The following is a 72,089-nucleotide window of genomic DNA, read 5'->3' on the forward strand; positions in this document are numbered from 1 at the left end:
AAACGAAAAACTGAAAGGATAAAGGGTGAGAACCCAGTTCTAAAAATCCTTATACTGTGTAATTAGCAGTTCTCTTTTCTTATTTATTTTACTTCCTTATATAGTACATTTAGTTTCCACAGCACTTTACAGACATCATTATTGCTGTCCCCATTGGGACTCACAATCTAAATGTCATTGTCGAATGAGTTTTCATTGACACATTTTCTATGTTCTAATGTCAACAAGTCATCTCTTTGCATAATCCACTATGTTACTATTATATCACAAAGGCCCCTGCCCCACTATCAGTATTTGGTCAGTATTTGGTCAGTATTTTCTCTCAGGAGTGGGAGCCAAAACCAGGAGTGGGTGATAAATGCAGAATTGGTGACTTGTTTCTATTATACCTTTTCTCTGATTGTTCCTCACCTGGTTTTGGCTCCCACTCCTGAGAAAATATACTGACTGAATACTGACCAAATACTGATAGTGGGGCAGTGGCCAAAGACTGATTCTCTTGCCACTTTCTCTCCCAAAAGCTACTCCCTGGGCCCTATGTTTGCCGACACACTTCTCCCCCATGCCATCCTCTTTTTCGTACAGACTGCTCCCCATGCAACCATATCTTACACAAATTGCTCTCTATTCCTCCTCACTTGCACAGATTGCTAAACCATGCCTCCTCTCCTAGATTGTTCATCTTGGTTCCACCCTTTCCATCCTTTTCCCACAGGTCACTCTCTGTATTTCTTAGTCTTCTCTTTATCTTTCTCTAAAGCACGCTGTATTTTTACATTTTCCTCTTCCTCTGTGGTACCTGAAGACCTTTGTCATGTGACTATGATGTCTCCAAATTTTGCATGATGTACTGGAAGCACCCACCAACCAACCAACCTTCTAGTTCGCCTCTACATTATAGTTGGGGGTCCTATTGTGTACCTGAAAAAATTTTTTTTCTTTTTTGGCTATACATACACAAATACTGTAGATCCTACACAAAGCAAATAGTGTATTCAGCTGCAGTATATTATTATTTTTTTCCCATTTCAATATTCCTTTAGCATTCTTGGTACTATGCCAGTAGCAGGAGACAATTTCAGGCATCCCATTGGCAGATTTTAGAAGTAAAGCAGAACAAAAGACAACACAAATGATAACAGCAAGACTGAGTACACTTAACTTTGTCACTGAGAAATCAAATATGAGTTGCTTATATGTGAGTGGGTTAATGGGTAAGGACTAGTGATGAGCAAGCACTAAAATGATCGGGTACTGGTTGCTCCAGTCGAAAAAATTGGAATGTTCGGGTACTCGTTGCTCCGGTCAAGCAAATTGGAATGCTCGAGTGCTCGGTACGAGTAACAAGCCCAATGTAAGTCTATGATAAGCTCAAACATTTTCCGGCGGCCCCACAGCGGTCTGCAGAGGACCTAAAAATTGTCCAAATCGATGGGAACAGTGCTCAAATGACATGGGAACAGCATAAGGAAGACCCCTGGAAGCATCTCTGACTCCCAGGTCACTGCTGTCAACAACGTTGTCAGAGGTATTACGCCACTTTTACGGACTAACAATAAAACATACAAAAACGAAACCAAAGTGAATTTTCCTGGGAAATATGTTAAGGAGCATCCTTTCCTGGGTAATGACTTGTATATAATGTAAAATAGATAACTGAAAACAAAAATGTTCCTCCACACTTTGGGCTATGTTCACACATAGCGTTTTTGATGCGTTTTTGCACTTTTGAATTGCTTTTAACGGTGAAAAATACATTCACCAGGAAATATCATTTTAACATTTTACTACCTTATCTGGCCATGCGGTATGTGAGACATCGTCAGACACATCCTGTTTCATTTATGAAGGAGGGACTCTGAAGGTCACAAACACTATTTTTATAGGGCCATCAGGCGGCCCTTACTATTCTTAAAGGGCAAGCTGTCGACTTTGCTTTGTTGTTCCCATTATTAAAGAGTGGGTCTCCTATACTGTTATTGCATATGCAGTGAGTGCAAGGGCTGCCAAAAAATTGGATGCACCCCAATAACCCTTTGAAGAGACATAGAGGAGGGCCTCAGTAAAAAAAATGTTCCCATTATAAAGGAGTGGGTCTCCTATAGTGGTAATGCCGATGCAGTGACTGCAAGGGCTGTCAAAATTTGGGGAAAACCCCAATACCAATTTAAAGACACATAGAGCTGGGCCACAGTAACGACATGTTCCCATTAGAAAGGAATGGGTCTGCTATGCAGGTATAAGGTGTGCAATGAGTCCAATGGCTGCCAAAATTTAGGAAATACCCCAATAACAATTTAAAGACACATGGAGCTGGGCCACAGTAACCCTCTGTTCCCATTAGAAAGGAGTGGGTCTCCATTACTGTTTGCATATGCAGTAAATGCAACAGCTGCCAAATATTTGGTAGAACTCCAATGTCCCTTGCAAGAGATATAGAGGTCGGAGGGCTTCCTGAAAACAATGTTCCCATTTACAGGAAGTGGGTCTCCCATACTGTTTGCCTATGCATTAAATGCAACAGCTGCCAAAAATTTGGAGGAACTCCAATGTCCCTTGCAAGAGATGTAGATATGGTGATATGGCAGATATTGTGGTGATATGGTGGTGGAGGATGAAGAGAAGGAGGAGGACAAGAGCAAATAGCCAAAATCAGGAAGCGTATACCCATGTTTGGGTGTGAAGACAGAGGTGCATGGGAATAAAGTTAGACCTCCCAAAAAATAGACACTGTATTTGAGTTTATTCTACGCTGCTATCATTCAGTGGTGTTGAGAAGTCTGGTCCCTTCCAGACCTTGTTCATTTTTATAAGAGTCAGCCTGTCAGCATTTTCAGTTGACACGCGCATGCGCCTATCAGTTATAATTCCACCGGCGGCACTAAAAACCCGCTCTGACAAAATGCTAGCGGCAGGGCAGGCCAGGACCTCCAAGGAATAGAGAGCCAATTCATGCCACGTGTCAAGCTTGGAAACTCAGTAATTATAAGGCACAGAGGAATCATGGAGGACATTGGTACGGTCGGCAAGGTACTCCCTCACCATCTTCCAAAACTTTTCCCTCCTTGGGAGAGTACCCCGCGCCTCAGGGCCTGTGCGATGGGAGGTTTTCAGATGGGAATTTTTTCAATCATTCAGCAACAAGGGCCTTCTCATCCTGCTCCATTTTATTAGGCCTGTCCTGTGTGGGAATAAGAGACAGAAAATTCTCCTTGTAGCGTGGGTTTAGAAGTGTCACCAACCAGTAAGGACTGTCACTCAAAATTTGGACAATGCGAGGGTCACGGGAAAGGCAGCGCAACATAAACTCAGCCATGTGTGCCACACTGCAAAGAGGCAAGACTTCCGTGTCCTCACCAAGAGGAAGACTGACCATGCTCTCCTCCCATCCTCCTCCTCTTCCTCCTCCTCCCTGTCCTCCGGCCATCCACACTGAACAGACGGTATGACAGTTGTGAAGCGAGATGGTGATGATAATTATGGCAACATCGCCACTCACTAACTTGGTGGAGTCCTCAAAGTTTTGGAGGATGGTACATATGTCTGACATCCATGTCCACTCCTGAGGTCTTATGTGTGGAGTCTGAACTGAATACCGACGGCCTTGTTGATTCTGGTAGTCAACTACTGCCCTCTTCTGCTCACAAATCCTTCTCAACATCGGCAATGTAGAGTTCCAACACGTGGGGACATCGCAGATCAGTCAGTGAGCTGGAAGCTGCAAATGCTGCTGAAGCACAGCAAGGGCAGCGGAAGATGTAGTTGATTTTCTAAAATGGGCACACAGGCGGCGTACTTTGACAAGCAGATATGGCAGATCCGGGTAGGTTTTGAGAAACCGCTGAGCCACGAGATTAAGCACATAGGCCAGGCATGTTACGTGTGTGAACTCGCCTCACTTCAGAGCCGCCTCCAGGCTTCGGCCATTGTCACACATGACCATGCTTGGTTGTAGATTCAGCTGTGTCAGCCACAGATCTGCCTGCTCTTTCAGAGCTGTCCACAACTCTTCAGCGGTATGCGGTTTGTCACCTAAGCATATTAGCTTCAGCACAGCCTGTTGCCGCTTGGCCGATGCAGTGCTGCAGTGCATCCAGCTTGCGACTGATGTGATCATTTCGGAGATGGAGGCTGAAGAGGAGGAGGAGGTGCAGGAGCTGTAGAATGTGCGGGCAACCCTGATTGACCCAGGGCGTGTTCCATCCCAAGGTCCAACTGGGTCCCGGCTTTCACTATATTAACCCAGTGTGCCGTCAGCAAGATGTACCGTCCCTGCCCACAAGCACTTGTCCATGTGTCCGTGGTTAGGTGGACTTTCCCAGTAACTGTGTTGTTGAGGGCACGACTAATGTTGTGGGTCATGTGCTCGTGTAATGCAGGGATGGCACATCGGGAGAAATAGGGACTTAGTACCGAGGGACGGCCGCCGCCATCAGGTTGCGGAAAGCTTCCATCTCCACGAGCCTAAAAGGCAACATTTCAAGCACAAGCATTCGTGAAATGTGTGAATCTAGTAGTGTGGCCTGTGGGGCATTGGCTGAGTATTTGCGCTTGTGTTCCAAGGACTGGGGTAGGGACAACTGAACGCTGAGCTGGGACAAGGACGTGGAGATAGTAACATAGTAACATAGTAACATAGTTTGTAAAGCCGAATAAAGACTTGCGTCCATCAAGTTCGACCTGTTAGTTCTGTAATTGCTAAAGTTGATCCAGAGGAGGGCAAAAACCCCAAATGATTTAGCCAATCTTCACCTGAGGAAAAATTCCCTCCCGACTCTGAAACCAGCAGTCAGAATAAATCCCTGTATCAACCTACTATTTTATTTTATTTTTAAGTATATGCTGAAATCTGCCTGGTATCTAGAAATGCATCCAGTCCCCGCTTGAACTGGTGTAGTGAATCTGACATTACCGTCTCCTCACTCAGTGAATTCCATATTCTCACTGCTCTTACCGTAAAGAACCCCTTCCTATGCTGGTGCTGAAACCTTTTCTCTTCCAGTCTTAGTGAATGCCCTCTTGTTACCGTAATATCCCTCCTTTTGAACAAATCCCGGGCAAGATCTCTATACTGTCCCCTAACATATTTGTACACATTTATTATGTCCCCCCTCAACCTTATCTTTTCCAGGCTGAATAGTCCTAGTTTTGCCAACCTCTCTGGGTATTGCAGTCCCTCCATTCCCTTTATTAATTTTGTTGCCCTCCTTTGTACCCTTTCAAGCTCATTTATATCCTTTCTATATATTGGGGCCCATAACTGAGCACAGTATTCCAAGTGTGGTCTGACCAGTGCTTTGTACAGTGGAAGAAGAATGTTCTCATCCTTTGCAGCTATACCTCTTCTGATACATCCCATTACTCTGTTTGCCCTTACAGCAGCGGCCTGACTTTGGGCACTCCAATTTAGTTTGCTATCAATCAAGATGCCCAAGTCCTTCTCCATCTCTGAATTCCCCAATGATTTCCCATTCAGTGAGTACTGGTGACTTCCATTTTTCCTTCCCATATGTATGACCTTACATTTCTCCTCGTTAAACCTCATTTGCCATTTAATGCTCCACCTACCCAGCTTATCCAAATCCCTCTGCAGGTCTGCACTGTCCTCTTTTGTATTAATTGTTTTACATAACTTTGTGTCATCTGCAAATATTGATATTTTACTATTTATCCCGTTGACTATGTCGTTAATAAAGATATTAAATAACATTGGGCCTAGTAGAGACCCCTGTGGTACCCCACTAGTGACGCTTACCCAATCTGAGAATATTCCATTTATAACCACCCTCTGCCTTCTATCCTTTAGCCAGTTAGCTACCCACTTGCAGCCATTTTCCCCCAGCCCCATCATTCTCATTTTGTATACCAACCTATTATGTGGCACGCTATCGAACGCTTTTGAGAAGTCGAGATACACGACATCCACTGGTTCCCCCTGATCTAATCGAGAGCTAACCTCCTCGTAGAAGTCAATCAGGTTTATTTGGCAGGAGCGATTCCTCATGAATCCATGTTGGTTCGGGATTAAAAGATTATTAGCATCAAGATGCTCCGTAATTGCCTCTTTAATGAAGCTTTCAAAAATTTTGCCCACAACGGACGTCAGACTCACCGGCCGATAGTTTCCGGCGTCACTTTTCGCTCCCTTTTTGAATATTGGCACTACATTCGCCTGTCGCCAATCAAGTGGTACTGACCCAGTCTCAACAGAGTTCTTAAATATAAGATATAACGGTCTGTCTATCACATTACTTAGTTCCCTTAGTACCCGTGGGTGTATGCCATCAGGTCCTGGTGATTTGTTTATTTTAATGTTACTGAGGCGTTTCTGTACCTCAACTTGGGTTAGATTAGTCATACTTAGTGGAGGATTAAGCTTGTCACTTCTCATTTCTCCTGTTAGTTCTATTTCCTTTGTGAAAGTTATCGAAAAAAATTATTTAATAGATTAGCTTTATCCTCATCTTTCTCTATGATTTTGCCTTCATCACTTTTTATCGGTCCAATATTATCCGATTTAATCCTTTTACTATTTATATACGTAAAGAACAGTTTGGGATTTGATCTACTTTCCCTAGCAATACGTTTCTCTGTTTCCTCCTTCGCTATTTTTGTTTTTTACAGGTTCTCGTTTTTTCCTTGTAACACATTAGTGCCTCCTTACTGTTTTCCTGTTTTAATCTCTTGAATGCCTCTTTTTTGCTATTTAACGCCCCTTTTACGTTCTTGTTCAACCATATTGGTTTCCTCTTATTTCTGGCCCTTTTATTCCCATACGGTATATACCTCTCGCACCGAGTATTCAGAATTCTTTTGAAGGTTTCCCATTTACTATTCGTATTCCATTGATTAAGTACTTTGTCCCAGTCAATAAGTTGAAGGTTTTCTATCAGCTGATCAAACTTCGCCCTCCTAAAGTTTAATGTTTTTGTTGTTCCCTTATTGATAACCCTACTGAAGGGCATTTTGAAGTCGATAATATTATGATCGCTATTACCTAGGTGCCCCCCTATCTGTACCTCAGTTATTCTATCAGGCCTATTAGTCAATATTAAGTCCAACACGGCCTTCCCTCTCATTGGTTCCTGCACTAGTTGGGAGAGATAATTATCCTTAATATTTGTCAAGAACCTTTTTCCTTTCTGAGATCTACAGGTTTCTGTTTCCCAGTCAATATCCGGGTAGTTGAAATCCCCCATTACAATCACTTCATTATGTTTTGCTACTTTGTCTATTTGTCCTAATAGCAGATTCTCATTCTCCTCTGTTATATTTGGTGGCTTATAGCAGACCCACAGTAATATTTTATTATTATATTTTGCCCCCTCTATCTCTAACCACATGGACTCGACCCCCTCTTCTCCCTCTCCTATATCTTCCCTTAGTCTGGGTTTTAGACATGACTTTACATATAAGCAGACTCCTCCGCCTTTCCCCTGTTTCCGGTCCCTTCTAAATAAACTATAATCTAATAAATTTACCGCCCAGTCGTAGATATCGTCTAGCCAAATCTCTGTTATACCTACGATGTCATACCTCTCCTCCGATATAAGCGCCCGCAGCTCATTAGCCTTATTGGTCAGGCTTCTTGCGTTGGTCAGCATGCAAGATAAAACTTTGGGGTTATTTAGCATCCTATTCTTCTCTAACGATCTAACTGTACTAACCCCACCCCCCTCTCCACCCTCATTATATTCACTTCTCCCCTTCCCCCTTGCTTGCCTCACATCCCACCTATTTCCTTGGTTTCCCCCCCCCCCGTCTCTAGTTTAAAAACTCCTCCAACCTATTAGCCATCTTCTTCCCCAGCACCGCTGCACCCTCCCCATTGAAGTGCAGCCCGTCCCTACGGTAGAGCCTGTAGCCGACCGCGAAGTCGGCCCAGTTCTCCATGAACCCAAACCCTTCTGCCTTGCACCAACTCTTTAGCCACTTATTCACCTCCCTAACTTCCCATTGGCGCTCCTGTGTGGCTCGCGGGATTGGTAGTATTTCTGAGAAAACTACCTTGGATGTCCTTGCCCTAAGCTTCCTACCTAGGTCCCTGAAATCATTTTTAAGGACCCTCCATCTACCACTCACTTTGTCATTGGTGCAGATGTGGACCATGACCGCTGGGTCTTCGCCAGCCCCACCCAGTAACCTGTCAACCCGATCCGCGATGTGCCGGACTCGAGCGCCAGGGAGGCCGCACACCGTTCGGCGATCCCGGTCTTTGTGACAGATTGCCCTGTCTGTCCCCCTAATAATAGAGTCACCCACTACCAGAACCTGTCTTGCCTACCCTACACTTCCCCCCTCCCCCTCATTACTGGAGCATACACTCCCCCGGCGGTCAGAGGATCTGTCGTGCTCCAATAATACCGGTTCTGAACCAGCCTTCCTATACTTCTTCCCTCTATCCCTCCTAACTGTTATCCAGCTCCCTGCCTGTTCAGCCTGCACTTCCCCTCTATGCTCCACCCCCAGTATTGACCCATTGAGTGTCTGCTCGGTGAGCAGCAAACTCCGTTCCATGTTGTCGATGCTCCTCAGTATCGCTATCTGAGCACTTAGATCCAGAATTTGGGCTTCCAAGTGCACGATATGCTCACATCTCTCGCAGCAGTATGGATCCTCGAGCGGTAGCTCACGGAATGCATACATTGCGCAAGATGTACACTGCACGGCTCCGGCCAACATGGACGTCATTCTAAATATGGGGATACAGTCACTATATATATACAAGTACAAAACACAATTATTTATATATAGGTGTATGGACGGGGATCAATTAGGGATGTGCAAGTGTATCAATTAGATATCGGCGGGGGATCAGTTAAGTATGGACGGGGGATCAATTAAGTATCAAGTATGGACGGGGGAATCAGATAAGTAGGTCAGGTGGATTAATTAAGTAAAAAGTAAAGTAAAGAAAGAATGAAATACAGTCAGCAATTCAGTCCTAAGTCCTCCCTTCCAAACTCCCTGAATCCAAAGTCACTGAAAAACAAGTCACACACTTACTTTCGTTCGCACTTACGCTCCGGACACACGCAGCTCGTTCACACTCGCAAACTAAGAGATTTAAAGTGTTTTTTTTTTTTTTTTTTTCCTTTTCCAGCAATGTACCCTTCACCTCAATGCACTTCCAAAGGACTTGATGCCCAACCAGCTGCCCCTTATAAACCCATAATTATGACCCCTTCCCCTTAATTAACCCCTTGTGAGTAAATCTACACCTCAGGATTTTAGTGCAATGTAGTTAACCCTTAAATACACAGGTAGTAAACTAAGAAACTAAAACTGTAGTGAGAAAATAGGTTTTAAAAAGCTCAATAAATCTAAAAAGGTAGAAAAGCACTCAGCAGGTCACAATGCAGCACTCACCGCAATTCACACAGGTATTTTCTGCAGGATTCCCAATACCTCTTCACCTTCACCTCAATGCACTTCCAAAGGACGTGCTTGCTGATGGTGCTAATTGAGAGTGTGCAACAACACGTGCAGGGCGGGAGGCATCTTGGCATGCACCAAGGACAGGGAATTGGTGTGCACGCACAACAGTGGAAGAACCAGTGGTGTCACCCGCAGACACTGTTTCTGGACCCTGGGGTTCGACCCACTTAGTTGGGTGCTTTGCTGCCATCTACCTGATCATGGAGGTGGTGGTCCGGCTGCTAGTTTTGCTACCCTACTGATGCTAGCCTGGCAGGTGGTGCAAATGGCCTTTTTGTGGCTATCTGCAGAATCTTTAAAAAAACAACCAGACTTGGGAAGACCTAACAGTTGTACTGGCAACTTCCGTCATGTTGGCATTACGAGGAACACTTTCCCGCCTTGTGTCTGCAGCCATCACACTGTTTCTTCCTGCCTGTTGTGGTGCTACACCTCCCTCCCCCTGTGTGCTGCTGTCCTCGCTCTGTATATCCCCCTGCCAGGTTGGGTCAGTTACTATATCATCCACCACCTCATCTTTCACTTCCGCATCCTGTTCCTTCTCCTGACTTTCTTGCTATTGTGTCTCATCATTATCCACCTCTTGTGATAGTAATTGCACTTTCCCACCGTCGCCTTCGTGTGACTGTGGCTGCTCCAATATTTGGGCATCGCTACAAGCATTCTCCTCTTGACTCGTTTGAAGCTGGCCGAGCTAGAGGCCCGAATCTACAAATGAAAAAGTGAACAGCTCTTCTGAGTGTCCAAGAGTGGGATAAGTTGTCTACGGGCACTCGTCATGGTGGGAGGAAGGAGAATCAGGGTGAGGAATATGCGGTCCAGACTCACGGCTACTGACACTTGACCGTGTGGAAGACAGGGTTGTGGTGGTGGCAAAGGGACTGGAAGCATTATCTGCTATCCAGCCAACAACCTTTTGACACTGCTCTGGGTTAAATAGTGGTGTACTGCGGTCCCATAGTAATTGGGACAGAAAGGTCTCTGCATGCACCATCACCATCACGTTGTCACGGGTGTATCAGAGGTGACAGACAGTTGCCCTGCAGTTGATTGCAGGAGATCTCTACGTTTGGCATTACAGACATCTTCTTAGATGAGAGGCTGTCTCTAGGACCTAGCAGCTACCTCCCTCTGGTAATTAGCTCCCTGGCCTGGGTGTGACCTGGTGTGTCTGAGAGGGAGGAGCCGGCTATATTCATTTCTACTTGTGAAGGCTTATCAATAGCAGTACTTCATCGTCTCTGGAGCTTGAGGCCGAGTTCGCATTTGTCTGGAGTTATCTAAAGCTAAGCATCCTCCCTCTGTTTGTCTACCCTTGTTGTCTATAGAGTTTAGTGGAGATCGAATAGTGCTCATCTCCTCCCATCCCTAGCCTTATCCATATGCCAGGGAAAGACAGGGTGAGGCACGCTTGCGGCGATTGCTGAGGAGGCAATATAGGGATGGTAGTTGAGACAGGGTGGCACTAGACCAGACTAGGAGGTCTACACTTCCCCTTTTTCCTAGTGTATGGGCTCCCTTTCCCTCTTCCCTCTGTGTTGCACTAAGTCTTTCCCACCCCTGACGTGACACACGTCCACTTTCCCATCCATTACCACGCACCTTGCCCATTCTTAAATGGAGGACAATATTTTCCACATTCACGAGAAATGGCTGATTTTGGAACACAGTTATGTGTGATACGTCTGACAGAGAACCACGGTTTTAAATAGCAGGCTTATATTTACTAATATTATTCTCTATTTAGACCAAGTGTGAATAGCTTGACCGACACACTGCAACGAAATGAAAATGGAAGAAATTACTGATTTTCGAACACTGTTATAGGTGATATGTTTGACAGAGAACCACAGTTTTAAATAGCAGGCCTGTAATTTACTAATACTACCCTTCACAGACACTTAGTGTGAATAGCTTGACCGACACACTCCAACAAATTGAAAATGGAAGAAATGGCTGATTTTGGAACACTGTTATAGGTGGTATGTCTGACAGAGAACCACGGTTTTAAATAGCAGGCCTGTAATTTACTTACACTATTCTTCACAGACACCTAGTGTGAATAGCTTGTCCGACACACTGCAACAGAATAGAAAAGGAGGCCAATATTTTCCACATTCAGTTCAAATTTCTGGATTTTTATCGCTGAAATATGGAACAGATGTGGCTGTATTCTGCAGTGCTAACAAGCAAATGGAGCAGAATAATGGTGTACTCTGGATTGCTTTTTAAGCAAATAATGAGAATTAAGATAAAAAAAAAATTGCCCTGGCTCCTGATATCTGGGGCTATGTCTACAAATATCTGCAATTATTACAGCAGCAGCAGACAGGACATTCAATGGACCCTCTTGCGCTATATGCACTGCAGTCTGCCACATACCCTGCCTCCCTGCCTCCTTGCCTATCTCCTGCGATCACCACTGAATATATGCAGCTGGATCAGTCCTCAGAAGGACTGTTAGTTCAGATGGATATATATATATATATATATACAGTTATGTCCATATATATTTGGACAGAGACAACATTTTTCTAATTTTGGTTCTAGACATTACCACAATTAATTTTAAGCAAAACAATTCAGATGCAGTTGAAGTTCAGACTTTCAGCTTTCATTTGAGGGTATCCACATTAAAATTGGATGAAGGGTTTAGGAGTTTCAGCTCCTTAGCATGTGCCACCCTGTTTTTAAAGGGACCAAAAGTAATTGGACAGATTAAATTATTGTAAATAAAATGTTAATTTCTAGTACTTGGTTGAAAACCCTTTGTTGGCAATGACTGCCTGAAGTCTTGAACTCATGGACATCATCAGATGCTGTGTTTCCACCTTTATGATGCTCTGCCAGGCCTTCACTGTGGTGGTTTTCAGTTGCTGTTTGTTTGTGGGCCTTTCTGTCTGAAGTTTAGTCTTTAACAAGTGAAATGCCTGCTCAATTGGGTTGAGATCAGGTGACTAACTTGGCCATTCAAGAATATTCCACTTCTTTGCTTTAATAAACTCCTGGGTTGCTTTGGCTTTATGTTTTGGGTCATTGTCCATCTGTAGTATGAAACGACAACCAATCAGTTTGGCTTCATTTGGCTGGATCTGAGCACACAGTATGGCTCTGAATACATCAGAATTCATTCGACTGCTTCTGTCCTGTGTCACATCATCAATAAACACTAGTGACCCAGTGCCACTGGCAGCCATGCATGCCCATGCCATCACACTGCCTCCGCCGTGTTTTACAGATGAAGTGGTATGCTTTGGATCCTAAGCTGTACCACGCCTTCACCATACTTTTCTCTTTCCATCATTCTGGTATAGGTTGATCTTGGTTTCATCTGTCCAAAGTATGTTCTTCCAGAACTGTGCTGGCTTTTTTAGATGATGTTTAGCAAAGTCCAGTCTAGCCTTTTTTTCTTGATGCTTATGAGTGGCTTGCACTGTGCAGTGAATCCTCTGTATTTACTTTCATGCAGTCTTCTCTTTATGGTAGATTTGGATATTGATACGCCTACCTCCTGGAGAGTGTTGTTCACTTGGTTGGCTGTTGTGAAGGGGTTTCTCTTCACCATGGAGATTATTCTGCGATCATCCACCACTGTTGTCTTCCGTGAGCGCCCAGGTCTTTTTGCATTGATGAGTTCACCAGTGCTTTCTTTCTTTCTCAGGGTGTACCAAACTGTAGATTTTGCCACTCCTAATATTGTAGTGTAGCACCCTGAGGATTCGGCTGCTACAGGGGTATTGCACCTCAATCCAGAGGTGTGATATTCCACTCCCGGGTAAGGATGGAGTGTGGAACTGAGCTCGGTAGGCTGCATGCACTACACACATCCCATTTCCGAGGAGCAGACCGACGGTACTCCCACTTAGAAATGTGCAGGTACGACCGAGTCTGTTCCTGGCTGGAGTGGGAGGGGGGTGGTACATCCCAAGTAGTGTAGGGGCAGATAGGGGGAGCAGCCTGGGTAAAGATAGGAGCTCATTGGGTGCTGGTCACCTGAGCTCACACATAGAGGGTGTATATAAGGTGGGCACCATCTTAGATCAGGGTCAGTCAGCCACAGTCAGTCAGTCTGTGAGGAGCCAGAGGAAGAGGAGCAGAGCAGCCCTAGAGAGAGAGAGAGAGGAGAAAGAAGGAAAGACCCAGAGAGGGGACAAAGAGAGGACTCTGAGAACCCAAATTCAAGCTACGGGTGAAGAGTCGGCATTAGGGTACCGGAACCCAAGCTGGTGGGGGCAAAAACACACCCCAGCCAGAGACCGGAGGCCGTGGGCAGCGTCTGCCACGGCCACCCACCACATCCACCACGAAGGCATACCACGTGGAGGGTCAGGGAACCCAAGGCCAAGGGTCACCCAACAGAAGGCCCGAGGGAGCTGGACCTGGGTGGATCAATAGTGGGGACGGCCAGAGAAACGACAGAAGGAGAGCTCAGGGTCACGCTCCGGACTCGCTTGGGGGTTGGCTGGATCCAGGACCTGGTGGACGCAGCACGGCTCGGGAGGTCACTTGAAGCTGGAGTGACCGGAACATCAGCAGTGAGTAAATACCCTAAACTGCACAACCCGACTCTGTCTTCCTTTAACATCTATGCTGCACCACCACAACCCCCATCCTCTGCACCTGACCCCCTGAGGCTATACCCCACCCGTTGGGGGTTATACCACCAAAAGCTGCACCTACACCATCAGCCTCAGCGGACCCTGCTGCAGCGGCGGCCATAGTGACCGCAATACAACGGGTGGCGTAGTCGACAATAAAGAACTTTATAACATCTGTAGGACTGCCACATACAACTGAGTTTGACACCCTGGGCACGGACCGGGTCACAGCCACTCGGAAGACTACAACTCCCACCTGATCCGGCTCCGGATATTCCCCCTAAAGAATATGGCCCAGGGGGCGCGTCAGTAGCAATTTCTCGGATGGGTTTTTTCTGTTTTTACAGCTTAAGGATGGCTTGTTTCACCTGCATGGAGAGCTCCTTTGACCGCATGTTTACTTCACAGCAAAATCTTCCAAATGCAAGCACCACACCTCAAATCAACTCCAGGCCTTTTATCTGCTTAATTGAGAATGACATAACGAAGGGATTGCCCACACCTGTCCATGAAATAGCCTTGGAGTCAATTGTCCAATTACTATTGGTCCCTTTAAAAACAGGGTGGCACATGTTAAGGAGCTGAAACTCCTAAACCCTTCATCCAATTTTAATGTGGATACCCTCAAATGAAAGCTGAAAGTCTGAACTTAACTGCATCTGAATTGTTTTGTTTAAAATTCATTGTGGTAATGTCTAGAGCCAAAATTAGAAAAATGTTGTCTCTGTCCAAATATACAGTATATGGACCGAACTGTATGTTGTGGAATACCTATACTAATTATAAGCAAGCAAATCTCTCCCTGACTCAGCAGCACCTCTCCCTACTTTGCCTGATTCCGGGGTAGATTGTGACAAGCATAGCGGCGCCAGGTCTTATGTAGACCTGATGACGCTGTAAGTGCCAGCCAATCACTGTAAGGCCAGAAACAGCATGGCTACGGCATTACAGTGCGTGGCAGGCAATCCCTGCATGTTCATTGGCTCTCTAAAGAGCCACAAACATGCAGGGAGGAGACCCGAGTTCCCACCCGAGCAACCCGGAAATACTCGCTGAGATTGTCGAGCACCGTGATGCTCGGGCGAGCACCAAGCAGTGGAGAGCACGTTCGCTCATCACTAATTTGCATCTTTCTGCCTATGCACAGTGGCACAAAAGGCTTCCAAACAGTAGTGGAAGCGGGGTTATACAGAACTCACCATGCAGAGAACTGGTAGATCTGCAGCAGATACAACAGTGATTTTATCAAACTGCAGCAAACAGCCAAGTAAGTGACAGATTGCTGGAATCAGGGTCTCTGTCTTCACATCATGCTGCTCTTAGATGGGGCATCAAAAACCTGTTTTGAGTTTTTGTTTAGTTATTCAGACATATATAGTCTATATAGCAACTAAGGTAACCAGCTGACTTTTTATTTTACAAAGAAAAATGCAGTCCCAGGGGGAAAAGAGGTTTTACTAATCAAGCGAGGTACGGGGCTACCCTCAATATAGTCTGAAAAATCATCTGTCTCAAGGTGCAGTAAAGCCCTAGGTGTGATTCAGAAGCCCTAAGCGCCAAATACATGGGTCCTTGTGTGTAGTAATTCTAGTTGGATTCATTTGCAGACGGCATTCTGACGAATGGTTTGGAACACCAGGACCCAATGACTTCACGATGAAAGAGACAGACAGGGATACGAAAATAAACTGTTTACTGAATGTATAAATAGAATTTATATACATGTAGCAGAGGCGAGAGAGCCTTTAAGAGAACTCTTATATGATGCTTCAAAGATGGAGAGAGACTGCCATCTGCTGGCCAGACACAGTCAAGCGGAACCAAGAAACACAAGAGACGTTGAAGAGAGAGCAGATTTAGATGCTGGACCCGATCAAGTGACTTCCAGGAAGGAGTTCCTGGAGATAAGAGGCCAGCGCGCCAAGCCTGAGCAGTTTTTGGCGCCAAGCAGCAGAAAGGAGGAGACGCATTCTCTGCGTGCTGAGAAGCCCCGTGTGGCAGGCCTTATCCAGAGGTCTGTGAGGTGCCACAGCCGGGCGCCGGAGGAAGAGCTCCAGATCCCTCACAGATGTGACCCGAGTGCTGTGACTGCTGAGGAGACTCGGAGCCTGCTTGCGGTGCTGAGTGAGTTCGCGGAACCCGACGAGGTCTAGACCCCCCCTACCCAAGGCTTGAGAGATTGCCTCCAACAGCAAAGAAGAGAGGAGTTAGGAGACTGCTGAGCCAGGAAAGTCACGCCAGTGAAAGCAGAGGAGCTGCATACGTGAACAGGGCCGTCACTTCTACTGTTCTCTCACGGTACCGGGGCCAATTGGCTTTAGGTACTCAGGTTGGGAGGGGAACGGTTGGGGTTAAAGGAGCTCAACGTGATCTAATTGAATTTGTCCGGAAAAGACTTTTGGCCTAACGGTAATAACCGGTGACCCCCGCTAGGGCCATATGCAGAGTTAAAGAACTCACGTGGTGTCTCCCATGACTGAGGGCACCACATTACTTTGAGAGACTTCGTATCTTGCTAATATTTCAAATTACTGTTCATTACCCTTGTTGCCAATCCCTTGTTCAGAATACCTGTTATATATATATAAACTGTTTATATTCATCTCTGACTGTTCTCGCCTTGTGTCTCTGTGCGTTGCATTCCGGCACCTGCATTACATTCATTTGGCAGCAGGAATGAAACTAATGGAACATATCTTCTACACAATACAGAGGCACATTCTTAGTGGTTCCATGTGAAGGCACATATCTTGTGAGTAACATTACATGAACACAACAATCTTTGCTGAAGGCTTCCATCTTCCTTTATAAGGTGACATGCGTCAAAGTGTGTTGCTCCAACTTCTTATAAAAGTGCCTCTTCCTGGCAAATCTAATCTTCTTTCACTAAGGCTCCCAGGTCTGGCCAACACCTACTTTCCAGTTAGTATTCCTCTTTCTTTATAGGCACCCCAACTTCCCTGTTGTAGGTCTTATTGACACTTATCAAATCCATTGCTGGCTTGCTACCTGCATTTCAAGTCTACGCACGCACACACACACATAAACACGCTCCCCCCTTTTCAACATTCAATTCTCAACTGACTATAACAGGAATATACTACCCTTAGCTACCTTGTATCTACTCCCACCTTCTGGGATGGCCAGTGTAATGCAGCGGCTTGCGGCATTACTGTAATGGCCCAGGGTGTGTTTTGGCCGACCATGTACCTCCCCCCAGGTGACTGGTCACATGACTGTGACATCGCACAGGTCCTGTGCACACAGAAGGTCTGATCACATGACTCTGACATCAGCACAGGTCCTGTGTGTGCACTGGAAGATATATAAACCCTGGTAGTTTTGAGACAGGATGTGTAAGGCGTGAGGCCTGTTCCCGTGTGGGACACCGTTAGCCTGGAGAGGCTTAGTGAAGCCTAGTGAGGCCTAGTGAAGCCTGGTGAAGCCTGAAAGGCAGAGGCTGGATCCTTATGTGAAGGCGATACCAGTAGCCTTAGAGGGCCAGAGGCTTAGAAGGCAAGAGTCCTGGAATTCAAAGGCTGGATGTTAGGTGAGACAACATACCAGTAGCCTTTGAAGGAACGAGGGCTGGAGACCCTCATCTGGGAAGCCGTAAAGCCACAGTGGTGGCAGAACAAAACTGACTGAAGCAGCTAAAACTCGGCAAAGGTAAAACACTGCATTATATCTACGTTGATATAGGTGACTTTGCTGTAGGCTGTAACTGGAGCCAAGTGGGCCTGTCTGCCACTTGAAAGGCTCCTGGACATTATATGTGTATGTCGGGGAGCCACTGAGTTGGACTCGGTGATAAGCAGTAGTGAAGTGTAATAAACTGCTCGATTGTGAAATACTGGAAAACGTGGCTGGTGTGTTTTAATTGACCTGGTGCAGCGGGGGTCCCCCAGCATGATGACTAGCGCTGCCTTACATGTGGTTGGAGAATGCGGGCAACAGCAGCCCAGTTGCTAGGGGCAACTGCAGCCCGGTTGCTAGGGGCAACGGCACAGGACGACGAGTGTGGATACAAGCATCTTGCTGTGGCTCGGCGGGGTTACGAAAATTGTCTTCGCACTCAAACCTGGTTTGCTGCGGCTCGGCGGGGTCACGAAATTTAAAGCATCTGGCTGTAACTCGGCGGGGTTACGAAAATTGTCCTCGCACTCAAACCTGGTTTGCTGTAACTCGGCGGTGTTACGAAAATTGTCCTCGCACTCAAACCTGGTTTGCTGTGGCTCGGCGGGGTCGCGAAAATTTTTACGGGGAAAGAGGTGAAGTGTCTAGTGTGAATAGTGTACCGCGATGGCTGTGAACGGAGCAGCAAAAGAAAATGAAGCCATTGAGCGATTAAAGTGCTGGTTAAAACCGCAGCAGGTATTTGAGAAACTTTTACAGGACATGGTGCAGGAACGGCAGGAGCTGTGGGCACTGTATAGAATGGCAGCAGTGAACCATTCTGTGAACTCTCCGGGGGCGCCAGTATTGTCCCAGAGTGCCCGGGGAGGTGGTAAGAGATGTTGTGAACTGATTCCTAAGACTATTTCTGATTTTTTTTGTAAAAATCACCCTACAGATGTGGGTGTCCAAAAGGGGCAGAGTCTCAAAAGGGGCGGATTTTCACAAGAGCGTGGAGTATAGAAAACCAAAATTTGTTACTGGTTGTGGGTTGGTACCGCCTAATAATGACGATTTGACCATTCATAACGGGGTAGCTCCAGTAGAAGGGGTTGACGTCAAAGTGGGAGGTGACCTGTTAGTTCACAAAACCATGGGGAGTGACACAGACCCGGTAGCTAACGGTGACACTATGAAAGTAGAAAGAGAGTTCAGTCAGGAGGGGCTAGACGAGGGGAGAGAGTCCCCCACTCGTCGTCGACGGCGCAAGGGCCACAAAAAGGTTGCTCCTGTAGTAATTGCTGAAAATGAAAATAAAGAAAATGTAGTACTGTGTGCCTTTGTTTCAAGTGTGGATCCTCCTTTAGAGGCAGAAGAGGAGGTGACGTTGCCAGTAGCAACCTCCGGTACAGTACTGAGACAGAAGGATCAGGATCTGACAGCCCTGAAAGAGGAGGCGGCCAGTCTTGACCAAGAGCTGGAGCCTATCAGGTAGCAGTGTCAGAGTGACGTGCAGCAACTATGGGAAAACCTGGAGAATGTGTCCTCAGACCAGCGGAGCCTGGAGTCTGAACGGCAGAAAATATACCAGATTGTGAGGAACTTACAGCGAGACCAGGAGGGAAGCAACGAGGAAATTAACCAATGGAAGGAAATGTTGCAGGAAATTAAGGAGGACCGCCGCAAAATCAAGAAGGAGGTTTTGACGCGCCCCCTGGGCCATGGGGTACCTGGTGCCGGGCCGGTAGATGCTGGGGGTTGTAGTCACGGTGGCAGTGGCCGGTCCATGACCCAGGGTGGTCAATCCAAGGGGAATTTGTAGGGGTTTTATTAAAGAGTCCGACTATGCCACCTGTGGAGTGAGGCTAATGAGGCCGCCACTGCGGAACAGTCCTCTGAAGCTGATGGTTTGGCAGCAAGGGTGGTATAACTCCCCACAGGAAGAGTGTATGATGGTGGTTATTGTGCGGGAAGTCAATAATAAACACGGAGTCAGTGTGATGCAGTCCCAGGGTCTTTACTGATGACACTTTAGAGAGGCCTGGACTGGAGTACTGGCTAATGATAAGAGTCCGGTCAGCCTGGAAGCAAGCATAGAGTCCTCCTTGCCAGGTGGAGTTGTAGACCTGCCGTTTTTACTATACTCTTTGGCTTCCCTGCTTGTAGCTGGGTTGTAGCCTACGTCCCTGAGTGTAACGTGCGGTGCTCACCTGTATGGCTGGTAGGGCGGGCCTTGTGGATGCTACGCTCCTCCCTGGCGGTACTGGTCCCTCTGTGCTACTGAGCCTCCGGGCATCTGATGGGGGCAGGGAGACCTGCAATCTCCTGCCCTGCGGTATCTGCTGCTGGGCCTGAAGGGTCCCACAGCCTTGGACTCCGGTGTCCGGTTTTTTGTGTAGTCCAGCTAGGACGAGCTATCTCCAGCTCCAGTCCCTAGCTCCTCTCTCTTCGATGTCCTAAACTCAACTCCCTGCACTAAGCTAAACTAACCCCGCTTCCAGATCCAGTTGCCAATGGGAGGGTCCTCCCCTTGCTGGTCTAGAGCCAGGAAGTGTTGCATGTATTGTGTACCTGGCTAAAAGAACTCATGCTTGCTTCCAGGTATGACATTACCTCTTTTGAGGGAAGCAATGCCACTGTGGCAACCAGACCCTTGGGGTGCCACAGTTTTGCAGTTGAAGCTTGAGAAGGAGGCGCTGTAGGATGAAGTTTCTGGGTGGGAACAAAACCTAGAACGACTGCGCGAACAGTTCAACTGGGAGCTGTGTGAATCCAAGAAGGAATATGGTGAAAGCAGTGGGGAACTGCAACAAATTAAGAGAGACTATGAGGATCTCCTCAGGGTTAAAGAAAAACTAGAGGATGATAAGGCGGATGCAGAGCACATGCGCCAAGTGGTTGAGACCACTCTGCCGGACACCCGTGATGAAAATGGTGATCTCCGCAGAAAGACCCTAGGTCTGGAAGCTCAGGTGAAGGAGCTGCAGACGTTCTGTGATAATCTCCAGAGGGAAGAGACGTGCCTTAAGGAAAGAATCAGAAAGATGGAAGCTGGGCGGAAACAGATGGAGGAGTCTATCGGAGAAGCCACAGACCAGGGCAAGGAGTTGGACACTGGAGATGGGAGGTATGAAACAAATACCTACTCGAATAATGCAAGCTCGGATGATTCGATGGATGTAGGAGCCAAGATCAAGGAGCTCAAGGAGTCGCTACAAGCCCATTTGAAGCAAGAGAAGCTTGAGAGACTGGCTGTTGAGAGCCAAGTGGGCATGTGGGGCCCCTGAGGGTTCAGTCACCACAGGGGTACTTCACCTCAGAACGAGGTGTGGTATCTCCTCTCCCAGGTAAGGATGGAGTACTACACAGGATCCCAACCACACACTCAACACTACACCACTCCAGTTCTGTAGGGGGCCTAATGCACCATAGTGCTGCCCCGGGCCTGAATGCAGGAGTTGGGGGGAACCAAAGTTAGGGGGAACCACGTAGTGAGTGAGGGTGGGTGAGGAAGCATTTACCTAAGCACTTTATTAGAATTTTATATAATTGGAGGCCATCTTTATAACAAGGTCTTTGGTCGTGGGTCCTTGGGACGGCAAGTCGGCACAAGGCTGCAGCCGGCTGAGGGTCCATGGTTCCCGGTCTCAGGCCTCGAGACGGGAGGTCGAGGCTGAGTTATAACTGGCTCTGTCCCCGGTCAGGGTCCAAGCAAGAAGGCCCTGGAGGGGAGCAGAGGAGATAGGCTCCACAGGCAAAAGGGGGTGCGGAGGGAGTGGTGTCGCCACCTGCATACCTTATTCTGGCCCAGCCAGAGAGAATCTGCCGCAAGAGGGGGTACGGGTCCCCGATTATCTGGCTTTGCACTTTATGTCTCTGTCGGAAAAGTCCAGAGGCTTATGTGGATCCCAGGGGGATACGGACGGAGTGGAGTTGCCATCTGTATGCCCTCATCTGAGTTTATCCAGAGGCACCCGACCTTACGCCACGTTCTCACCACAAGTCACCACAAAGGGCACCCAGTCGGTCCGGGAGCTACACGTTACCCACAACATGTTAGAACCTTGCTCTTAGGTTTTTTCCTTTGCTGGTCACATGACCTTGTTGGCCTATTTAATTCTGCTCCGCCCTTCTGGCTTTGCTGGACTTCATTGTATAACTACTTTCTAGCTAGCCTGTGCTCTGTATCCAACTCTGTTAGTTTGCTTGGTCTACGGACCTCTATGTTCTATATATTTTGTTTGTTCGTCTGTCTGCTACTATTTCTGTTAGGAGGTGTCCATTTTCCTCCCAGTCCTTAGTACTTGTAGGGATTCCATCCCCACATCTATAGGTCTCCGTACAGACTAGCTTAGGACTTTAGCAGGTCTGATCGCAGGATCAGGTCCCCTGTTACATCGTAGGGATTCAGCTGAGTTCTATCGTAGGGACAGATCTCCTCTCTTTCCTTAGCTCTGGTAGCAGAACATAACAGTAAGTCCAGCCTGCAAATTCTCTAAGGAAAGATTTTTCTGTTCCATCATGGTGTCGGTTCAGGATTTGGCTCATCGCCTGCAGGGACTCTCTCTGGAGGTGGCCGAGCTCCGTCAGCACGTGAGTAACTGTCCTGGAGCACATTTCTTGGAGCCTAAGGTATGTTTGCCGGATTTATTTTTTGGTGAACACCGAGAATTTTTTTCATTTAAAAATGCTTGCTTATTATATTTTCGTTTGAGACCCAAGTCCTCTGGGGATGAATCCCAGCGCATAGGGTTCATAATGTCACTTTTGCGCAAAGAGCCTCAGGAGTGGGCCTTTTCTTTGCAAACTAGTGATACATGCTTCAGATCAGTGGATAGTTTTTTTTCTGCTTTGGGGCTATTATATGATGATCCTGACCGTGTCGCATCAGCTGAGACTGAGTTAAGACGTTTGAGACAGGGATCAGGTAATGTGGAAAAAAATATTGTACTCATTTCCGTCGATGGTCTACTCAAACAGGGTGGAACGATTCTGCTCTGAAAAGTCTATTTCTTGCTGGGCTCAATGAAAGGGTTAAAGACCTGCTAATTGCTTATCCTACACCTGAAGATTTGCAACAGGCTATGCAATTAGCTATACGGGTGGATAGAAGACTGCGTGCAAGGGTTAATGAGAGCAAATCCTCTGCTATGTCAGTTTTTGGTTATGAGAATGTGTGTACTAACAGTGATGAACCGATGGAGATTGGATCGGTGGCACCTCGCTCTCAAGAAAAAGACCGTAGACTTTTTTGAAGGCTTGTGTTTCTATTGCGGAAAATCTGGTCATTTGATTAAAGGCTGTGAGCTTCGTATGAAGAAAGAAAAAAAAATGGTCAGTCATGCCCGTATTGCCTGTTTAAATTCCAAGGGTGTATTTTTAGCTGCTTTCACGATTGCTCAGGAAAAATTAATGGAATTTCGGGTGTTTGTCGATTGTGGGTCTACTCTGAATGTAATTGATGGGGGATTCTTGGAAAGACTCAATTTAAAACCCGAACCTTTATCATCCCCCATTGCTGTGGTTTCTGTGGATGGTTCCCCTTTGAAGAATATTACTCTCAAGGTCTGTGAATTTCCTCTCACTATTAATGGTGTTCACCATGAGAAATTGGATTTGGTAGTGTTGAATAACTTGCCTTCTCCAGTAATATTGGGATTGCCCTGGTTAAAATTTCACAATCCTGTACTGGATTGGTCTACCAGTGAAATTAAATCCTGGAGCCATAAATGTTATGACAAGTGTTGTAACGGGCGTATTGCAGCTTTGGATAGGGGAGAATTGCCTGTTCCTATTCAGGATTTTTGGAGAGTTTTTTCTGAGAAGGAATCGCAGGTTTTGCCTCCCCATAGAGACTATGATTGTTCTATTGAATTTGTCCCTGGAGCGACTCTTCCTAAAAGTCATTTATTTAACCTTACTATTCCTGAGAGGAAGGCTTTGGAGGAATACATACAGACAAGTTTGGCCGCCGGTCACATTAGGCCTTCTAAGTCTCCTGTGGCGGTTGGATTTTTTTTTGTAAAAAAAAAGGACGGCGGTTTACGTCCTTGTCTGGATTTTCGTGAGATTAACAAAATTACTGTACGCAATCCTTACCCACTGCCATTGATTCCTGATTTATTTAACCAGTTAATGGGGGCCAAGTGGTTCTCTAAAATTGACCTTAAGGGGGCATACAATCTGTTGCGCATGAAGGAGGGTGACGAATGGAAGACTGCTTTTAACACTCCTGTGGGTCATTTTGAGAATCTGGTGATGCCTTTTGGTCTTACCAATGCTCCTGCATTTTTTCAGAATCTTATTAATGACATCCTTAGACCTTTGATCGGCAAAAATGTGGTTGTGTATTTGGATGACATTTTGATTTATTCGCCGGATCTGGAGTCTCATTGGCGGAGCGTACGTGAGGTATTACAGTTGTTAATGGACAATTCGCTTTTTGCTAAGCTGGAGAAATGTGAGTTCGCTGTACAGAGAATTAGTTTTTTGGGTTACATTATCTCCAGCGAAGGTTTTGAGATGGACCCGGTTAAAGTTCAAGCTGTACAGGAATGGCCTAGGCCTATTGGTTTGAAATCGATACAGAGGTTTTTAGGTTTCGCCAATTATTACAGAAAATTCATAAAAAATGTTTCTAGTATTGTCAAACCTCTGACCAATCTCACCAGGAAAGGTGCTGATGCGGTTCAGTGGTCTTCTGAGGCTATTGAAGCTTTTGTGTATCTCAAGGAGAGGTTCACCTCTGCTCCCATCCTTATGCAGCCTGATGTGACTAAGCCGTTTTTGGTTGAGGTTGATGCTTCCTCTGTGGGGGTTGGCGCAGTATTGTCTCAGGATAACGGGGATGGATTACATCCCTGTGCTTTTTTTTCAAAAATTTTTTCGGAGACTGAACTGAATTACGATATTGGTAATCGGGAATTATTGGCTATTAAACTCGCATTTGAACACTGGCGCCACTTCTTGGAAGGTGCGGAATTTCCCGTTCAGGTTCTTACGGATCATAAAAATCTGATATATCTTGATGCTGCCAAGCGCCTGAATGCCCGTCAGGCTAGGTGGGCACTGTTTTTCTCGCGGTTTAATTTCTCCGTTACTTACATCCCTGGTACTAAGAATGTTAAGGCGGATGCCTTGTCTCGCAGTTTTTCTCCCATAGTCGGTGCTGAGAAAGAGGAGAACATTTTACAAGAAGGTGTTGTGATAGCTGCTTTGGACTCCGTTTTGGAAGATGAGATTCTTAAAGCACAGGAGAATGCCCCATCTAACACTCCTCATGGGAGGTTGTTTGTGCCTGGGACCTTTAGGAGAGATTTGTTTGTTGAGTGTCACGAATCTCGGTTGGCAGGTCATCCCGGAATCTCTGAGACCAAGAGACTGGTGGGTCGCAGTTTTTGGTGGCCTGGATGGCAGAAGGAAGTCATTAAGTGGGTGCGTCAATGTACTATATGTGCTAGATCTAAGTCCTCACATACTCCTGCTGCGGGGTTGCTTTGTCCTTTGGAGGTTCCCAGTGCTCCTTGGACACATTTGGCTATGGACTTTATAACTGACCTTCCCCCCTCTGAGGGTTTTACTGTCATCTGGGTGGTCGTGGACCGTTTTAACAAGATGTGTCACTTGGTTCCCTTCGTCAAACTGCCCTGCGCTAAAACTCTCGCTAAGGCCTTTGTCAAGGAAATTGTCAGACTTCATGGCGTTCCTACTGACATTGTTTCTGATAGGGGTCCTCAGTTCATGGCTCGTTTTTGGCGTGCCTTTTGTGACAGGTTGGGAGTTCATTTATCATTCTCGTCCGGATATCATCCTGAATCTAATGGCCAGACAGAAAGGAAAAACCAGGATGTTGAGCAGTTCTTGCGTTGTTTTGTGGCAGACAATCAAGAGGGGTGGTCTGAGTTTCTGCCACTTGCTGAATTTGCTCTGAACAATCATACATCTTCTTCTGCTGGTTGTTCGCCTTTTTTTTGTTGTTCTGGGAGACATCCGTCGTTTGGGTCGTTCTCCAAGTTGGGATCTGCCATGCCTGAGGAGGAGAATTTTTCCGGTGATTTGGAGAGAGTTTGGACGGATGTGCGTGGTAATCTTCAGGAGGCCAACAGAAAATCTAAAGACTACTTTGATAGGAAACGACAGGAGGTTTTGTTCGCTGTTGGTGACATGGTTTGGTTGTCCTCTAGGAATCTGCGGTTGAGGATTCCTTCTAAGAAATTGGGTCCCAAGTTTGTAGGGCCCTTTAAGGTGCTTCAGGTTGTCAACCAATCTGCTGTTAGGTTGGAGGTTCCTACGTCCTGGAGAATTAATCCGGTATTTCATGTCTCTCTGTTAAAAAAAGCTGTTGTGTCGGATGGTGACGCCTCTGCCTCTGTTCCTCCGGTGGTGGAGGACGGGGAATATGAAATTTCTCGCATCCTTAACTCTAGACGGTATAGAGGTAGTTTGCAGTATCTTGTGGCCTGGAAAGGTTTCGGACCCGAGGATAACTCTTGAGTGAGGTCAGATGATGTTTCCGCGTCCAGACTTATCAGAGCGTTTCACAGGAGATTTCCTGATAAGCCTGGTCCTAGGGGATCCGGAGGATCCTCTTAGAAGGGGGGGTACTGTTAGAACCTTGCTCTTAGGTTTTTTCCTTTGCTGGTCACATGACCTTGTTGGCCTATTTAATCCTGTTCCGCCCTTCTGGCTTTGCTGGACTTCATTGTATAACTACTTTCTAGCTAGCCTGTGCTCTGTATCCAACTCTGTTAGTTTGCTTGGTCTACGGACCTCTATGTTCTATATATTTTGTTTGTTCGTCTGTCTGCTACTATTTCTGTTAGGAGGTGTTCATTTTCCTCCCAGTCCTTAGTACTTGTAGGGATTCCATCCCCACATCTATAGGTCTCCGTACAGACTAGCTTAGGACTTTAGCAGGTCTGATCGCAGGATCAGGTCCCCTGTTACATCGTAGGGATTCAGCTGAGTTCTATCGTAGGGACAGATCTCCTCTCTTTCCTTAGCTCTGGTAGCAGAACATAACACAACAGACATCGCAGTACCCGTACAGGACTCAGTGGGGGACACAAGGTGGGAGAAGTTGAACCAGAGAGAAACACACTAGAGCGGGGGTCCTGTCAAGTGCCCCGGAACTACCTGGAGAGTGCTGAACCCCACCCTGGCGGCCGCTGTGACAGCAGAGAGAAGCTCGGAGCTGAGTAATCACCAAAGAGAGTAAAGACTTGGATGACTTCAACTACTGCCTCTGTCTGTTCTTTCCTCCGCGGCTCTGCACCCGCCAATGCTCTACTCTACACTCTCTCTACACTGCAAAACCTACAAAAGACAAAAAATATATCTCATACCCTACCATCATTATATATAAATGTAAAGCAAAGTTGCATGTGAAATATAGGTGACCCTAAATTGGGACGGTCCTGCACTGTCTATATTACAAACCTTACTGTATATCAAAGTTGAAGTAATGCATATAAAAGGGTAGACAAATAGAACTGGGTCCCAATATCAGACCACCTAAGCCTGTGGTAAGCTACATATATACTAACCAGCTCAACAAGGGGGATGCCACACCCCCAATTTGCACGGAATGCAAACAAGACAAAAAACCAAGCAATGTGAACTGAGGTCTAAGATGGTACACATGCAAGAAATAGGAGCATGTTCACACTAGCAAAAAGATGCAAAACCTAAAAAAGACAAAAAATATATCTCATACCCTACCATCATTATATATAAATGTAAAGCAAAGTTGCATATGAAATATAGGGTACTTAGTGAACTATTTTTGATCAAAAAATGTATACAAGCCGTCCCACCAGCGACAAGGTGACCCTAAATTGGGACGGTCCTACACTGTCTATATTAAAAATCTTACTGTAAATCAAAGTTGAAGTAATGCATATAAAAGGGTAGACAAATAGAACTGGGTCCCAATATCAGACCACCTAAGCCCGTGGTAAGCTACATATATACTAACCAGCTCAACAAGGGGGATGCCACACCCCCAATTTGCACAGAATGCAAACAAGACAAAAAACCAAGCAATGTGAACTGAGGTCTAAGATGGTACACATGCAAGAAATAGGAGCATGTTCACACTAGCAAAAAGATGCAAAACCTACAAAAGACAAAAAATATATCTCATACCCTACCATCATTATATATAAATGTAAAGCAAAGTTGCATATGAAATATAGGGTACTTAGTGAACTATTTTTGATCAAAAAAAGTATACATGCCGTCCCACCAGCAACAAGGTGACTCTAAATTGGGACGGTCCTACACTGTCTATATTAAAAACCTTACTGTATATCAAAGTTGAAGTAATGCATATAAAAGGGTAGACAAATAGAACTGGGTCCCAATATCAGACCACCTAAGCCTGTGGTAAGCTACATATATACTAACCAGCTCAACAAGGGGGATGCCACACCCCCAATTTGCACGGAATGCAAACAAGACAAAAAACCAAGCAATGTGAACTGAGGTCTAAGATGGTACACATGCAAGAAATAGGAGCATGTTCACACTAGCAAAAAGATGCAAAACCTAAAAAAGACAAAAAATATATCTCATACCCTACCATCATTATATATAAATGTAAAGCAAAGTTGCATATGAAATATAGGGTACTTAGTGAACTATTTTTGATCAAAAAATGTATATAAGCCGTCCCACCAGCGACAAGGTGACCCTAAATTGGGACGGTCCTACACTGTCTATATTAAAAATCTTACTGTATATCAAAGTTGAAGTAATGCATATAAAAGGGTAGACAAATAGAACTGGGTCCCAATATCAGACCACCTAAGCCCGTGGTAAGCTACATATATACTAACCAGCTCAACAAGGGGGATGCCACACCCCCAATTTGCACAGAATGCAAACAAGACAAAAAACCAAGCATTGTGAACTGAGGTCTAAGATGGTACACATGCAAGAAATAGGAGCATGTTCACACTAGCAATAAGATGCAAAACCTACAAAAGACAAAAAATATATCTCATACCCTACCATCATTATATATAAATGTAAAGCAAAGTTGCATATGAAATATAGGGTACTTAGTGAACTATTTTTGATCAAAAAAAGTATACAAGCCGTCCGACCAGCGACAAGGTGACCCTAAATTGGGACGGTCCTACATTGTCTATATTAAAAACCTTACTGTATATCAAAGTTGAAGTAATGCATATAAAAGGGTAGACAAATAGAACTGGGTCCCAATATCAGACCACCTAAGCCCGTGGTAAGCTACATATATACTAACCAGCTCAACAAGGGGAATGTCTCAGGCCTCGAGACGGGAGGTCGAGGCAGAGTTATAACTGGCTCTGTCCCCGGTCAGGGTCCAAGCAAGACGGCCCAGGTGGTGAGCAGAGGAGATAGGCTCCACAGGCGAAAGGGGGTGCGGAGGGAGGGAATCGCCACCTGCATACCTTATTCTGGCCCAGCCAGAGAGAACCTGCCGCAAGAGGGGGTACGGGTCCCCGATTATCTGGCTTTGCACTTTATGTCTCTGTCGAAAAAGTCCGGAGGCTTATGTGGATCCCAGGGGGATACGGACGGAGCGGAGTCGCCACCTGTATGCCCTCATCTGAGTTTATCCAGAGGCACCCGGCCTTACGCCACGTTCTCACCACAAGTCACCAAAAAGGGCACCCAGTCCGTCCGGGAGCTACACGTTACCCACAAGGGACATCGCAGTACCTGTACGGGACTCAGTGGGGGACACAAGGTGGGAGAAGTTGAACCAGAGAGAAACACACTAGAGCGGGGGTCCTGTCAAGTGCCCCGGAACTACCTGGAGAGTGCTGAACCCCACCCTGGCGTCCGCTGTGACAGCAGAGAGAAGCTCGGAGCTGAGTAATCACCAAAGAGAGTAAAGACTTGGATGACTTCAACTACTGCCTCTGTTTGTTCTTTCCTCCGCGTCTCTGCACCCGCCAATGCTCTACTCTACACTCTCTCTACACTGCCCTGAGGCCCCGCTCCACCTGTGGGGAGCCGTACCAACTAAGCTGCTTGAACACCGGCCTCAGAGGACTGTTGCAGCGCTGGTGATCCTCACCAGACACCACGGGTGGCGTCACTAACATTCCACTATCCCATTTAACTTTCCCCTTCTTTAAAGAGTGACCCCAGGGTACGGGCCCGGGAGCCGGCCACTGCGACATCCCCCGAGGACAGGCAACAACAAGGCCCGGGCGTCGAGTCGTCCCCATCCCCTGGGCGCGTCAGGCGCATTGGAGACAAAGAGGTCTGAGAAAACTCTACTGTTAAAGGAGCAGTTGAAGCAGGAAGAGCTTCAGAGATGGGCTGCTGAGAGGCGAGTAGCTGAGCTCGAGGAAGAAGTTTTTGAGCTCAAAGGTCGCCTAGCAAAGTATCACTCAGTGAACGAGGCCTCCTTGGAGAAGGAAAAGGGCAAACAAGTTGCACTCACTCCCATATACCATGAGAAGGTGGACCTGAGGAGAGCTAAGAGAGTGTTAACAGAAGCTAAATATGAAATGGAAGTGGTCAAGATGAAAATTTGTGAATTTGTAGCTGTGGGTCAGCTCAGGGGAAGCATACAGGGTGAAGAAGCTGAAAGTCAGTTGCCCCTGAAACCTGAGCTAGATGATCTTTTGGAGACCACTGGTGAGACAGAAACCTCTCGGTACAAGTGTCTCATAGATGTACCCGAGGATTTGAGAGAAGAATGCACGGGTGAGTCCATGCATGAAGAGTTTAAGAAGGCCGTGGGAGCCTGTAAGGTGTATTCGACCTCAGAAGCTAAACAGCTGGTGGTCCTGTCCACGACCGAAGTCACTGTGAAGAGGGTGGCGATCCTAAGTGACATGCACTGGCGATGTATTCGCACGAAGCGTTTTCTCCGGTTGAAGACGGAACAAGCCGTTAGACAACTGGAGCTTATGAGAAAAGCTCACAGTCTGCGGGAAGAGGTCATTCGGGTGCCTCATGTTCTGGTGAGAAAGCTCATTGGGAGAAATGGCCGAGCCATGCAGATGATGGTAAAGAAGTCTGGTGTGATGAGAGTAAGCAGTCCACGTGATCGACAGGATGGATACCAGATAAAGACAGCATGGTGTCATTCTCCACTGTAGGAACGGAAGAAAGTCTTGCATATATACGCATGCTGATTGAGTACCGAGTGACCTACCTGCGAGAGGTAGAACAGTTGAATCTCGCTAGACTGCAAGTGGAAAGGCAGCATCGCCTGAGCAGCAGAAGATGGCAGCCGTCTAGAAATTGTGAGACCAGACAGAGAAAGGGCCCCCTAAATAACAGAACAGCTATAGCTGAAGTTAGGAACCTTTCAAGATGTCCTGAGAGTAGTGGGCGTGGGTTTAGAGGTAGTGAGACCTCCAGTAACTCAGGTTTGAAAGGCCCATACAAACGACCCAATAGAGTATGGGACAGTACAGAGTCAAACCGGACCTTAGATACCAAGGCATGTGAGTCACACTGCTGCATTGACTGCTGGGAGCAGGGGAGGTCTGACAAGGTTAAGACTGACCGCTGGGAGCGGGGGAGGTCTGAGAAGGTTATGACCCGGAAATGTGACTTGACGAAGTCAGTGACAATGACGGATGGTAGGTCCCTAAGGAATGGGCTAATGTCGATGACTAATGTTCCAGGGGCTGGGCAGCACAATTGTCAAGTACATGGTCTCGGGGTGAGCTGTGGGTTATGAGGTGGTTGTGTATATTATGTGTTCAACCGCACAAGTTTGAACAGAAGGGGGGGGATATGTAATGCAGCGGCTTGCGGCATTACTGTAATGGTCCAGGGTGTGTTTTGGCCGACCATGTACCTCCCCACAGGTGACTGGTCACATGACTGTGACATCGCACAGGTCCTGTGCACACAGAAGGTCTGATAACATGACTGTGACATCAGCACAGGTCCTGTTTGTGCACTGGAAGATATATAAACCCTGGTAGTTTTGAGACAGGGTGTGTAAGGCGTGAGGCCTGTTCCCGTGTGGGACACCGTTAGCCTGGAGAGGATTAGTGAGGCCTAGTGAGGCCTAGTGTAGCCTGATGAAGCCTGAAAGGCAGAGGCTGGATCCTTATGTGAAGGCGATACCAGTAGCCTTGGAGGGCCAGAGGCTTGGAAGGCAAGAGTCCTGGAAGGCAGAGGCTGGATGTTAGGTGAGACAACATACCAGTAGCCTTTGAAGGAACGAGGGCTGGAGACACCCATCTGGGAAGCCGTAAAGCCACAGTGGTGGCAGAACAAAACTGACTGTCCTGGAAGGATGAGGCTGGATGTTAGGTGAGACAACATACCAGTAGCCTTTGAAGGAACCAGGGCTGGAGACCCTCATCTGGGAAGCCGTAAAGCCACAGTGGTGGCAGAGCAAAACTGACTGAAGCAGCTAAAACCCGGCAAAGGTAAAACACTGCATTATATGGACGGTGATATAAGTGACTTTGCTGGAGGCTGTAACTGGAGCCAAGTGGGCCTGTCTGCCACTTGAAAGGCTCCTGGACATTATATGTGTATGTCGGCGAGCCACTGAGTTGGACTCGGTGATAAGCAGTAGTGAAGTGTAATAAACTTCTGGATTGTGAAATACTGGAAAACGTGGCTGGTATGCTTTAATTGACCCGGTGCAGCGAGTGTCCCACAGCATGATGACTAGAGCTGCCTTGCACCAGCTATTAGCCCCGTCACTAGCAATTTACCATACTACAGCCCACATAGGAGACAAATACACAAAAATAATTAAAGTCTTCTTGTTGTATTAATTAAATGACCAGAGGGGGTATCACACAGTTTCTACTCCTTTACAGGCCTAGCAAAGAGGCCATACTGTAGTGGTAGTGGCAGAAGTAGGTAACAGAAATCACAGGCAAACATGGGAGGTGAACAGGTCAGTGTAGAAATGGATGGTGACTAGTGTTGAGTGAGCATGCTCGACACTGCTCGGTACTCGCCCGAGCATCTCACTCCTCAGGATGTTCGGCGAGCACCGAGCATTTTCGGGTTACTCGGGGGGGAGCTCGGGTCCCTGCAGTGCATGTTTGGCGCTCTTTACAGAGCCAATGAACATGCAGGGATTGCCAGCCAGTCAATGTAATGCCACAGCCATGTTGGTTGTGGGCATTACAGTGATTGGCTGGCCGCACAGCATCACCTCGAGTATTTAAAACCAGGCACCGCCATCTTGGACACAGTCGCTCTATATCAGACAGTGTAGGGAGACAGCTGCTGAGCTAAGGAGAGATTTATACTGCGAAATAGGTAGTGTAGGGTCTCTAAAGCATGCAAAATCAAACAAACAGTCCTTCTGAGGACTAATATCCATCCAATATATCAGGCAGGTAGGCAGGCTGTATAGGAGACGCAGTGGTTATACCAACAAACACTGCATTACAGTCCTGTGTGCTGCTGCTGCTCAAATTGCCAGACTTAGCCCCAGGTCTCAGGGGCCAGGAAAAATCCTATTTTTCAACTAAATCCTCTTTTTTTTTCCCCTCAGTCTGACTGTACAAATACCCATCTTATTAACCTTTTGGTATCCCCCCCCCCCAAAAAAAAAAAATTGAGTGTGTCTGTGAGTGTTCAGACACAAATATATCTGTTTAAAAGAGTCTGGTTCGGCCAGATAACTAGAATTGTGGTTTTGCAGTTTCACGGTTCAAATCTCTGTATTATCCACTTTTTTGCCTTTTTTCAATAAAAAAACAGTTTGAGTGTCTCGGTGACTGTTCAGACACAAATTTATCCATTTAAAAAAAGTCTGGTGTACGCCAGGAAATTAGAACAGCGGTTTTCCTCTTCCACGGTTCAAATCTGGGTGTTATCCACTAGTGTTGAGCCACCCCCGTAGTGTTCGAGTTCGGTTCGGTTCGTCGAACACCCGTGTGTTCGCCGAACTGTTCGTCGAACTGTTCGTCGAACACCTTCGAACACCGTTAAAACCAATGGCAGGCAAACAAAAACACATAGAAACACATAGAAAGCACCTTCAAAGGTGTCCAAAAGCTGACAAACTGCTCAGAAGACACAACTAACACATGGAAAAGTGACAAGTACATATAGTCATGCGAAAAGAAAAGAGGTGGAGGAGTAAAAGGAGGGGGAGACACAGATATAGGCATGTCATGCCCTTCTAAAATCCAAAAAGTGAGAAGCCGAGACGGCCAGTCCGCTCCTGCCCGTGCCACCTCCGTGTCGCCGGGTTTGTGCCAGAGCTGCGGTGAACCCTGACGGCCAGCCCCCCTCTCCCAATACTGGTGCCTGTCCGCTGGTGGGTCGAGAGAGCCCCCCTGTGGTGGAGGCAGCTCTAAGCTTTTTAATTTAAATTGTCCCTCTAATTTGAATGAATACACTTTAAATCCATTTACAAGGATCTATTGGAGGGCAAGTCTCATGCCAGCAGCCGCGTAATTCCAGCTCCAGTAGCGTCCACTAAAGCTGCTGCAGTTAAAAAGCTTTTATAAGGATCGAGCTCGGCTGTCCACCGCAAGGCATCCTAGTGCCAGTCCCAGCCCCTATGCCTTGGGGTGCCTCCTGATGCTCTTCACTGAGTATCCCGTGGTCCCGAAGCATTTCCTTTGAAAAAATTAAGTGTCCAAACTACAGGTGGTGTAGCTTGCTTAACAGCCGGGATAATCCGCTGACTAGCAGACACTGCTACTAGGCACAAAGTATTTCCTGGGCTAGATGCAGTTAAAAATTTGTAATTAGATACTCTCGTTGGATGCTGAGAAAGCATTCCATAAGGTCTCCTGGCACGCCATATATGATTCTCTTAAAAAGCTTGGGGTAGGGGTCTAGGGGACCCTTTTATAGCCAAAATCACGGCCCTGTATCACAATACGTCACCTAGGCTGAAGATAAATGGAACTGTAGCACCGAGGGCTCGGTTGCTACAGACGTATTGCACCTCACCCAGAGGTGTGATATCTCACTCTCAGATAAGGATGGAGTGTGGATCAGGACCCGACACCTGCATGCATTACACCACATTGCCGTGGGGCAGGGCGACCAATATGCCCCTGAGATGGGCACGACAGTCCCTGTCCCTGGCTGGAGTGGGGGGAGGGAACACTGAGGAAGGGGAACCCTGCAGTGCAGGAGCAGGGAGGAAGCAGTTCCTGGGTGCATTGAGAAGGGAGTATAAAAGGTGGGCACCATCTTAGTTCAGTGCAGAGAAGTCTGAGCAGAAGTGGCAGGGAGCAGGGGCTCTGCATGAGCTCTGCTCCGGAGGCGGGCCTAGTAGCAGAGGCCCAGGCGTGCAAGAGGGAGAAGGGAGGAAGAGGAGCGGAGAAGGCTCCAGGAACGAGGAATGAAGGGATCCTAGGGGTGCGGACGGGCGAGTCGCCACCGCACGCCCGAATCCACCTGCGTGGAGGGGTCAGGCCAAAGGGGGAGACCGGTCCCCGAACTAGTGGAGGCAGGAAACGACCCTCAGCTAGAAACCGGAGGCTCTGACATTTTATGTGGCGCAGCCCCTTGCTCCACCCGCTAGGAAGGCACCACATAGGGTCAGGGAAACTGGCGCCAAGTTTACCAAGAGGAGGCCCGAGGCAGCCGGACAGAAGTGTTGGTAAGAAAGGCCAGACAAAGGACACACAAAGGGGGTCCTGTGAAGCGCTCCAAAGTTATCTGGGAGTTGTCTGAGCCCCTCACCTGGTGAGCACAGTACGACGTGGGCAGCCGTTACCTGCAGACGTGGTCTGGATAATAAGAACTGTGAGTAAAGGCCCTGAACTGCATCACTGACTCCGTGTCGTTACTGCTGCTGCCCTGCACCATCACCCCCATCCTACGCATACACTGCCCTGAGGCTATACTCCTCCCGTGGGGAGTTATGCTACGCTCTGCTGCACCCACAACACCAGCCTTAGCGGTCTGCCCTGTAGCGGCGGTTCACTCTGACCGCAATCCACGGGTGGCGTAGTCGGACATTTAAACATCAAAACCACATAAATAGTTCCGCCACTGGTTTGACCGCCCTGAGCCACGGAACCGGATCGCCGCCACGAAGACTACAACCACCAGCATCCACCAAAAAGGGTCCGGCTCCGGGTGTCCCAAGGCCCAGGGGGTGCGTCAGAACATTTTCATCACCTTTCACAATCACCAATGGGACAAGGCAGGGATGTCCTCTGTCCCCTCTCTTATACATCCTAGTGACGGAGCACCTGCTCTCATCAATTCGCCATAACCCCAATATTAGGTGGATTGAGGTGGGAGGCACCGAGTCCAAGTGCTCTCTATTTGCTGATGATGTCCTAGTATATATCACTCAATCACATATATCCATCCCTGCTGTTATGGCTGAAATAGATCACTTTGTTACATGGTAAAATTTTAAAATCAATGCAGCGAAGTCTGAGGCCCTCGATGTCTCCCTCCCTAAATCCATATAGGATTCCATCCAGTCCAACTTTCCCTTTGCCTGGCCCTCACAGGGTATCAAATACTTAGGAATTCCTATTCATAGAGACCTCTCCCATCTATGTTATCTTAATTTTGGGCCCTTTATTGAACAATTCCATACAGACCACGGTTGGCAAGTTAGAACTGTAAGATTCACTACGTGAACCACTGGTGTTTTGTGGAAAAGCACATGTACACCGCGTTCCAAATTATTATGCAAAAAGTGTTTAGGAGTGATAAGGGAAGAATTTGTTTGTTTGTCAGTTAAACTCATTGATGGTGATGTGTGTCAGGGCTCTTTATATCACTGTAAGCAATTGCAGACACCTGTGCTAATTAGTTTGGCAGGTGTGTCCAATGAAAGGCAAGACTACTTAAGAAGGCTCTCTCACATTATTAAGCAGCCTACATTTTCTGCCAAAATGGGAAAGAAAAAGGATGTGTCGGCTGCTGAGAAGCAACAAATTGTGGAGTGTTTAGGTCAAGGCATGACTACAATCAACATTGTGCGATGATCAGGATGAAGTGTCTTGGCAATCAAGAAGTATGTAGCTGATTCACAGTACACACGTGTGCGTGCTGATAAGGGCAAATTGAGGACTCTTTCCTACAGGCAATTACGTCAGGTTGAAAGAGCAGCGGCAAAAAAGCCTTGTCATAGCAGCAGACAAGTTTTTGAAGCTGCTTGTGCCTCCAACGTCCCCCGAACAACAAGATGCAGGGTCCTTCAGAGGTTTGCAGCTGTGCATACGCCATCCTGTCGACCTCCTCTATCCACTTCACACAAGCAGAAACGGCTCCAGTGGGCTAAACATTACATGAAGACTGATTTCAAAACTGTTTTGTTCACGGATGAGTGCCGTGCAGCGCTCGATGGTCCAGATGAATGGAGTGGAGGATGGCTGGTTGATGGACACCCCACGCAAACACGGCTACAGCGCCAACAAGGAGGAGGTGGAGTAATGTTTTGGGCTGGAATCATGGGGAGAGAGATTGTCGGCCCCTTTAGGATCCCTGAAGGCGCTAAAGATGAACTCCATAATGTATGTGGATTTTCTCAAACAGCACTTCCTGCCATGGTTCAAGAAGAAGAACCGTGTATTTCACAGCAAGATCATTTTTCTGCATGATAATGCACCATCTCATGCTGCACATAAAACATCTGCATCTCTGGCTGATATGGGCATAAAAGGGGACAAACTTATGGTGTGACCCCCATGCTCCCCTGACCTCTACCCCATTCAGAACCTTTGGAGCATCATTAAAAGGAGTGTCTATGATGGCGGGAGGCAGTTCATATCTAAGCAACAGCTCTGGGAGGGTATTCTGTCCTCATGCAAAACAATTGAAGCAGAAACCATCCAAAACCTGACAAATTCAATGGACGAGAGAGTTCAGAAGCTCCTTTCGAACAAGGGGTCCTATGTGAAAATGTAACATCACCTAGAATAAAGTTTTGAGTTGAAAACTGTTTGATTTCAGTTTCTAACAACCTGCTAATGCTTATAATTTCAAAAATGACCATTTTTTTGGTCTTTATTAAAATGAAAAGGTTGATCGAAAAGTTTGGGGGATCTAAGAGTGTGGCAACCCAGTAATCATGATTACTTCGAATTCTGACAATATGAGGGTCATGCTGCAGGTAGTGCAGCAAGAAGGCACTTATGTGTCTTGCGCATCTCGGAGCCCCAAAATTATTTTCCGGGCTAGATGCAGCTAAAAATTATTTTTAATTTTAAATCTGGTGAAGCTTATTATAGATGGCCTAATAGGATCAGTGCTGCACACTGCTACAAAGCCCAAATTATTTTCCAGTCAAGATACAGATAAACATGATTAGTAATTTGAAAGCTTAAAACGGTTGGTAGGGTGATTTTAACCAATCATCAAGCTTTTACTCTCCCCAGGATGACACAGGGGTAGAAAAGTCGTTTCGGATCCATGATTTGTTCATCTTTATGAACGTGAGTCTGTCTACATTATCAGTGGAGAGCCGCGTGCGCTTATCTGTCAGCACACCACCAGCAGCGCTGAACACACGTTCAGACAGAACGCTGGCTGCGGGGCATGACAAGATCTCCAAGGCGTAAGTGGCTAGCTCCGGCCATTTATCCAGATTGGAAGCCCAAAAAGAGCAAGGGTCCAGTGACACAGTCGTGGCTTCAATGTTTACTTGGAGATACTCCTGTACCATCGTCTCTAGGCGTTGACTATGTGTCAGACTTCTTGTCTCCTGTGGCCTTGCAAAGGATGGGCTAAAAAAGTGGTGAAATGATTCCGCAAAATTGATGTTACCAGCAGATACTGTGGTTCTGTTACGGTTTGAGTGCTGAACACTTGACGGTCCCACGGTTGGCAAGTTGGAACTGTGAGATTCACTACGTGCACCACTGGTATTTTGTGGAAAAGCACATGTAAGATTCTGCAACAGTCTCTGCTGATACTCCTGCATGCGTGCATCCCTTTCTATGGCAGGAATAATTTCTGCAAATTTACTTTTGTACCGGGGATCTAACAGTGTGGCAACCCAGTAGTCAGGATTATTTCTAATTCTCACAATTCGAGGGTCATGTTGCAGGTAGTGCAGCAAGAAGGCACTCATGTGTGTTGCGCATCCAGGAGCACCAAGTCCCTGTTGTGTTGGTGGCGAGGTAACAATCATGCTTCCTTCCTCTGTCCTCTCCCCCCAACCTCGCACAACAGAAATGTGATCAAGGTCTCCCTCATCTGATGAGTCTTCCATCAGTTCGTCCTCCACTTCTTCCTGGGCTCCTGCACCTTCCTCACTAGTTTGGCTGCTACCATGCGCCCTGGTAAAATCATCTCCCCCACCCTCACATGCCTGCCGCCCTGGTGCTGCCGACCGTCTGGACCTTGCAGATGTTAGCCCTTCCGCATACAACTCCTCCTCCTCTACTTCCTCCACCTCCTCTTGTGCCACCACCTGACTCCGAATTCTGTTTAACATGTGCTCCAGCATGTAAATCACCGGAATAGTCATGCTGATAATGGCATCGTCAGCACTAAACATCTTCGTCGCCATTTCAAAACTGTGCAGAAGGGTGCATAGGTCCCTGATCTGAGACCACTCCTCCAGCGTGATTTGCCCCACCTCTGAATCTCGTTGGCCCAGGCTATACGTCAGAACGTATTGCACCAGGGCTTGTCGGTGCTGCCACAGTCGCTGCAACATGTGCAGAGTTGAATTCCACCGGGTAGGCACATCGCATTTTAGCCGGTGAAGTGGCAGGCCCAACGACTTCTGTAGAGATGTAAGTCGCTGAGCTGCGGGATGCGAACGGCGGAAGTGAGCACACAGCGACCGTGCCCTCTGCAGAAGGCCATCTAGTCTGGGATAGTGGGCTAAAATTTGCTGGACAACCACGTTCAACACGTGAGCCATACAAGGCACGTGTGTGACATTGCCCCGGCGAAGGGCCGCACCCAGGTTTGCAGCATTGTCGCACACGGCCTTCCCTGGTTTCAGGTCCAGTGGAGACAACCATTCATGAAATTGGTTCTCCAGAGCTGACCACAACTCCTCAGCTGTGTAACTCACATTTCCCAGACATTTCAATGTAAAAACCGCCTGATGACGTTGAGCCCTACTGCCAGCATAGTAAGGAGGTGTGCAGGATCCCTTCTGCGCAGTTAGAAAGCTTGTGGCATGACCAGACAGGCTTTGGGTGCAGGTGGAAGACCGAGAGGAGGTTGAGGAGGCAGAAGCAGTGGAGGAAAAATGACATAAAGAGGATTGACGCACAACTCGTGGGGACGGCAAGACTTGGACAGCAGCCCCTTGTCCTGCTGTCACCATAGTTACCCAGTGCCCAGTCAGCGACATGTAACGCCCCTGTCCATGCCTACTCGTCCAAGTGTCTGTGGTGAAATGCACCCTGTCACACACAGAGTTTCTCAAAGAAGCGGTGATGTTGTGTGCGACATGCTGGTGGAGCGCAGGCACACCTTTCTTTGAGAAGTAGTGCCGACTGGGCATCTGGTACTGGGGCACTGCGACGGACATAAGGTCTCGAAAATCCTCTGTGTCCACCAGGCGGAAAGGCAGCATTTCTGTAGCCAAGAGCTTGCAGATGGTGAAATTCAACCTCTTAGCTTTCTCATGGCTAGGAGGAAATGGTCTTTTACTTGTCCACATCTGAGGGACCGAGGGCTGGCTATTGTGCTTAGACGGGGTTGATAAGGGTGTCCCCGGCAAACTGCCGGTCTGTGAGGAAGATGCAGGCGGACATGTTAGGTTGCCTTGATCCAAAGGTGGTGCTATCGATGTCGGACAGCGCTCAAGACCAGCTGGTGTTACCACCTCCAAAGAAAATGATGACCTGCCAATCACGCTGGCTGTTGCGGGTAAAGAGGTGGCAAGTCTGTGCCCCAAAACAGGTGTGACTGCTGTCCCCCCAGTCACAGAGGATGAAGAGGCCACGGATGCACAAGATATGGCAGACGGTGGTTGGCCCGGCCGGCTAGACCGCATTGTAGCACACTGAGCTTCCCACTGCAACTTATGCTTCATGTCCATGTGCCGGTTCATGCATGAAGTACTCAAACTATGTATTTTTTGGCCTCTACTTAGCTTTTGCTGACAAATGTTACAGATAACACGAGTTGGGTCATCTTTATCGATCTGAAAAAATGCCCAGGCTATGCAAGGCTTAGCACCCATGCGACCTGAAGAGCCACCACGACTTGTGGTGAGAGACAGAGTTGTGTTTGAGGATGCAGTTGTTGACGTGCTTCCAGTACTACGTCTCTGTCCAGGAAGGCGCAACCTGACCTCGTCGTCACTAGCATCTTCCTCCACCTCCTCTGCTGACCTCATCTCTTGGCTGACTGTGGGTTGACAGTAAGTGGGATCTCCGACCTCATCATCATCACCCTGTGCGTTATCACACCCGTCGTCCTCAGAGCCAACCTGTTCCTGCCCTGACAAAAAACTAAAGTTGTCGCTCCAATCAGGTATTTGAGTCTTATCATCGTCTTCCTCATTGTCTCCACCAACAGGAGTTACAGTTTGGGAATGAGGGTCTACATTATGGTCAGAACCTTCTGCGTCTGGTCCTGGATCCGACTCATAAAGATTCTGGGCATCAGTGCAGATCATTTCCTCGTCTGGATTCACAGAAGCGCTGGAGTCGACCTCTGATTCCCAGGCTATAGTATGAGTAAACAGCTCTGCAGACTCAACCATCTGTTCTACCTCATACTCAGACGGGCAGCTGGAGATTTGGGAGCTGTGAGGAAGCAAGTGCGATTTGGGTGACACCTTTGAGGACTGGAGTATTTGTGATGTTGAAGTTGATGTGGAGGAGAGCCCACTTAAAGGAGCACTTGATATCCGTTGAAGCACCTGCTGTTTTTGTGCCTCATCTGGAATTTGTAGCGATTGGCGTGGCCGTAAGAAAGGGATCTTATCACATTGTCCGCTAAAAGAAGTAGACATTTTAGTTTGGCTGGAAGATGGTCTTTCTTCTGCACCTACCCCACGGACACAACCTTTTTTCCCCTTCCCAACACGCCTATTCCCCTTTCCACCAGCAGCAGGCCTTTTTCCACTCATTTTGGTGGTTAACTAATTCACAACTCTGGAGTTGTTTGCACAAAAAAACAATGGATGGTAACCGAGCAGAGCTGAGTGGCCAAACTGTGGTATTAGGCCAAAACTATTGGCTGGGTTAGATGCAGAAAAAAATTATTTTTAATTTGCAACCTGATGGAGGTCAGTATAGATGGACTAATAGACCAAGTCCCACACACCGCTAGAAGCCCAAATATTTTTTCAGAGCTAGATGCAGAAATTTTTTTTATTCAATTTGCAACCTGATGGAGGTCAGTATAGATGGACTAATAGACCAAGTCCCACACACTGCTAGAAGCCCAAATATTTTTTCAGAGCTAGATGCAGAAAAAAATTATTTTTAATTTGCAACCTGATGGAGGTCAGTATAGATGGACTAATAGACCAAGTCCCACACACCGCTAGAAGCCCAAATATTTTTTCAGAGCTAGATGCAGAAAAAAATTATTTTTAATTTGCAACCTGATGGAGGTCAGTATAGATGGACTAATAGACCAAGTCCCACACACCGCTAGAAGCCCAAATATTTTTTCAGAGCTAGATGCAGAAAAAAATTATATTCAATTTGCAACCTGCTGGAGGTCAGTATAGAAGGACTAATAGAACAAGTCCCACACACTGCTAGAAGCCCAAATATTTTTTCAGAGCTAAATGAAGAAAAAAATTATTTTTAATTTGCAACCTGATGGAGGTCAGTATAGATGGACTAATAGACCAAGTCCCACACACTGCTAGAAGCCCAAATATTTTTTCAGAGCTAGATGCAGAAAAAAATTATTTTTAATTTGCAACCTGATGGAGGTCAGTATAGATGGACTAATAGACCAAGTCCCACACACCGCTAGAAGCCCAAATATTTTTTCAGAGCTAGATGCAGAAAAAAATTATTTTTAATTTGCAACCTGATGGAGGTCAGTATAGATGGACTAATAGACCAAGTCCCACACACCGCTAGAAGCCCAAATATTTTTTCAGAGCTAAATGAAGAAAAAAATTATTTTTAATTTGCAACCTGATGGAGGTCAGTATAGATGGACTAATAGACCAAGTCCCACACACTGCTAGAAGCCCAAATATTTTTTCAGAGCTAGATGCAGAAAAAAATTATATTCAGTTTGCAACCTGATGGAGGTCAGTATAGATGGACTAATAGAATGATGCTATGCCCAAAAGATTTTACTTCACTAGGTGCAGTAAAAAAATTGGTATTCTATACACAGGTGGTATATCTTGCAACACAGATAGGCTACTCCACTGACTAACACACTCTGCAATAGGCCAAAAAGGATTAGCTTTGCTAGATTCAGCCAAATGCTGTGAAAAAAACTTGCACAGCACTGGCACAGACCTGCCTGGCAAAAACTGATAGGAACTGATGTAACCTAGTCCTGAAAAGGACTCCAATTACAATTAGTCTTTACTCCCACAATCTATCTATTTAAGAGCACAGACCTGCCTGATAAAAGTCGTAGGAAATGCTGTAACCTAGTCCTTAAAAGGACTGCAATCACAACTATTCCCTACTCCCAAGCTATCTGTATATTTGTGCGAAAATTGGCTTGAAATTAACAAGGTATAGCGCACACAGCAACAGCAGTGCCGTCTAACACGCAGCTGCAGCAGTGAGAAAATGGTGGCGACGGGGAAAATGGCTTGGTCTTATAGGGCAAGGACATGTGACATACACTGCCAATCACACATGCCCTTGCTTGTGTGAAAAAAAGCACTTCGCTCCGTGTGTGCGCTGCTGATAGGCTGACAGATTGCACCTCCCCATTGCAAATGCGGGAAAGAGAAAAAAAAATGGAGATCTTCATTGTTCCTGCAGAGATCCATCCCCTGCCCCTCCCCCCGCCCCGCTGTACACTCAAACTGCGTATTAACATTAATTTTCATCATTACTGAGAAAAAATCCAGTTATGATTTTGGTGCACGAACAGTTATCGAACATAACCTCGAACAGCCGAATTTTTCTCAAATTGTTCGTGTTCGCCGACCGGCTCGAACACCGCCCAAAACAGCTCGAATTTGAGATTGGCGAACAGTTCGAGTAGAACAACGCTCATCTCTATTATCCACCTTTTTGCCTTTTTTCCATAAAAAAAAACAGCTTGAGTGTCTCGCTGACTGTTCAGACACAAATATATCTGTTTAAAAGATTCTGGTGTAGGCAAGAGAACAAGAACTGTGGTTTTCCTCTTCCACGGTTCAAATCTCCTTTTTATTACCCTTTTGCCATTGATAGTGCGAGTGTAAACTATTTTACTTCATTTACAATGGGCAAGGCGCGTGGCAAGGGACGTGGAACTGGACGTTCTGGTGATGGTGTGTGCAGAGGACGGGGCCGTGGCCAAGGTGAAAATGTTCCACAACCAACAGCCACATCTTCACGCTCCCAGTACTTGACCGAACTACTAGGGAAGCACACAACACCAGTATTGCGAACTGATCAGTGTGAACAGGTTATTAATTGGATAGCAGATAATACTTCCAGTCACCTGGGCACCACCACCTCTGATCTGTCTTCCACACGGTCAAGTCTTAGTAGCCATGAGTCTCGACCGCATACTCCTCCTCACCCTGATGCTCCTTCCTCCCACCATGCCGAGTGTCGTCAGACAGCAACTGATCCCACAGTTGGACATTCTGAAGAGCTGTTCACTGGTCCATTTCCATATTTGGGCCCCTCGCCTGCTCCACTTGAAGTGGTGGAAGAGGAAATCCCATGTAGCAATGGCCAAATATTTGAACAGCCACGGCCACAGGAAGGCGACGCTGGCAATTTGTCACAAGAGGTGGATGATGACGAGACACAATTTCCACGAAGAGAGGAGGAGGACCGTGGTGCGGAATTGGAAGAGGAGGAGGTGGTGGATGATCTAGTAACTGACCCAACGTGGCAGGAGGACACGCAGAGCGAGGCCAGCAGCACACAGGGGGAGGGAGGCAGAGTATCCCAACAGGCAGGAAGAAGCAGTGTGGTGGCCGGAGACAGAAGGCAGGCAACCCTGTTTGCATGCAAGACAATCCCCTGTCCATACTGCATGCAAAGATGCCCCCTCCTCTCAGTCTTCACTTGTTATGGCAGTTTCTCAAGAAACAGCATCAATGTCCACGTCCACGTCCCACCGCAGCATTCAATTGTCCATATCCCAGAACTTTGAGCAAAAGCGCAGATTCGCAGCCAACGCCCCACAGGCCACAGTCCTAAATTCGCACATTTCATGACTGCTTGCGTTGGAAATGCTGCCTTTTAGGCTGGTGGAGACAGAATCCTTCCACAAACTTATGGCGTTGGCCGTCCCTCGGTACTCGGTCCCCAGCCGACAGTATTTTGCCCGGAGTGCCATCCCCTCACTACACAAGCACGTGTCCCAAAACATCTGCCGTGCCCTCAACAACGCAGTTACTGGGAGAGTCCATCTGACAACGGACAATTGCTTGTGGCCAGGGACAGTACATCTCCCTGACGGCACACTGGGTAAACATAGTGGAAGCCGGGACCCAGTCGGACCTTGGGATGAAACACATCCTCCCCACACCGAGGATTGCGGGCTCTATGTCAGTCAGAGTTGCCCCCACAGTGTACAGCTCCTGCGCATCCTCCTCCTTCTCATGTTCAGCCTCCATCTCAGATATCACCACATCAGTTACAAGCTGGAAGCACTGCAGTACTGCCTCAGCCAAGCAGCAACAGGCTGTGCTGAAACTCATAAGCTTAGGTGATAAACCTCACACTGTTTGTGAGTTGTGGACAGCTGTGAAAGAGCAGGCAGATCTGTGGCTGAGACCGCTGAAGTTACATCCAGGCATGGTCGTGTGTGACAATGGCAATAACTTGGTGGCGGCTCTGAGGCGTGGCGAGATCACACACGTACCCTGTCTGGCTCATGTGCTTAACCTCGTGGTTCAGTGGTTTCTTAAATCGTACCCCGAGTTGTCAGATCTGCTCATCAAAGCACGCCTCCTGTCAGCTCATTTTCGGAAGACGGCTACAGCTTCCGCCGCCCTTGCTGTGTTGCAGCTGCTTTTACAGCTTCCGGCACACCGACTGGTGTGTAATGTCCCCACATGTTGGAACTCTACCCTACACTTGTTGCAAAGGATTTGTGAGCAGAAGAGAGCAGTTGTGGAGTACCAGCCTCAACAAGGCCATCGGTATTCAGTTCAGACTCCACACATAAGACCTCAGGAGTGGACCTGGATGTCTGACATATGTACAATCCTGACAAACTTTGAGGAGTCCACCAAGATGGTGAGTGGTGATGACTAGTGTTGAGCCACTCCCGTAGTGTTCGAGTTCGGTTCGGTTCGTCGAACACCCGTGTGTTCGCCGAACTGTTCGTCGAACTGTTTTTGTCGAACACCTTCGAACACCGTTAAAACCAATGGCAGGCAAACAAAAACACATAGAAACACATAGAAAACACCTTCAAAGGTGTCCAAAAGCTGACAAACTGCTCAGAAGACATAACTAACACATGGAAAAGTGACAAGTACATATAGTCATGCGAAAAGAAAAGAGGTGGAGGAGTAAAAGGAGGGGGAGACACAGATATAGGCATGTCATGCCCTTCTAAAATCCAAAAAGTGAGAAGCCGACGCGGCCAGTCCGTTCCTGCCCGTGCCACCTCCGTGTCGCCGGGTTTGTGCCAGAGCCGCGGTGTACCCTGACGGCCAGCCCCCCTCTCCCAATACTGGTGCCTGTCCGCTGGTGGGTCGAGCGAGCCCCCCTGTGGTGGAGGCAGCTCTAAGCTTTTTAATTTAAATTGTCTCTCTAATTTGAATGAATACACTTTAATTCCTTTTACAAGGATCTATTGGAGGGCAAGTCTCATGCCAGCAGCCGCGTAATTCCAGCTCCAGTAGTGTCCACTAAAGCTGATGCAGTTAAAAAGCTTTTATAAGGATCGAGCTCGGCTGTCCACCGCAAGGCATCCTACCGCAAGTCCCAGCCCCTATGGCTTGGGGTGCCTCCTGATGCTCTTCACTGAGTATCCCGTGGTCCCGAAGCATTTCCTTTGAAAAAATTAAGTGTCCAAACTACAGGTGGTGTAGCTTGCTTAACAGCCGGGATAATCCGCTGACTAGCATACACTGCTACTAGGCACAAAGTATTTCCTGGGCTAGATGCAGTTAAAAATTTGTAATTAGATACTCTCGTTGGATGCTGAGAAAGCATTCCATAGAGTCTCCTGGCACGCCATATATTATTCTCTTAAAAAGCTTGGGGTAGGGGTCTAGGGGACCCTTTTATAGCCAAAATCACGGCCCTGTATCGCAATACGTCACCTAGTCTGAAGGTAAATGGAACTGTAGCACCCTGAGGGCTCGGTTGCAACAGAGGTATTGCACCTCACCCAGAGGTGTGATATCTCACTCTCAGGTAAGGATGGAGTGTGGATCAGGACCCGACACCTGCATGCATTACACCACATTGCCGTGGGGCAGGGCGACCAATATGCCCCTGAGATGGGCACGACAGTCCTTTTCCCTGGCTGGAGTGGGGGGAGGGAACACTGAGGAAGGGGAACCCTGTAGTGCAGGAGCAGGGAGGAAGCAGTTCCTAGGTGCATTGAGAAGGGAGTATAAAAGGTGGGCATCATCTTAGTTCAGTGCAGAGAAGTCTGAGCAGAAGTGACAGGGAGCAGGGGCTCTGCATGAGCTCTGCTCCGGAGGCGGGCCTAGTAACAGAGGCCCAGGCCTGGAAGAGGGAGAAGGAAGGAAGAGGAGCGGAGAAGGCTCCAGGAACGAGGAATGAAGGGATCCCAGGGGTGCGGACGGGCGAGTCGCCACCGCACGCCCGAATCCACCTGCATGGAGAAGTCAGGCTAAAGGGGGAGACCGGTCCCCGAAACTAGTGGAGGCGGGAAATGACCCTCAGCTAGAAACCGGAGGCTGTGACATTTTATGTGGCGCAGCCCCTCGCTACACCCGCTAGGAAGGCACCACATAGGGTCAGGGAAACTGGCGCCAAGTTTACGAAGAGGAGGCTCGAGGCAGCCGGACAGAAGGGTTGGTAAGAAAGGCCAGACAAAGGACACACAAAGGGGGTCCTGTGAAGCGCTCCAAAGTTATCTGGGAGTTGTCTGAGCCCCTCACCTGGTGAGCACAGTACGACGTGGGCAGCCGTTACCTGCAGAAGTGGTCTGAATAATAAGAACTGTGAGTAAAGGCCCTGGACTGCATCACTGACTCCGTGTCGTTACTGCTGCTGCCCTGCACCATCACCCCCATCCTCCGCATACACTGCCCTGAGGCTATACTCCTCCCGTGGGGAGTTATGCTACGCTCTGCTGCACCCACAACACCAGCCTCAGCGGTCTGCCCTGCAGCGGCGGTTCACTCTGACCGCAATCCACGGGTGGCGTAGTCGGACATTTAAACATCAAAACCACATAAATAGTTCCGCCACTGGTTTGACTGCCCTGAGCCACGGAACCGGGTCGCCGCCACGGAGACTACAACCACCAGCATCCACCAAAAAGGGTCTGGCTCCGGGTGTCACGTGAAACGTGACCGGAAGTGAGAGCGCGTGCGGGGTGTGAGCATGTGGGCTGTGGTGTGGCTGTGGTGAGCGGCGTGCGGCGGGCGGAGTGGTCCGATTCGGCTCGCGGCCCTCCGGCGAGGGAGCCAGGCGGAGGTGACCGGGAGGACCGGTAGGAGGCGACCGGAGGGACAAGCGCAAGAGAGCGCTGTGATAGCGTGCAGCGCTGACGGCCGGCTGAGGGCGCCAGGTGGTGGTGAACAGGAGGTGACCAGGAGGACCGGTAAGAGGCGACCGGAGGGGCGAGCGCGCTGTGATAGCTGTGATAGCGTGCAGCGTCCCTAGAGGAGGTGAGTGAGGGGCAGGAGGCCGCGATAAGCGGCCCTACTGAACCCGAGTGTGTACTGTACTGTATTATATTTGTATTTGCATTGTAATTGTATTATATTTAAGTGCTCCCCCCCCGGCCTTATTTAAATTAATCCTGTCCATATTTGATCGATCTCCCCCCTATCCATATTTAGTACAACTCCCCCGGCCACCTTTAGTGATCCCCCAGTTCATATTTAAATTGATTCCCCTGATCACCCCCCGTCCATATTTAACTGATCCCCCTGACCACATTTAAATTGACCCCCCGTCCTCATTTAATTGATCCCCCCGACCACCCCCCGTCCATATTAAATTGATTGCCCCGACCACATTTAACTGGTTGACCCCCCCCAGCCCACAATCAATTGATCCCCCTTGTCCATATTTAATAAATTCCCCCTGTCCACTTTTACTGATCCCCCAGTCCCTATTTATTTGCCTTATCCCTATCCATATTTAATTAACCCCCTGTCCCCCTGTCCATAATTAATTGATTGATTCCCCAGTCCACAATTAATTATTTCCCCAGTCCATATTTATTGATTCCCAGTCCATAGTTAATTGACACACCGTCCATACTTAATTAATCCACCTGACCTACTCAGCTGATTTCCACGTCCATACTTAATTGATACTTAATTGATCCCCCGTCCATACTTAACTGATCCCCCGCCGATATCTAATTGATACACTTGCACATCCCTAATTGATCCCCGTCCATACACCTATATATAAATAATTGTGTTTTGTACTTGTATATATATACTGACTGTATCCCCATATTTAGAATGACGTCCATGTTGGCCGGAGCCGTGCAGTGTACATCTTGCGCAATGTATGCATTCCGTGAGCTACCGCTCGAGGATCCATACTGCTGCGAGAGATGTGAGCATATCGTGCACTTGGAAGCCCAAATTCTGGATCTATGTGCTCAGATAGCAATACTGAGGAGCATCGACAACATGGCACGGAGTTTGCTGCTCACCGAGCAGACACTCAATGGGTCAATACTGGAGCAAAGGAGGGGAAGTGCAGGCTGAACAGGCAGGGAGCCGGATAACAGTTAGGAGGGATAGAGGGAAGTAGTATAGGAAGGCTGGTTCAGAACCGGCATTATTGGAGCACGACAGATCCTCTGACCGCCGGGGGAGTGTATGCTCCAGTAATGAGGGGGAGGGGGGAAGTGTAGGGCAGGCAAGACAGGTCCTGGTAGTGGGTGACTCTATTATTAGGGGGACAGACAGGGCAATCTGTCACAAAGACCGGGATCGCCGAACGGTGTGCTGCCTCCCTGGCGCTCGAGTCCGGCACATCGCGGATCGGGTTGACAGGTTACTGGGTGGGGCTGGCGAAGACCCAGCGGTCATGGTCCACATCGGCACCAATGACAAAGTGTGTGGTAGATGGAGGGTACTTAAAAATGATTTCAGGGACCTAGGTAGGAAGCTTAGGGCAAGGACATCCAAGGTAGTTTTCTCAGAAATACTACCAATCCCGCGAGCCACACAGGAGCGCCAACGGGAAGTTAGGGAGGTGAATAAGTGGCTAAAGAGTTGGTGCAAGGCAGAAGGGTTTGGGTTCACGGAGAACTGGGCCGACTTCGCAGTCAGCTACAGGCTCTACCGTAGGGACGGGCTACACCTCAATGGTGAGGGTGCAGGGGTGCTGGGGAAGAAGATGGCTAATAGGTTGGAGGAGTATTTAAACTACAGATGGGGGGGGGAACAAAGGAAATAGGTGGGATGTGAGGCAAGCAAGGGGGAAGGGGAGAAGTGAATATAATGAGGGTGGATAGGGGGGTGGGGATAGTACAGTTAGATCGTTAGAGAAGAATAGGATGCTAAATAACCCCAAAGTTTTATCTTGCATGCTGACCAACGCAAGAAGCCTGACCAATAAGGCGGATGAGCTGCGGGCGCTTATATCGCAGGAGAGGTATAACATCGTAGGTATAACAGAGACTTGGTTAGACGATAGCTACGACTGGGCGGTGAATTTATTAGATTATAGTTTATTTAGAAGGGACCGGAAACAGGGGAAAGGCGGAGGAGTCTGCTTATATGTAAAGTCATGTCTAAAGCCCAGACTAAAGGAAGATATAGGAGAGGGAGAAGAGGGGGTCGAGTCCATGTGGGTAGCGATAGAGGGGGCAAAAAATAATAATAAAATATTACTGGGGGTCTGTTATAAGCCACCAAATATAACAGAGGTGAATGAGAATCTGCTATTAAGACAAATAGACAAAGTAGCAAAACATAATGAAGTGATTGCAATGGGGGATTTCAACTACCCAGATATTGACTGGGAAACAGAAACTTGTAGATCTCAGAAAGGAAAAAGGTTCTTGACAAATATTAAGGATAATTATCTCTCCCAACTAGTGCAGGAACCAACGAGAGGGAAGGCCGTGTTGGACTTAATATTGACTAATAGGCCTGATAGAATACCTGAGGTACAGATAGGGGGGCACCTAGGTAATAGCGATCATAATATTATCGATTTCAAAGTGCCCTTCAGTAGGGTTATCAATAATGGAACAACAAAAACATAAAACTTTAGGAGGGCAAAGTTTGATCAGCTGATAGAAAACCTCCAACTTATTGACTGGGACAAAGTTCTTAATCAAAGGAATACGAATAGTAAATGGGAAACCTTCAAAAGAATTCTGAATACTCAGTGCGAGAGATATATACCGTATGGGAATAAAAGGGCCAGAAATAAGAGGAAACCAATATGGTTGAACAAGAACGTAAAAGGGGCGTTAAATAGCAAAAAAGAGGCATTCAAGAGATTAAAACAGGAAAACAGTAAGGAGGCACTAATGTGTTACAAGGAAAAAACGAGAACCTGCAAAAAAACAAATAAAAATAGCAAACGAGGAAACAGAGAAACGTATTGCTAGGGAAAGTAGATCAAATCCCAAACTGTTCTTTACGTATATAAATAGTAAAAGGATTAAATCGGATAATATTGGACCGATAAAAAGTGATGAAGGCAAAATCATAGAGAAAGATGAGGATAAAGCTAATCTATTAAATAATTTTTTTTCGACAGCTTTCACAAAGGAAATAGAACTAACAGGCAAAATGAGAAGTGACAAGCTTAATCCTCCACTAAGTATGACAAATCTAACCCAAGTTGGGGTACAGAAACGCCTCAGTAACATTAAAATAAACAAATCACCAGGACCTGATGGCATACACCCACGGGTACTAAGGGAACTAAGTAATGTGATAGACAGACCGTTATATCTTATATTTAAGGACTCTGTTGAGACTGGGTCTGTACCACTTGATTGGCTACAGGCGAATGTAGTGCCAATATTCAAAAAGGGAGCAAAAAGTGACGCCGGAAACTATCGGCCGGTGAGTCTGACGTCCGTTGTGGGCAAAATTTTTGAAAGCTTCATTAAAGAGGCGATTACGCAGCATCTTGATGCTAATAATCTTTTAACCCCGAACCAACATGGATTCATGAGGAATCGCTCCTGCCAAACAAACCTGATTGACTTCTACGAGGAGGTTAGCTCTCGAGTAGATCAGGGGGAACAGATTGGGTAAGCGTCACTAGTGGGGTACCACAGGGGTCTGTACTAGGCCCAATGTTATTTAATATCTTTATTAACGACATAGTCAACGGGATAAATAGTAAAATATCAATATTTGCAGATGACACAAAGTTATGTAAAACAATTAATACAAAAGAGGACAGTGCAGACCTACAGAGGGATTTGGATAAGCTGCGTAGGTGGAGCATTAAATGGCAAATGAGGTTTAATGAGGAGAAATGTAAGGTCATACATATGGGAAAGAAAAATTGAAGTCACCAGTACTCACTGAATGGGAAATCATTGGGGAATTCAGAGATGGAGAAGGACTTGGGCATCTTGATTGATAGCAAACTAAATTGGAGTGCCCAAAGTCAGGCCGCTGCTGTAAGGGCAAACAGGGTAATGGGTTGTATCAGAAGAGGTATAGCTGCAAAGGATGAGAACATTGTTCTTCCACTGTACAAAGCACTGGTCAGACCACACTTGGAATACTGTGCTCAGTTATGGGCCCCAATATATAGAAAGGATATAAATGAGCTTGAAAAGGTACAAAGAAGGGCAACAAAATTAATAAAGGGAATGGAGGGACTGCAATACCCAGAGAGGTTGGCAAAACTAGGACTATTCAGCCTGGAAAAGAGGGGTGACTTAATAAATGTGTACAAATATGTTAGGGGACAGTATAGAGATCTTGCCCGGGATATGTTCAAAAGGAGGGATATTACGGTAACAAGAGGACATTCACTAAGACTGGAAGAGAAAAGGTTTCAGCACCAGCATAGGAAGGGGTTCTTTACGGTAAGAGCAGTGAGAATATGGAATTCACTGAGTGAGGAGACGGTAATGTCGGATTCACTACACCAGTTCAAGCGGGGACTGGATGCATTTCTGGATACCAGGCAGATTTCAGCGTATACTTAAAAATAAAATAAAATAGTAGGTCGATACAGGGATTTATTCTGACTGCTGGTTTCAGAGTCGGGAGGGAATTTTTCCTCAGGTGAAGATTGGCTAAATCATTTGAGGTTTTTGCCCTCCTCTGGATCAACTTTAGCAATTACAGAACTAATAGGTCGAACTTGATGGACGCAAGTCTTTATTCGGCTTTAAAAACTATGTTACTATGTTACTATGTTACTATGTCCCAAGACCCAGGGGGCGCGCCAGAACATTTTCATCACCTTTCATAATCACCAATGGGACAAGGCAGGGATGTCCTCTGTCCCCTCTCTTATACATCCTAGTGACGGAGCACTTGCTCTCATCAATTCGCCATAACCCCAATATTAGGTGGATTGAGGTGGGAGGCACCGAGTACAAGTGCTTTCTATTTGCTGATGATGTCCTAGTATATATCACTCAATCACATATATCCATCCCTGCTGTTATGGCTGAAATAGATCACTTTGTTACATGGTAAAATTTTAAAATCAATACAGCGAAGTCGGAGGCCCTCGATGTCTCCCTCCCCAAATCCATACAGGATTCCATCCAGTCCAACTTTCCCTTTGCCTGGCCCTCACAGGGTATCAAATACTTAGGAATTCCTATTCATAGAGACCTCTCCCATCTATGTTATCTTCATTTTGGGCCCTTTATTGAACAACTCCATACAGACCACGGTTGGCAAGTTAGAACTGTAAGATTCACTACGTGAACCACTGGTGTTTTGTGAAGAAGCACATGTACACTGTGTTCCAAATTATTATGCAAAAAGTGTTTAGGAGTGATAAGGGAAGAATTTGTTTGTTTGTCTGTTAAACTCATTGATGGTGATGTGTGTCGGGGCTCTTTATATCACTGTAAGCAATTGAAGACACCTGTGCTAATTAGTTTGGCAGGTGTGTCCAATGAAAGGCAAGACTACTTAAGAAGGCTGTCCCACATTATTAAGCAGCCTACATTTTCTGCCAAAATGGGAAAGAAAAAGGATGTGTCAGCTGCTGAGAAGCAACAAATTGTGGAGTGTTTAGGTCAAGGCATGACTACAATCAACATTGTGCGATGATCAGGATGAAGTGTCTTGGCAATCAAGAAGTATGTAGCTGATTCACAGTACACACGTGTGCGTGCTGATAAGGGCAAATTGAGGACTCTTTCCTACAGGCAATTACGTCAGGTTGAAAGAGCAGCGGCAAAAAAGCCTTGTCATAGCAGCAGACAAGTTTTTGAAGCTGCTGGTGCCTCCAATGTCCCCCGAACAATAAGATGCAGGGTCCTTCAGGGGTTTGCAGCTGTGCGTACGCCATCCTGTCGACCTCCTCTATCCACTGCACACAAGCAGAAACGGCTCCAGTGGGCCAAAGATTACATGAAGACTGATTTCAAAACTGTTTTGTTCATGGATGAGTGCCGTGCAGCGCTCGATGGTCCAGATGGATGGAGTGGAGGATGGCTGGTTGATGGACACCCCACCCAAACACGGCTACAGCGCCAGCAAGGAGGAGGTGGAGTAATGTTTTGGTCTGGAATCATAGGGAGAGAGATTGTCGGCCCCTTTAGGATCCCTGAAGGGGTAAAGATGAACTCCATAATGTATGTGGAGTTTCTCAAACAGCACTTCCTGCCATGGTTCAAGAAGAAGAACCATGTATTCCACAGCAAGATCATTTTCATGCTTGATAATGCATCGTCTCATGCTGCACATAACACATCTGCATCTCTGGCTGATATGGGCATAAAAGGGGACAAACTTATGGTGTGACCCCCATGCTCCCCTGACCTCTACCCCATTCAGAACCTCTGGAGCATCATCAAAAGGAGTGTCTATGATGGCGGGAGGCAGTTCACATCTAAGCAACAGCTCTGGGAGGGTATTTTGTCCTCATGCAAAACAATTGAAGCAGAAACTATCCAAAACCTGACAAATTCAATGGACGAGAGAGTTCAGAAGCTCCTTTCGAACATGGGGTCCTATGTGCAAGTGTAACATCACCTAGAATAAAGTTTTGAGTTGAAAACTGTTTGATTTCAGTTTCTAATAACCTGCTAATTAGTGTTGAGCCACCCCCGTAGTGTTCGAGTTCGGTTCGGTTCGTCGAACACCCGTGTGTTCGCCGAACTGTTCGTCGAACTGTTCGTCGAACACCTTCGAACACCGTTAAAACCAATGGCAGGCAAACAAAAACACATAGAAACACATAGAAAACACCTTCAAAGGTGTCCAAAAGCTGACAAACTGCTCAGAAGACATAACTAACACATGGAAAAGTGACAAGTACATATAGTCATGCGAAAATAAAAGAGGTGGAGGAGTAAAAGGAGGGGGAGACACAGATATAGGCATGTCATGCCCTTCTAAAATCCAAAAAGTGAGAAGCCGACACGGCCAGTCCGCTCCTGCCCGTGCCACCTCCGTGTCGCCGGGTTTGTGCCAGAGCCGCGGTGAACCCTGACGGCCAGCCCCCCTCTCCCAATACTGGTGCCTGTCCGCTGGTGGGTCGAGCGAGCCCCCCTGTGGTGGAGGCAGCTCTAAGCTTTTTAATTTAAATTGTCTCTCTAATTTGAATGAATACACTTTAAATCCATTTACAAGGATCTATTGGAGGGCAAGTCTCATGCCAGCAGCCGCGGTAATTCCAGCTCCAGTAGCGTCCACTAAAGCTGCTGCAGTTAAAAAGCTTTTATAAGGATCGAGCTCGGCTGTCCACCGCAAGGCATCCTACTGCCAGTCCCAGCCCCTATGCCTTGGGGTGCCTCCTGATGCTCTTCACTAAGTATCCCATGGTCCCAAAGCATTTCCTTTGAAAAAATGAAGTGTCTAAACTACAGGTGGTGTAGCTTGCTTAACAGCCGGGATAATCCGCTTACTAGCAGACACTGCTACTAGGCACAAAGTATTTCCTGGGCTAGATGCAGTTAAAAATTTGTAATTAGATACTCTCGTTGGATGCTGAGAAAGCATTCCATAGAGTCTCCTGGCACGCCATATATGATTCTCTTAAAAAGCTTGGGGTAGGGGTCTAGGGGACCCTTTTATAGCCAAAATCACGGCCCTGTATCGCAATACGTCACCTAGGCTGAAGATAAATGGAACTGTAGCACCCTGAGGGCTCGGTTGCTAAAGACGTATTGCACCTCACCCAGAGGTGTGATATCTCACTCTCAGGTAAGGATGGAGTGTGGATCAGGACCCGACACCTGCATGCATTACACCACATTGCCGTGGGGCAGGGCGACCAATATGCCCCTGAGATGGGCACGACAGTCCCTGTCCCTGGCTGGAGTGGGGGGAGGGAACACTGAGGAAGGGGAACCCTGTAGTGCAGGAGCAGGGAGGAAGCAGTTCCTGGGTGCATTGAGAAGGGAGTATAAAAGGTGGGCACCATCTTAGTTCAGTGCAGAGAAGTCTGAGCAGAAGTGGCAGGGAGCAGGGGCTCTGCATGAGCTCTGCTCCGGAGGCGGGCCTAGTAACAGAGGCCCAGGCCTGGAAGAGGGAGAAGGAAGGAAGAGGAGCGGAGAAGGCTCCAGGAACGAGGAATGAAGGGATCCCAGGGGTGCGGACGGGCGAGTCGCCACCGCACGCCCGAATCCACCTGCGTGGAGGGGTCAGGCCAAAGGGGGAGACCGGTCCCCGAACTAGTGGAGGCAGGAAACGACCCTCAGCTAGAAACCGGAGGCTCTGACATTTTATGTGGCGCAGCCCCTCGCTACACCCGCTAGGAAGGCACCACATAGGGTCAGGGAAACTGGCGCCAAGTTTACCAAGAGGAGGCCCGAGGCAGCCGGACAGAAGTGTTGGTAAGAAAGGCCAGACAAAGGACACACAAAGGGAGTCCTGTGAAGTGCTCCAAAGTTATCTGGGAGTTGTCTGAGCCCCTCACCTGGTGAGCACAGTACGACGTGGGCAATCGTTACCTGCAGACGTGGTCTGGATAATAAGAACTGTGAGTAAAGGCCCTGAACTGCATCACTGACTCCGTGTCGTTACTGCTGCTGCCCTGCACCATCACCCCCATCCTCCGCATACACTGCCCTGAGGTTATACTCCTCCCGTGGGGAGTTATGCTACTCTCTGCTGCACCCACAACACCAGCCTCAGTGGTCTGCCCTGTAGCGGCGGTTCACTCTGACCGCAATCCACGGGTGGCGTAGTCGGACATTTAAACATGAAAACCACATAAATAGTTCCGCCACTGGTTTGACCACCCTGAGCCACGGAACTGGGTCGCCGCCACGAAGACTACAACCACCAGCATCCACCAAAAAGGGTCCGGCTCCGGGTGTCCCAAGGCCCAGGGGGTGCGTCAGAACATTTTCATCACCTTTCACAATCACCAATGGGACAAGGCAGTGATGTCCTCTGTCCCCTCTCTTATACATCCTAGTGACGGAGCACCTGCTCTCATCAATTCGCCATAACCCCAATATTAGGTGGATTGAGGTGGGAGGCACCGAGTACAAGTGCTCTCTATTTGCTGATGATGTCCTAGTATATATCACTCAATCACATATATCCATCCATGCTGTTATGGCTGAAATAGATCACTTTGTTACATGGTAAAATTTTAAAATCAATGCAGCGAAGTCTGAGGCCCTCGATGTCTCCCTCCCCAAATCCATATAGGATTCCATCCAGTCCAACTTTCCCTTTGCCTGGCCCTCACAGGGTATCAAATACTTAGGAATTCCTATTCATAGAGACCTCTCCCATCTATGTTATCTTAATTTTGGGCCCTTTATTGAACAACTCCATACAGACCACGGTTGGCAAGTTAGAACTGTAAGATTCACTACGTGAACCACTGGTGTTTTGTGGAAAAGCACATGTACACTGCGTTCCAAATTATTATACAAAAAGTGTTTAGGAGTGATAAGGGAAGAATTTGTTTGTTTGTCAGTTAAACTCATTGATGGTGATGTGTGTCAGGGCTCTTTATATCACTGTAAGCAATTGCAGACACCTGTGCTAATTAGTTTGGCAGGTGTGTCCAATGAAAGGCAAGACTACTTAAGAAGGCTCTCTCACATTATTAAGCAGCCTACATTTTCTGCCAAAATGAGAAAGAAAAAGGATGTGTCGGCTGCTGAGAAGCAACAAATTGTGGAGTGTTTAGGTCAAGGCATGACTACAATCAACATTGTGCGATGATCAGGATGAAGTGTCCTGGCAATCAAGAAGTATGTAGCTGATTCACAGTACACACGTGTGCGTGCTGATAAGGGCAAATTGAGGACTCTTTCCTACAGGCAATTACGTCAGGTTGAAAGAGCAGCGGCAAAAAAGCCTTGTCATAGCAGCAGACAAGTTTTTGAAGCTGCTTGTGCCTCCAACGTCCCCCGAACAACAAGATGCAGGGTCCTTCAGAGGTTTGCAGCTGTGCATGCGCCATCCTGTCGACCTCCTCTATCCACTTCACACAAGCAGAAACGGCTCCAGTGGGCCAAACATTACATGAAGACTGATTTCAAAACTGTTTTGTTCACGGATGAGTGCCGTGCAGCGCTCGATGGTCCAGATGGATGGAGTGGAGGATGGCTGGTTGATGGACACCCCACGCAAACACGGCTACAGCGCCAACAAGGAGGAGGTGGAGTAATGTTTTGGGCTGGAATCATGGGGAGAGAGATTGTCGGCCCCTTTAGGATCCCTGAAGGCGCTAAAGATGAACTCCATAATGTATGTGGATTTTCTCAAACAGCACTTCCTGCCATGGTTCAAGAAGAAGAACCGTGTATTTCACAGCAAGATCATTTTTCTGCATGATAATGCACCATCTCATGCTGCACATAAAACATCTGCATCTCTGGCTGATATGGGCATAAAAGGGGACAAACTTATGGTGTGACCCCCATGCTCCCCTGACCTCTACCCCATTCAGAACCTTTGGAGCATCATTAAAAGGAGTGTCTATGATGGCGGGAGGCAGTTCACATCTAAGCAACAGCTCTGGGAGGGTATTCTGTCCTCATGCAAAACAATTGAAGCAGAAACCATCCAAAACCTGACAAATTCAATGGACGAGAGAGTTCAGAAGCTCCTTTCGAACAAGGGGTCCTATGTGAAAATGTAACATCACCTAGAATAAAGTTTTGAGTTGAAAACTGTTTGATTTCAGTTTCTAACAACCTGCTAATGCTTATAATTTCAAAAATGACCATTTTTTTGGTCTTTATTAAAATGAAAAGGTTGATCGAAAAGTTTGGGGGATCTAAGAGTGTGGCAACCCAGTAATCATGATTACTTCGAATTCTGACAATATGAGGGTCATGCTGCAGGTAGTGCAGCAAGAAGGCACTTATGTGTCTTGCGCATCTCGGAGCCCCAAAATTATTTTCCGGGCTAGATGCAGCTAAAAATTATTTTTAATTTTAAATCTGGTGAAGCTTATTATAGATGGCCTAATAGGATCAGTGCTGCACACTGCTACAAAGCCCAAATTATTTTCCAGTCAAGATACAGATAAACATGATTAGTAATTTGAAAGCTTAAAACGGTTGGTAGGGTGATTTTAACCAATCATCAAGCTTTTACTCTCCCCAGGATGACACAGGGGTAGAAAAGTCGTTTCGGATCCATGATTTGTTCATCTTTATGAACGTGAGTCTGTCTACATTATCAGTGGAGAGCCGCGTGCGCTTATCTGTCAGCACACCACCAGCAGCGCTGAACACACGTTCAGACAGAACGCTGGCTGCGGGGCATGACAAGATCTCCAAGGCGTAAGTGGCTAGCTCCGGCCATTTATCCAGATTGGAAGCCCAAAAAGAGCAAGGGTCCAGTGACACAGTCGTGGCTTCAATGTTTACTTGGAGATACTCCTGTACCATCGTCTCTAGGCGTTGACTATGTGTCAGACTTCTTGTCTCCTGTGGCCTTGCAAAGGATGGGCTAAAAAAGTGGTGAAATGATTCCGCAAAATTGATGTTACCAGCAGATACTGTGGTTCTGTTACGGTTTGAGTGCTGAACACTTGACGGTCCCACGGTTGGCAAGTTGGAACTGTGAGATTCACTACGTGCACCACTGGTATTTTGTGGAAAAGCACATGTAAGATTCTGCAACAGTCTCTGCTGATACTCCTGCATGCGTGCATCCCTTTCTATGGCAGGAATAATTTCTGCAAATTTACTTTTGTACCGGGGATCTAACAGTGTGGCAACCCAGTAGTCAGGATTATTTCTAATTCTCACAATTCGAGGGTCATGTTGCAGGTAGTGCAGCAAGAAGGCACTCATGTGTGTTGCGCATCCAGGAGCACCAAGTCCCTGTTGTGTTGGTGGCGAGGTAACAATCATGCTTCCTTCCTCTGTCCTCTCCCCCCAACCTCGCACAACAGAAATGTGATCAAGGTCTCCCTCATCTGATGAGTCTTCCATCAGTTCGTCCTCCACTTCTTCCTGGGCTCCTGCACCTTCCTCACTAGTTTGGCTGCTACCATGCGCCCTGGTAAAATCATCTCCCCCACCCTCACATGCCTGCCGCCCTGGTGCTGCCGACCGTCTGGACCTTGCAGATGTTAGCCCTTCCGCATACAACTCCTCCTCCTCTACTTCCTCCACCTCCTCTTGTGCCACCACCTGACTCCGAATTCTGTTTAACATGTGCTCCAGCATGTAAATCACCGGAATAGTCATGCTGATAATGGCATCGTCAGCACTAAACATCTTCGTCGCCATTTCAAAACTGTGCAGAAGGGTGCATAGGTCCCTGATCTGAGACCACTCCTCCAGCGTGATTTGCCCCACCTCTGAATCTCGTTGGCCCAGGCTATACGTCAGAACGTATTGCACCAGGGCTTGTCGGTGCTGCCACAGTCGCTGCAACATGTGCAGAGTTGAATTCCACCGGGTAGGCACATCGCATTTTAGCCGGTGAAGTGGCAGGCCCAACGACTTCTGTAGAGATGTAAGTCGCTGAGCTGCGGGATGCGAACGGCGGAAGTGAGCACACAGCGACCGTGCCCTCTGCAGAAGGCCATCTAGTCTGGGATAGTGGGCTAAAAATTGCTGGACAACCAGGTTCAACACGTGAGCCATACAAGGCACGTGTGTGACATTGCCCCGGCGAAGGGCCGCACCCAGGTTTGCAGCATTGTCGCACACGGCCTTCCCTGGTTTCAGGTCCAGTGGAGACAACCATTCATGAAATTGGTTCTCCAGAGCTGACCACAACTCCTCAGCTGTGTGACTCACATTTCCCAGACATTTCAATGTAAAAACCGCCTGATGACGTTGAGCCCTACTGCCAGCATAGTAAGGAGGTGTGCAGGATCCCTTCTGCGCAGTTAGAAAGCTTGTGGCATGACCAGACAGGCTTTGGGTGCAGGTGGAAGACCGAGAGGAGGTTGAGGAGGCAGAAGCAGTGGAGGAACTTTGACATAAAGAGGATTGACGCACAACTCGTGGGGACGGCAAGACTTGGACAGCAGCCCCTTGTCCTGCTGTCACCATAGTTACCCAGTGCCCAGTCAGCAACATGTAACGCCCCTGTCCATGCCTACTCGTCCAAGTGTCTGTGGTGAAATGCACCCTGTCACACACAGAGTTTCTCAAAGAAGCGGTGATGTTGTGTGCGACATGCTGGTGGAGCGCAGGCACACCTTTCTTTGAGAAGTAGTGCCGACTGGGCATCTGGTACTGGGGCACTGCGACGGACATAAGGTCTCGAAAATCCTCTGTGTCCACCAGGCGGAAAGGCAGCATTTCTGTAGCCAAGAGCTTGCAGATGGTGAAATTCAACCTCTTAGCTTTCTCATGGCTAGGAGGAAATGGTCTTTTACTTGTCCACATCTGAGGGACCGAGGGCTGGCTATTGTGCTTAGACGGGGTTGATAAGGGTGTCCCCGGCAAACTGCCGGTCTGTGAGGAAGATGCAGGCGGACATGTTAGGTTGCCTTGATCCAAAGGTGGTGCTATCGATGTCGGACAGCGCTCAACACCAGCTGGTGTTACCACCTCCAAAGAAAATGATGACCTGCCAATCACGCTGGCTGTTGCGGGTAAAGAGGTGGCAGGTCTGCGACCCAAAACAGGTGTGACTGCTGTCCCCCCAGTCACAGAGGATGAAGAGGCCGCGGATGCACAAGATATGGCAGACGGTGATTGGCCCGGCCGGCTAGGCCGCATTGTAGCACACTGAGCTTCCCACTGCAACTTATGCTTCATGTCCATGTGCCGGTTCATGCATGAAGTACTCAAACTATGTATTTTTTGGCCTCTACTTAGCTTTTGCTGACAAATGTTACAGATAACACGAGTTGGGTCATCTTTATCGATCTGAAAAAATGCCCAGGCTATGCAAGGCTTAGCACCCATGCGACCTGAAGAGCCACCACGACTTGTGGTGAGAGGCAGAGTTGTGTTTGAGGATGCAGTTGTTGACGTGCTTCCAGTACTACGTCTCTGTCCAGGAAGGCGCAACCTGACCTCGTCGTCACTAGCATCTTCCTCCACCTCCTCTGCTGACCTCATGTCTTGGCTGACTGTGGGTTGACAGTAAGTGGGATCTCCGACCTCATCATCATCACCCTGTGCGTTATCACACCCGTCGTCCTCAGAGCCAACCTGTTCCTGCCCTGACAATAAACTAAAGTTGTCGCTCCAATCAGGTATTTGAGTCTTATCATCGTCTTCCTCATTGTCTCCACCAACAGGAGTTACAGTTTGGGAATGAGGGTCTACATTATGGTCAGAACCTTCTGCGTCTGGTCCTGGATCCGACTCATAAAGATTCTGGGCATCAGTGCAGATCATTTCCTCGTCTGGATTCACAGAAGCGCTGGAGTCGACCTCTGATTCCCAGGCTATAGTATGAGTAAACAGCTCTGCAGACTCAACCATCTGTTCTACCTCACACTCAGACGTGCAGCTGGAGATTTGGGAGCTGTGAGGAAGCAAGTGCGATTTGGGTGACACCTTTGAGGACTGGAGTATTTGTGATGTTGAAGTTGATGTGGAGGAGAGCCCACTTAAAGGAGCACTTGATATCCGTTGAAGCACCTGCTGTTTTTGTGCCTCATCTGGAATTTGTAGCGATTGGCGTGGCCGTAAGAAAGGGATCTTATCACATTGTCCGCTAAAAGAAGTAGACATTTTAGTTTGGCTGGAAGATGGTCTTTCTTCTGCACCTACCCCACGGACACAACCTTTTTTCCCCTTCCCAACACGCCTATTCCCCTTTCCACCAGCAGCAGGCCTTTTTCCACTCATTTTGGTGGTTAACTAATTCACAACTCTGGAGTTGTTTGCACAAAAAAACAATGGATGGTAACCGAGCAGAGCTGAGTGGCCAAACTGTGGTATTAGGCCAAAACTATTGGCTGGGTTAGATGCAGAAAAAAATTATTTTTAATTTGCAACCTGATGGAGGTCAGTATAGATGGACTAATAGACCAAGTCCCACACACCGCTAGAAGCCCAAATATTTTTTCAGAGCTAGATGCAGAAAATTTTTTTATTCAATTTGCAACCTGATGGAGGTCAGTATAGATGGACTAATAGACCAAGTCCCACACACTGCTAGAAGCCCAAATATTTTTTCAGAGCTAGATGCAGAAAAAAATTATTTTTAATTTGCAACCTGATGGAAGTCAGTATAGATGGACTAATAGACCAAGTCCCACACACTGCTAGAAGCCCAAATATTTTTTCAGAGCTAGATGCAGAAAAAAATTATTTTTAATTTGCAACCTGATGGAGGTCAGTATAGATGGACTAATAGAACAAGTCCCACACGCTGCTAGAAGCCCAAATATTTTTTCAGAGATAAATGAAGAAAAAAATTATTTTTAATTTGCAACCTGATGGAGGTCAGTATAGATGGACTAATAGACCAAGTCCCACACACTGCTAGAAGCCCAAATATTTTTTCAGAGCTAGATGCAGAAAAAAATTATTTTTAATTTGCAACCTGATGGAGGTCAGTATAGATGGACTAATAGACCAAGTCCCACACACTGCTAGAAGCCCAAATATTTTTTCAGAGCTAGATGCAGAAAAAAATTATTTTTAATTTGCAACCTGATGGAGGTCAGTATAGATGGACTAATAGACCAAGTCCCACACATCGCTAGAAGCCCAAATATTTTTTCAGAGCTAGATGCAGAAATTTTTTTTATTCAATTTGCAACCTGATGGAGGTCAGTATAGATGGACTAATAGACCAAGTCCCACACACTGCTAGAAGCCCAAATATTTTTTCAGAGCTAGATGCAGAAAAAAATTATTTTTAATTTGCAACCTGATGGAGGTCAGTATAGATGGACTAATAGACCAAGTCCCACACACTGCTAGAAGCCCAAATATTTTTTCAGAGCTAGATGCAGAAAAAAATTATTTTTAATTTGCAACCTGATGGAGGTCAGTATAGATGGACTAATAGAACAAGTCCCACACGCTGCTAGAAGCCCAAATATTTTTTCAGAGATAAATGAAGAAAAAAATTATTTTTAATTTGCAACCTGATGGAGGTCAGTATAGATGGACTAATAGACCAAGTCCCACACACTGCTAGAAGCCCAAATATTTTTTCAGAGCTAGATGCAGAAAAAAATTATTTTTAATTTGCAACCTGATGGAGGTCAGTATAGATGGACTAATAGACCAAGTCCCACACACTGCTAGAAGCCCAAATATTTTTTCAGAGCTAGATGCAGAAAAAAATTATTTTTAATTTGCAACCTGATGGAGGTCAGTATAGATGGACTAATAGACCAAGTCCCACACACCGCTAGAAGCCCAAATATTTTTTCAGAGCTAGATGCAGAAAAAAATTATTTTTAATTTGCAACCTGATGTAGGTCAGTATAGATGGACTAATAGACCAAGTCCCACACACTGCTAGAAGCCCAAATATTTTTTCAGAGCTAGATGCAGAAAAAAATTATTTTTAATTTGCAACCTGATGGAGGTCAGTATAGATGGACTAATAGACCAAGTCCCACACACCGCTAGAAGCCCAAATATTTTTTCAGAGCTAGATGCAGAAAAAAATTATTTTTAATTTGCAACCTGATGTAGGTCAGTATAGATGGACTAATAGACCAAGTCCCACACACTGCTAGAAGCCCAAATATTTTTTCAGAGCTAGATGCAGAAAAAAATTATTTTTAATTTGCAACTTGATGGAGGTCAGTATAGATGGACTAATAGACCAAGTCCCACACACCGCTAGAAGCCCAAATATTTTTTCAGAGCTAGATGCAGAAAAAAATTATTTTTAATTTGCAACCTGATGTAGGTCAGTATAGATGGACTAATAGACCAAGTCCCACACACTGCTAGAAGCCCAAATATTTTTTCAGAGCTAGATGCAGAAAAAAATTATTTTTAATTTGCAACCTGATGGAGGTCAGTATAGATGGACTAATAGAACAAGTCACACACGCTGCTAGAAGCCCAAATATTTTTTCAGAGATAAATGAAGAAAAAAATTATTTTTAATTTGCAACCTGATGGAGGTCAGTATAGATGGACTAATAGACCAAGTCCCACACACTGCTAGAAGCCCAAATATTTTTTCAGAGCTAGATGCAGAAAAAAATTATTTTTAATTTGCAACCTGATGGAGGTCAGTATAGATGGACTAATAGAACAAGTCCCACACGCTGCTAGAAGCTCAAATATTTTTTCAGAGATAAATGAAGAAAAAAATTATTTTTAATTTGCAACCTGATGGAGGTCAGTATAGATGGACTAATAGACCAAGTCCCACACACTGCTAGAAGCCCAAATATTTTTTCAGAGCTAGATGCAGAAAAAAATTATTTTTAATTTGCAACCTGATGGAGGTCAGTATAGATGGACTAATAGACCAAGTCCCACACACTGCTAGAAGCCCAAATATTTTTTCAGAGCTAGATGCAGAAAAAAATTATTTTTAATTTGCAACCTGATGGAGGTCAGTATAGATGGACTAATAGACCAAGTCCCACACATCGCTAGAAGCCCAAATATTTTTTCAGAGCTAGATGCAGAAATTTTTTTTATTCAATTTGCAACCTGATGGAGGTCAGTATAGATGGACTAATAGACCAAGTCCCACACACTGCTAGAAGCCCAAATATTTTTTCAGAGCTAGATGCAGAAAAAAATTATTTTTAATTTGCAACCTGATGGAGGTCAGTATAGATGGACTAATAGACCAAGTCCCACACACTGCTAGAAGCCCAAATATTTTTTCAGAGCTAGATGCAGAAAAAAATTATTTTTAATTTGCAACCTGATGGAGGTCAGTATAGATGGACTAATAGAACAAGTCCCACACGCTGCTAGAAGCCCAAATATTTTTTCAGAGATAAATGAAGAAAAAAATTATTTTTAATTTGCAACCTGATGGAGGTCAGTATAGATGGACTAATAGACCAAGTCCCACACACTGCTAGAAGCCCAAATATTTTTTCAGAGCTAGATGCAGAAAAAAATTATTTTTAATTTGCAACCTGATGGAGGTCAGTATAGATGGACTAATAGACCAAGTCCCACACACTGCTAGAAGCCCAAATATTTTTTCAGAGCTAGATGCAGAAAAAAATTATTTTTAATTTGCAACCTGATGGAGGTCAGTATAGATGGACTAATAGACCAAGTCCCACACACCGCTAGAAGCCCAAATATTTTTTCAGAGCTAGATGCAGAAAAAAATTATTTTTAATTTGCAACCTGATGTAGGTCAGTATAGATGGACTAATAGACCAAGTCCCACACACTGCTAGAAGCCCAAATATTTTTTCAGAGCTAGATGCAGAAAAAAATTATTTTTAATTTGCAACCTGATGGAGGTCAGTATAGATGGACTAATAGACCAAGTCCCACACACCGCTAGAAGCCCAAATATTTTTTCAGAGCTAGATGCAGAAAAAAATTATTTTTAATTTGCAACCTGATGTAGGTCAGTATAGATGGACTAATAGACCAAGTCCCACACACTGCTAGAAGCCCAAATATTTTTTCAGAGCTAGATGCAGAAAAAAATTATTTTTAATTTGCAACCTGACGGAGGTCAGTATAGATGGACTAATAGACCAAGTCCCACACACCGCTAGAAGCCCAAATATTTTTTCAGAGCTAGATGCAGAAAAAAATTATTTTTAATTTGCAACCTGATGGAGGTCAGTATAGATGGACTAATAGACCAAGTCCCACACACTGCTAGAAGCCCAAATATTTTTTCAGAGCTAGATGCAGAAAAAAATTATTTTTAATTTGCAACCTGATGGAGGTCAGTATAGATGGACTAATAGACCAAGTCCCACACACTGCTAGAAGCCCAAATATTTTTTCAGAGCTAGATGCAGAAAAAAATTATTTTTAATTTGCAACCTGATGGAGGTCAGTATAGATGGACTAATAGACCAAGTCCCACACATCGCTAGAAGCCCAAATATTTTTTCAGAGCTAGATGCAGAAAAAAATTATTTTTAATTTGCAACCTGATGGAGGTCAGTATAGATGGACTAATAGACCAAGTCCCACACACCGCTAGAAGCCCAAATATTTTTTCAGAGCTAGATGCAGAAAAAAAATATTTTTAATTTGCAACCTGATGGAGGTCAGTATAGATGGACTAATAGACCAAGTCCCACACACCGCTAGAAGCCCAAATATTTTTTCAGAGCTAGATGCAGAAAAAAATTATATTCAGTTTGCAACCTGATGGAGGTCAGTATAGATGGACTAATAGAATGATGCTATGCCCAAAAGATTTTACTTCACTAGGTGCAGTAAAAAAATTGGTATTCTATACACAGGTGTTATATCTTGCAACACAGATAGGCTACTCCACTGACTAACACACTCTGCAATAGGCCAAAAAGGATTAGCTTTGCTAGATTCAGCCAAATGCTGTGAAAAAAACTTGCACAGCACTGGCACAGACCTGCCTGGCAAAAACTGATAGGAACTCATGTAACCTAGTCCTGAAAAGGACTCCAATTACAATTAGTCTTTACTCCCACAACCTATCTATTTAAGAGCACAGACCTCCCTGATAAAAGTCGTAGGAAATGCTGTAACCTAGTCCTTAAAAGGACTGCAATCACAACTATTCCCTACTCCCAAGCTATCTGTATATTTGTGCGAAAATTGGCTTGAAATTAACAAGGTATAGCACACACAGCAACACCGGTGCCGTCTAACACGCAGCTGCAGCAGTGAGAAAATGGTGGCGACGGGGAAAATGGCTTGGTCTTATAGGGCAAGGACATGTGACATACACTGCCAATCACACATGCCCTTGCTTGTGTGAAAAAAAGCACTTCGCTCCGTGTGTGCGCTGCTGATAGGCTGACAGATTGCACCTCCCCACTGCAAATGCGGGAAAGAGAAAAAAAAATGGAGATCTTCATTGTTCCTGCAGAGATCCATCCCCTGCCCCTCCCCCCGCCCCGCTGTACACTCAAACTGCGTATTAACATTAATTTTCATCATTACTGAGAAAAAATCCAGTTATGATTTTGGTGCACGAACAGTTATCGAACATAACCTCGAACAGCCGAATTTTTCTCAAATTGTTCGTGTTCGCCGACCGGCTCGAACACCGCCCAAAACAGCTCGAATTTGAGATTGACGAACAGTTCGAGTAGAACAACGCTCATCTCTACTGCTAATGCTTATAATTTCAAAAGTGACCATTTTTTTGGTCTTTATTAAAATGAAAAGGTTGATCGAAGAGTGTGGGGGATCTGAGAGTGTGGCAACCCAGTAGTCAGGATTACTTCGAATTCTGACAATCTGAGGGTCATGTTGCAGGTAGTGCAGCAAGAAGGCATTTATGTGTCTTGCGCATCTTGGAGCCCCAAAATTATTTTCCGGGCTAGATGCAGCTAAAAATTATTATTCATTTTTAATCTGGTGGAGCTTAGTATAGATGGCCTAATAGAATCAGTGCTGCACACTGCTACAAAGCCCAAATTATTTCCAACCAAGATACAGATAAACATGATTAGTAATTTTAAATCTGGTGGAGCTTAGTATAGATGGCCTAATAGAATCAATGCTGCACACTGCTACAAAGCCCAAATTATTTTCCAGCCAAGATACAGATAAACATGATTAGTAATATTAAATCTGGTGGAGCTTAGTATATATGGCCTAATAGAATCAGTACTGCACACTGCTACAAAGCCCAAATTATTTTCCAGCCAAGATACCGATAAACATGATTAGTAATTTTAAATCTGGTGGAGCTTAGTATAGATGGCCTAATAGAATCAGTACTGCACACTGCTACAAAGCCCAAATTATTTTCCAGCCATGATACAGATAAACATGATTAGTAATTTGAAAGCTTAAAACGGTTGGTGAGGTGATTTTAACCAATCATCAAGCTTTTACTCTCCCCAGGATGACACAGGGGTAGAATAGTCGTTTCGGATCCATGATTTGTTCATCTTTATGAACGTGAGTCTGTCTAGATTATCAGTAGAGATGAGCGTTTTTCTACTCGAACTGTTCGCCAATCTCAAATTCGAGCTGTTTTGGGCGGTGTTCGAGCCGTTCGGCGAACACGAACAATTTGAGAAAAATTCGGCTGTTCGAGGTTATGTTCGATAACTGTTCGTGCACCAAAATCATAACTGGATTTTTTCTCAGTAATGATGAAAATTAATGTTAATACGCAGTTTGAGTGTACAGCGGGGTGGGGGGAGGGGCAGGGGATGGATCTCTGCAGGAACAATGAAGATCTCCATTTTTTTTTTCTCTTTCCCGCATTTACAGTGGGGAGGTGCAATCTGTCAGCCTATCAGCAGCGCACACACGGAGCGAAGTGCTTTTTTTCACACAAGCAAGGGCATGTGTCATTGGCAGTGTATGTCACATGTCCTTGCCCTATAAGACCAAGCCATTTTCCCCGTCGCCACCATTTTCTCACTGCTGCAGCTGCGTGTTAGACGGCACCGCTGTTGCTGTGTGCGCTATACCTTGTTAATTTCAAGCCAATTTTCGCACAAATCTACAGATAGCTTGGGAGTAGGGAATAGTTGTGATTGCAGACCTTTTAAGGACTAGGTTACAGCATTTCCTACGACTTTTATCAGGCAGGTCTGTGCTCTTAAATAGATAGATTGTGGGAGTAAAGACTAATTGTAATTGGAGTCCTTTTCAGGACTAGGTTACATCAGTTCCTATCAGTTTTTGCCAGGCAGGTCTGTGCCAGTGCTGTGCAAGTTTTTTTCACAGCATTTGGCTGAATCTAGCAAAGCTAATTCTTTTTGGCCTATTGCAGAGTGTGTTAGTCAGTGGAGTAGCCTATCTGTGTTGCAAGATATACCACCTGTGTATAGAATACCAATTTTTTTACTGCACCTAGTGAAGTAAAATCTTTTGGGCATAGCATCATTCTATTAGTCCATCTATACTGACCTCCATGAGGTTGCAAATTGAATATAATTTTTTTCTGCATCTAGCTCTGAAAAAATATTGGGCTTCTAGCTGTGTGTGGGACTTGTTGTATTAGTCCATCTATACTGACCTCCATCAGGTTGCAAACTGCATATATTTTTTTCTTCATCTACCTCTGAAAAAATATTGGGCTTCTAGCTGTGTGTGGGACTTGTTCTATTAATCCATCTATACAGACGTCCATCAGGTTGCAAGCTGAATATATTTTTTTCTGCATCTACCTCTGAAAAAATATTGGGCTTCTAGCTGTGTGTGGGACTTGTTCTATTAATCCATCTATACAGACCTCCATCAGGTTGCAAACTGAATATATTTTTTGCTGCATCTACCTCTGAAAAAATATTGGGCTTCTAGCTGTGTGTGGGACTTGTTGTATTAGTCCATCTATACTGACCTCCATCAGGTTGCAAACTGAATATATTTTTTTCTGCATCTACCTCTGAAAAAATATTGGGCTTCTAGCTGTGTGTGGGACTTGTTGTATTAGTCCATCTATACAGACCTCCATCAGGTTGCAAGCTGAATATATTTTTTTCTGCATCTACCTCTGAAAAAATATTGGGCTTCTAGCTGTGTGTGGGACTTGTTGTATTAGTCCATCTATACTGACCTCCATCAGGTTGCAAACTGAATATATTTTTTTCTGCATCTACCTCTGAAAAAATATTGGGCTTCTAGCTGTGTGTGGGACTTGTTGTATTAGTCCATCTATACTGACCTCCATCAGGTTGAAAACTGAATATATTTTTTTCTGCATCTACCTCTGAAAAAATATTGGGCTTCTAGCTGTGTGTGGGACTTGTTCTATTAATCCATCTATACAGACCTCCATCAGGTTGCAAACTGAATATATTTTTTTCTGCATCTACCTCTGAAAAAATATTGGGCTTCTAGCTGTGTGTGGGACTTGTTCTATTAATCCATCTATACAGACCTCCATCAGGTTGCAAACTGAATATATTTTTTTCTGCATCTACCTCTCAAAAAATATTGGGCTTCTAGCTGTGTGTGGGACTTGTTGTATTAGTCCATCTATACTGACCTCCATCAGGTTGCAAACTGAATATATTTTTTTCTGCATCTACCTCTGAAAAAATATTGGGCTTCTAGCTGTGTGTGGGACTTGTTCTATTAATCCATCTATACAGACCTCCATCACGTTGCAAACTGAATATATTTTTTTCTGCATCTAGCTCTGAAAAAATATTTGGCCTTCTAGCAGTGTGTGGGACTTTCTCTATTAGTCCATCTATACTGACCTCCATCAGGTTGCAAATTGAATATAATTTTTTTCTGCATCTAACCCAGCCAATAGTTTTGGCCTAATACCACAGTTTGGCCACTCAGCTCTGCTCGGTTCCCATCCATTGTTTTTTTGTGCAAACAACTCCAGAGTAGTGAATTAGTTAACCACCAAAATGAGTGGAAAAAGGCCTGCTGCTGGTGGAAAGGGGAATAGGCGTGTTGGGAAGGGGAAAAAAGGTTGTGTCCGTGGGGTAGGTGTTAAAGCAACAGTAACATCTGCAGAAGAAAGACCATCTTCCAGCCAAACTACAATGTCTACTTCTTTTAGCAGACAATGTGATAAGATCCCTTTCTTACGGCCCCGCCAATCGCTACAAATTCCAGATGAGGCACAAAAACAGCAGGTGCTTCAACGGATATCAAGTGCTCCTTTAAGTGGGCTCTCCTCCA

The sequence above is a fragment of the Phyllobates terribilis genome, unplaced genomic scaffold (assembly GCF_046119375.1).
Source record: "Phyllobates terribilis strain yellow unplaced genomic scaffold, ASM4611937v1 Scaffold_3__8_contigs__length_932513732, whole genome shotgun sequence".
In the NCBI taxonomy this organism is placed as follows: Eukaryota; Metazoa; Chordata; class Amphibia; order Anura; family Dendrobatidae; genus Phyllobates; species Phyllobates terribilis.